This window comes from Phocoena phocoena, chromosome 19 (assembly GCF_963924675.1).
Source record: "Phocoena phocoena chromosome 19, mPhoPho1.1, whole genome shotgun sequence".
Taxonomy (NCBI): Eukaryota; Metazoa; Chordata; class Mammalia; order Artiodactyla; family Phocoenidae; genus Phocoena; species Phocoena phocoena.
Window position 1 is genome coordinate 50701243 of NC_089237.1, and position 71813 is coordinate 50773055.

A 71813-nucleotide genomic window follows, 5' to 3' on the forward strand; every position below is an offset into this window, starting at 1 on the left:
CTGTGAGGAAAACGTGACGCCCTGCTCCATCAAGAATGATCATCCCGGGACTTCCCTGGTGGCGCAGTAGCTGAGAATCCGCCTGCCAAAGCAGGGGACATGGGTTCGATCCCTGGTCCAGGAAGATCCCACATGCCGCGGAGCAACCAAGCCCGTTCACCACAACTACTGAGCGTTTGCTCTAGAGGCCACAAGCCACAACTACTGAGCCCGAGTGGCCACAACTACTGAAGCCGGTGCGCCTAGAGCCCGTGCTCCGCAACAAGAGAAGTCACTGCAATGAGAAGCCCACGCACCACAATGAAGAGCAGCCCCACAATGAAGAGCAGCCCCCGCTCGCCGCAACTAGAGAAAGCCCGCGCGCAGCAACGAAGACCCAACGCAGCCAAAAATAAATAAATAAATTTATAAAAAAAGAAAAAAAGTATTATCATCCCCAGGACGAATAGGGGAAGAGGGAAGGGAGAGGATCCAGAATTGACCTGAGCCTGAAAAGGACAGAAAATCCAGAAGTGAGTAGATTCTTCCGAATTGACAAGGTGATTTTCTGCCATTAGCGATAACGCGTGCTCCAGAGCAATGCCAGGAACGGTTATACAGAACTAAGTAAAATTCCATTTCAGATGTCTGATTCCTGTGACTGTGAAATACTGTGTCTGCTCCTTGGGAAAGCTCCTTCCTCCACCTTCCACCCCATCCCAGGAGCTGAGACTATGCCAGGGAAGGGGCAGGTGTGGCTCTCCCTCCTAGGGCTCCATCCTTGAGGCTGGACAGACATTTGAACTAGTAGTTGCAAGTGACTGACAGCCCAAAGCAGGAAACCCGGAGTTAGAGAGGGATTTATAGCTCGGGAGGATTCTTTATTCTACAGAGGACAGGGGAACCTATCCTGAAGATGTGTCTAACCCAATCCTGAGGTCAGTGGAGAGACAGAGTCTCAATCTCCTCCAATTAATAATTCAATCTGTGATCCAAACTCCCATTTATTTCCAAGAAAACCACAAAGTCACCCTCCCCCATCTTCCCTCCTACTCTCCCTGCCTCCTCAGTCCTGTTATCTGCAGAAAGTTGGAGAATGTGATTCCTGGTTTCCTCAGGCAGCCCAGGTACCAGGGTCTGGAAATTCTGAATGAAGGGCCATAAAGTGGAGAGATTCCACATGAGTGATTGAATCCTTCCTGACTGTGTGTGAAGGGCCCAGCATTCTGTACCCTGAGATCCCCTAGCTCCTGACTGTGGGCCATAAATAAGAAACAGGTTGGAATACAGGCAAAGGGTTTATTTAGGTAGCAGTGGGGGATGAACCCCACCTGGCACCCTTTTCTCAGGGAGCGTTTCTCCTTTCCCCTTCTTTCCAGCTCCCTGACTTCCTCACTTGGGAGGGGGTGCTAGCAGGACAGGAAGGAGCCAGGGGTGCGGTTTATTGTTTCTCCCCTGCCTCATCTTATTTCACTTCCTGCCTCTAAATTCCCCAGAACTGCTGATGTCTCCAGATATCATGGACTCTGGTCTAGAGGAACCCATTTCTCTTCTCTTGCCCAATTCAGACCTGGCCTGCTAGAATCTGAACCCCTGACCCAGCTTCATCAGGCTTGCCCAGCTCTGGGCTTCCCTGCACTCAGAAGTAGAAGTCAACCAAGGATTCAAGACCATGGGGGGAAGGAGGAGAGAGGGTGATGGAGAATAGGATTTCCTGACTGGAACAGGAGGGGAGGAGCGGGGGACAGTAGCAAATTTTTACTGAGCGTCAAATCTGTGATGGAGATTGTGTCAGACCACCTCACCCCTACCCCCAGCAACCATCAATCTGTTCTCTGTATCTGTGAGTTCAGGTTTTTTCAGATTCCACATATATGTGAGGTAAGACTGTATTTGTTTTCTCTGTCTGATTTATTTCAAGTAGCCTAATGCCCTCAAGGCCCATCTGTTACCACTAAAGGCAGGATCCCTTTCTTTCTCATGGCTGAATAATATTCCATTATAGATAGATAGATAGATCGACAGATAGATCTTCTTTATCCATTCATCCATCAATGGAAACTTAGGTTGTTTTCATGTCTTGGCTATTGTAAATAATGTTGCAATGAACATTGAGGTGCGGAAATTTCTTCAATATAGTGATTTTGTTTCTGCTAGATAAATACCTAAAAGTAGAATTGCTGGATCTTATGGTAGTTCTACTTTTAATTTTTTGAGGAAGCTCCATACTCTTTTCCATAGTGACTGCACTAATTTACATTCCCATCAACAGAGCATAAGGTTTCCCTTTTCTCCACATCCTCACCAACACTTGCTATTTCTTGTCTTTTAGATAATAGCCATTCTAATAGGTGTAAGGCAATATCTCATTGTGGTTTTTATTTGCGTTTCCCTGATTATTAGTGACGTTGAACACATTTTTATGTACCTGTTGGCCATTTGTATGTCTCCTTTGGGAAAATGTCTATTCAGATCCTTTGCTCATATTTAAATTGTATTGTTTGTTGTTGTTGTTTCTATTTAGTTGTATGAGTTCTTCATATATTTTGGATACTAATCCCTCATAGAATATAGAATTTGCAAATATCTTCTCTCCATTTAGTAGGTTGCCTTCTCATTTTGATGGCTTCCTTCACTGTGCAGAAGCTGTTCAGTTTGTTGTAGCCCCATTTATTTATTTTTGCTTTTGTTTACCTGGACTTTGGAGTCAGATCCACAAAAACATTGCTAAGACCAATGTCAATGACATTACTCCCTATGTTTTTTTCTAGGATTTTTAAGGTTTCAGGTCTTACACTCAAGTCTTTAATCCATATTGAATTAATTTTTGTGTATGGTGTAAGATAGTAGTCCGGTTTCATTCTTTTGCATGTGGCTGTTCAGTTTTCCCAACATCATATATTGAAGGAGCTGTCCTTTCCCCATTGTATATTACTGGCTTCTCTGTCATAAATTAATTGACTATATATGTGTGGGTTTATTTCTGGGCTCTCTGTTCCATTGACCTCTGTGTCTGTTTTTATGCCAATACCCTCTGTTTTGATTACTACAGCTTTGTAATATAGTTTGAAATCAGGAAGTATGATGCCTCCAGCTTTGTTCTTCTTTTTCAAGATTGCTTTGGCTATTTGGGGTCTTTTGTGGTTCCCAAGTCTTTTTTTTTTTTTTTTTTTTTTTTTTTGTGGTACGCAGGCCTCTCACTGTTGTGGCCTCTCCCGTTACAGAGCACAGGCTCCAGACGTGCAGGCTCAGCAGCCATGGCTCACGGGCCCAGCCGCTCCGCAGCCTGTGGGATCCTCCCAGACCGGGGCATGAACCTGTGTCCCCTGCATCGGCAGACGGACTCTCAACCACTGCGCCACCAGGGAAGCCCCCAAGTCTTTTAATATTATGAATTTCTCCAGGGATGTGGTATTGCTCTGGTCTAATATCTTGGTACTACCAATGGCTTGCACTTGGCTCTTTCTCCCACGATGTGAAGCAGACTTAACCAAGCTATCATTTCAGCTGCTGTGCTGGGTGCGCATTATTGTCAAAGCATATTTGTAAGCTCTCAGGTACATGGTATATGGCTATTGAATTGACTAATGAATTCTTTTCCATTCCAATTAGAAAACAGATCAAAAAAATAGTTCATAATATTACTCAGCCATTAAAAAGAATGAAATAATAGCATTTTCAGCAACATAGATGGGCCTGGAGATTATCATACTAAGTGAAGTAAGTCAGAGAAAGACAAATATCATATGATATCACTTAGCAGAATCTTTAAAAAATGATACAAACGAACGTATTTACAAAACAGAAACAGATTCACAGACTTAGAGAACCAACTTATGGTTACCCAGGGGAAGGGTGTGGGGGAGGGACAGATTGGGAGTTAGGGACTGACGTGTACACACTGCTATATTTAAAATAGATAACCAAAGAATCCGCCTGCCAATGCAGGGGACACAGGCTTCATCTCTGGGCCGGGAAGATCCCACATGCCACGGAGGAACTAAGCCCATGTACCACAGCTACTGAGCCTGCACTCTACAGCCCACGAGCCACAACTACTGAGCCTGTGTGCCACAACTACTGAGGCCCACACACCTAGAGCCCCTGCTTCGCAACAAGAGAAGCCACCAAAACGAGAAGCCTGTGCACCACAACAAAGAGTAGCCCCCTCTCGCCACAACTAAAGAAAGCCCACACGCAGCAACAAGGACCCAGTGTGGCCATAAATAAATAAATAAATAGATTTATTTTTTAAAATAAATAGATAACCAACAAGGACCTACTGTATAGCACAGGAAATTCTGCTCAATACTCTGTAATAACCTAAATGGGAAAAGACTTTGAAAAAGAATAGATACACGTATATGTATAACTGAACCACTCTGCTGTACACTTGCAACTAACATGACATTGTTAATCAACTATACTCCAATATAAAATTTAAAAATTTTTTAAAGTTCATATTCACATGGGACAGACAATATTCACCTACAGTTTTGCCTCAGGGCTATTTAACTCTCTCATCCTCTATCTTAATCTAGTCCTGAAAGATCTGGATATCTGGACATCCCACAGATGTCACACTGATCCGCTACATTGATGACATCATGCTGACTGGACAGGAAGAGCAAGAGGTAGCTAGTACACTGGAGGCCTTGGTAGGGCACATACACTCTATAGGATGTAGGGAGATAAACTCTATAAAAATTCAGGGATAAGCCACTTCAATAAAGCTGTTACAGTTTTTTTTTTTTAACATCTTTGTTGGAGTATAATTGCTTCAGGGTTCTTGTGGTTAGGGGATTTCTAGGATATCCCCTCCAAAGTAAAAGATAAATTGTTGCTGTTTGCATTCCCCACCACCACCACAAAGAAGAAAGCACAGTGCCCGGTGGGCTTCTTTGGGTTCTGAAGGCAGCACATTCCACATCTAGAAATACTCCTCTGGTCCATATACCAGGTGATGCAGAAGGCTGCCAGTTTTGAATGGGATCCAGTGCAGGAACAGGCACTACAGCAGATTAAGTCTGCAATGCAACCAACCTTGCTATTTGGGCCATATGACCCACAGACTTTAAGTTTTGGAGGTGTTAGTGCAGAATGGAGCTTATGGAAAGCTCCAGTAGAAGAATCACAACACAAGCCTCTGAGATTCTGGAATAAAACCATGAGATCTGCAGCAGAGAATTAGATGCACTTTGAGAAATAGCTTTTGACATGTTACTGGACCCTGGAAGAGATGGAATGTTTAACCATAGGATACAATGTAACCAGGTACCTGAAACTTCTCATTATGAACTGGGTTTTGTCAGACCTACCAAATCATAAGGTCAGACATATACAGCAACAGTTCATGGTCAGATGGAAATTGAATCAAGCCTAAGCAGGACCAGATCAAAGGGCCCAAGTGAGCTACATGAGCAAGTAACACCCCTTGCCCCTCTCACCCACCACATTTGCATCAGTTCTCTTCCCTGGTTTTCATTTGAAGGGGGAGAAAAAGCCCAAGCTTGGTTTATGTATGGATCAGTTGAGAACATGGGCACAAGCTGAAAATGGACAGTGGCTGTGTTACAGCCACATTAAGAAATGATTCTGTGTATCTCAACATAATAAAAGCTATTTATGACAAACCCATGGCCAACAAAATACTCAATGATGAAACACTGAAAACCTTCCTACTAAAATCTGGAACAAGACAGGGATGTCTCTCACCACTTCCATTCAACATAGCATTGGAAGTCCTAGCCACAGCAATTAGACAAGAAAAAGAAATAAAGCGTATCCAAATTGGAAGGGAAGAGGTAAAATTGTCATTATATGCAGATGACATGATACTATATATTGAAAACCATAAAAACTCCACACAAAAACTACTAGAACTGATAAACAAAATCAGCAAGGTAGCAGGATACAAAATTAACACACAGAAATCTGTTGCATTTCTTTACATTAACAGTGAAATGTCAGAAAGGGCAAGTAAAAAGACAATCCTATTTAAAATTGCATCACAAAAAAATACTTAGGAATAAACCCGACCAAGGAGGTGAAAGACTTACATGCTGAGAACTATAAAACATTGATAAAGGAAATTGAAGATGATTCAAAGAAATGGAAAGATACCCTATGCTCTTGGATTGGAAGAATTGTTAAAATGGCCATACTACCCAAAGTAATCTACAGATTTAATGTGATCTCTGTCAAATTATCCATGACATTTTTCACAGAACTAGAACAAATAATTCTAAAATTTATATGGGACCATAAAAGACCCAGAATTGCTAAAGCAATCCTGAGGAAAAAGAACAAAGCTGGAAGCATAACCCTTCAAGACTTCAGATAATACTACAAAGCTACAGTAATCAAAATAGCATGGTATTGACACAAAAAAAGGACATATGGATCAATGGAACAGAATAGAGAGCCCAGAAATAAACCAACACACCTACGGTCAATCTATGACAAAGGAGGCAAGAATATACAATGGGGAAAAGACAGTCTCTTCAACAAGTGGTGTTGGGAAAGCTGGACAGCTACATGTAAATCAGTGAAATTAGAACACTCCCCTACACCATATACAAAAATAAACTCAAAATGGTTTAAAAACCTAAATATAAGACATGACACCATAAAACTCCTAGAATAGAACATAGGAAAAACATTCTCATACATAAATCATAGCACTATTCTCTTAGGTCAGTCTCCCAAGGCAGAAGAAATAAAAGCAGAAATAAACAAATGGGACCTAATCAAACTTAAAAGATTTTGCACAGCAAAGGAAACCATCAACAAAACAAAAAGACAACTTACGGAATGGGAGAAAAATATTTGCAAATCATGTGATCAACAAGGGGTTAATATCCAAAATATACAAACTGCTCATACAACTCAATATCAAAAAAACAACCGAATCAAAAAATGGGCAGAAGACGTAAATAGACATTTCTCTAAAGAAGACATACAGATGGCCAAAAAGCACATGAAAAGACACTCAACACCACTAATTATTAGAGAACTGCAAATCAAAACCACAATGAGGTATTACCTCATACTGGTCAGAATGGCTATCACTGAAAATTCTGCAAATAACAAATGTTGGAGAGGGTATGGAGAAAAGGGAACCCTTGTACACTGTTGGTGGGAATGTAAATTGGTGTAGCCACTGTGGAAAACAGCAAGGACATTCCTTAAAAAACTAAAAATAGAGCTACCATATGATCAAGCAATCCCACTCTTAGGTGTATATCTGGAAAAGACGAAAACTCTAATTTTAAAAGATACATGCAGTATTACTTACAATAGCCAAGATATGGAAACAACCCAAGTGCCCCTCAACAGACAATTGGCTTAAGAAGATGTAGTATATACCCAATGGAATAGAAAAGGAATGAAATACTGCCATTTGCAGGAACATGGATGGAGCTAGAGAATATCATACTATAAGTGAAGTGTCAGAGAAAGACAAATATTATATGATATCACTTATATGTGGGATCTAAAAAATAATACAAATGAATCTACATACAAAACAGAAACAGACTAACAGGCATAGAAAACAAATCTATGCTTGCCAAAAGGGAAAGGGAGTGGGGTAAGGATAAATTAGGAGTATGGGATCAAGAGATACAAACTACTATACATAAAATGGATAAGCAACAAAGATTTACTGTATAGTGCAGTGAACTATATTCAATATCTTATAACAACCTTTAATGGAAAATAATCTGAAAATATATATATATATATAACGGAATGACTTTGCTATATACCTGAAACTAACACAATATTGTAAATCAACCATAGTTCAATTTTAAAAAAAAGATTTGTGTACCTCTGCTGTGATGCAAACTCACTGCATCTGCAGCATTCACTGGGGTCCCTCTGAGTCACTCCCTTGGGCTTGGAAGACAAGGGAACTGAAACAAACATGAGGCTCGTGCTGTTTGCTGTATTGTGAATAATAAAATCTTTTCTCTCTGACCAAGTGGTGTCAGATCTTCTGCTCATACATATAAAGTGATGGCAGACTAGCTCATTAGCTTACAAGAAGGACAAAAATACAGACACTTCAAGGAAATCTCACACTCTTCATATTTCTTGACTTGGGTTATGTTAAAACAATCATTTTGCCACTTTAAAAAGTGTAAAAGGAATGCGTGTGGCTATAGGGAGTTGTAGTTATGTGATCATGAGTCTTGTTGGATTTTTAGACCCTGGTATATAACAAACAGTTCTCAATCACCTGCCTCCCAGCTTTGTCTGAAATTTATTACCTTGACAGTTATAACTAATCAAAGTGGTGGAGATTATCTGAAACAATGATAGCAAAGAAATAGGACTGTGTATGCAAAAAAAATGTGATTTTTTTTAATCAAGGAAAAAAGAGAGTAGTTTTTTCCCTAAAGTGTTTAGTTGTTCTAGAATGTGTAAATGATAATGAAGGGTAAAACCTGGGTGGATAAAAAGTTGTAGAAGGTTTGTGAAATGAAATTTATTTTCCTTGGACTTTATACAATACCTATAAATAATGGCACTAAAAAGAAGGAATGGAATGTATTAAAACTGACAAGATTGGTTTTATTTTGATGAGTTTATTATAACATTTTTAAAGTATGAGAATATTTTCCTGCCAAATATTATATTAATGCAAGGCTAAAAATTATTTTTCCCTATTAAAATAACAAATTGTTCTGCTCTAAACAAGAAACAGTAAAAGCCATCGTCATCTATTTGGTCTGTTGAGAGAGCAGAGATTATGTATCTCATCACAATAACTTTTTGTGCTTTATACTGAATTTATTACATCCTTGCTTATTAAAACCAGCAAACAAAAGTTCCTCAATGCTGAATGTGTTAAGGTTTCTTACAATTGTGTTACTTTCTGCTATTTTTATTTTTTAAATATTTCAGTCACCCTTGTAGAAATCTCAACCATTCTTTATTCCAGCATTCATGCTACAACCCTGATCAAGTAATCAACTTACCTGATAACTTTTATTTATTTATTTTTATTTTATTTTTTTGGCTGCATTGGGTCTTCATTGCTGCGTGCAGGCTTTTCTCTAGTTGCAGCAAGCAGGGGGCACTACTCTTCGTTGTAGCGCACAGGCTTCTCATTGCAGTGGCTTCTCTTGCTGCAGAGCACGGGCTCTAGGCGCGCAGGCTCCAGTAGTTGCAGCACGCGGGCCCAGTAGTTGCAGCACGTGGGCCCAATAGTTATGGCACACGGGCCCTAGAGCATGCAGGCTTCAGTAGCTGTGGCATGTGGGCAGAGTAGTGTGGCACGCAGGCTCTAGGGTACACAGGCTCAGTAGTTGTGGTGCATGGGCTTAGTTGCTCTGCAGCATGTGGGGTCTTCCCCGACCAGGGATGGAACCCCTGTCCCCTGCGTTGCCAGGCGGACTCTTAACCACTGCGCCAACAGGGAAGTCCCAACTTATCTGAAAAATTTTAATTTTGCCTTCTCAAGATCAGACCTTAAATTCAGAAAAATAAAATTCTGGGGCTTCCCTGGTGGTGTAGCAGTTAAGAATCTGCCTGCCAACGCAGGGGACATGGGTTCGAGCCCTGGTCCTGGAAGACCCCACGTGCCGCAGCGCAACTAAGCCCGTGCGCCACAACTACTGAGCCTGCGCGCTACAGCCCCCGAGCCACAACTACTGAGTCCCATGTGCCACAACTACTGAAGCCCGTGCACCTAGAGCCTGTGCTCTGCAACAAGAGAAGCCACTGCAATGAGAAGCCCACGCACTGCAACGAAGAGTAGCCCCCGTACACAGCAATGAAGACCCAACACAGCCAAAAATAAATAATAAATAATTAAATACATAAATTCTTTAAAAAATACATAAATAAATTAAAATAAAATAAAATTCTTAAGGTGTCTTTTACCCTAAACGATTTTGGGGATTCCCCAGAAGGTCACTGGATCACTACAAAGATTTTTTTCTTTTCCTTTAGAGAAAGAGAGATGGTAACAAACAAACAAAAAAAGTTCATTTCGTGTGCACCATATTCTTAACTATCTCACCACTATTTTTTTTTTTTTTTTTTCGGTACTTGGGCCTCTCGCTGTTGTGGCCTCTCCCATTGTGGAGCACAGGCTCCGGACGCGCAGGCTTAGCGGCCATGGCTCACGGGCCCAGCCGCTCCGCGGCATGCGGGATCCTCCCGGACCGGGGCACAAACCTGTGTCCCCTGCATCGGCAGGCGGACTCCCAACCACTGCGCCACCAGGGAAGCCCTCACCACTATTTTAAGAGCTATATGGGAAGAGCTGTTCAATCAAAAGGGAATTCAGCCATCCCTAGGTTAATATGTGCTGGCAAAATGTTAATGGTAATATAAGTGTTTCAGAGATTGTACACTCTACAGATTGGAAGGTGTTGGAGATTTGTCAGTGCCCTCATTGACCACAAAATGTTCTTCCTCTTTGGGAAACATACATCAAATCCTCATAAAATAGTTCTGTATTACATTCAATAGATAACATTATTCTCCATTATGATATTGGTGGTTATTATAATAAATTAACTGTAGCCATTCAACCTTATCAATCTGTAAGTTTTCTGTTTCCTTCTGCTCTTGCCTGAAGACCCTGTTTGTAGCTATGTGGTTTAGAAAAATGTCTTCAACAAAGAAGGGTAGTCTGAAAACCTCAGGAAAGGCATGGTACCAAGTATTCTTAAATACTATTATTTCAAGGGACACACTCAGGAGTATGGGCTTCTGAGCAGATGTTGCTTAGATAACTGTCAGTTCCATCATTAGACTGAGTCAGGATTTCCAGGACTATTCTAGTCTAGACACAGAGAACTTCATGAGACTTGAATGCTGACCCAACATCCAGCAGAAGAAGAATTAATTAAGTAGGACTGCATAAAGTGATGAGGGAAATGACCTGGAAGTTATTGGTTTGGAGTATTGGCTACACTGGGTTCCAGCATTTTGTGGCCACAGAACTCACTGGGTACTGCTGCCCCTTATGGAATCTCTTGCATATTGGGCAGTGTCTTCTGGACCCATCAGTTCCAGGTCCCCTCAGAGCACTTTCCATCAAGACCTCTCTCTGCTCCATCCTGATGATTTTCATGTGATGCTGGTGGGCAGGGTAAAGTGAAAGGGTGCTGCTTCCTGGGAGCTAAATTTTGTTTTTCCCATACCTTCCCTCTGACATCACCCTCTTTAATTTTAATTAACATTAATTGAGACACTCCTATATGCCAGGCAGTTTTCTTGGTACCAGTACAGTAATGAATGGGTCCTGTCCTCTCTTTTTTTTTTAAATTTTTTTTTTATTTATTTGCGGTACGCGGGCCTCTCACTGCTGTGGCCTCTCCCGTTGCAGAGCACAGGCTCCGGACGCACAGGCTCAGCGGCCATGGCTCACGGGCCCAGCCGCTCCGCGGCATGTGGGATCTTCCCGGACCGGGGCACGAACCCGCGTCCCCTGCATCGGCAGGCGGACTCTCAATCACTGCGCCACCAGGGAAGCCCCTGTCCTCTCTTAATGGGAACCTTTAGCTTTGAGCTGTTTCTCCATGATTGACATGCTTCCCCTGGTATGCTAGATTGTTAGAAAATTAGCAATTTCCATCCCTCCCTATACACATTCTCTCCACAATATGGCTTTGTAGTTCCTCCCATCAAAAGGTGGAGTCTATTTCCCAACTCTCTGAATCTGGGCTGCCTTGTGATCTACTTTGGCCAATAGGATGCAGCAGAAGTGATGCTTCAGTTCCAAACCTAAGGCTCTAGAGTCCCTGCAACTCTTCAGATTACTCTCTTGGAACCCTGCCCAAACACTATGCAAACAAGCCCAGGCTAGCCTAACATGGTCCATTACCCCAGCCCATTACCCCAGCCCATAGCCAGCCAAATGTCAGACACAGCAGAGAGGCTGTCCTAGACCAGCCAACCCACCACAAATGCATGAACCAGTCCAGCTAAGATGAGCCATGCCTAGCCAGACCAAAAAACCACCCAGCTGATCTACAGACCTGTGAGGTATAATAAATGCTTGTTGTTTTAAGCCACTGAGCATTGGGGTGGCTTGTTACATAGCAATAGGTAGCCAATACACCTGGGATCTTATCTACTTTTCCCAACAATTCTGGGATCTTCAAAGAAATGAAAGAATTACCTTTCCTTATTACCCTAAGTTTACCTGACTTTTAAGTGACAGAAAAAGAATTGAACTCAAATCTATATGAAAGGAAAATGCTCTTTTCACAATAACATAGGACTTTCCAAGACCTCACCTAGCTTCTCTTCTGCCATTTTAAGGTTGTTAAAAATCAGGTGACATGAAATACATCAGAGTTCACAAAAGAGTATATACTGTGTGATTTCATTCTTAAGAAATTCTAGAGTAGGCAAAACCAATTAGCTGTGAAAGAAAGCAGATCATTAGCTGCCTGGGGACAAATAAGTGGGTTAGACCGCAAAGGGGTATAAGGGAACTTTGGGGGGTGATGGAAAATGTTCTATCTTGATCGGAGTGGTAGTTACCTAGGTATTCATATTTGTCAAGAGTCATCTCTACTCTTTAAGTGGGTGCATTTTATTGGGTAAGAATTACACCTCAATAAAGCTGATTTTTAAGGTTAAAAAGAAACAGAAGCTGGTGAGGATGTAGAGAAAAAAAGAAACCCTTAGGCACTGTTGGTGGGACTGTAAACTGGTGCAGCCAGTATGGAAAGCAATATGGAAGTTCCTCAAAGAATCAAAAATAGAAGTACCATATGATCCAGCAATTCCACTTCTGGGTTTACATCCAAAGGAAATGAAAACAGGATATCAAAGAGATATCTGCAGTCCCATGTTCATTGGAGCATTATTCACAATAGTCAAGATATGGAAACAACCTAAGTGTCTATCAGTGGATGAATGGATAAAGAATAATATAACATTCTACCATATATCCATTATATATATGTACATATAAAATGATGGAATATTACTCAGCCATGATAAAGAAGGAAATCCTGCCATTTGCAACAGTATGGTTGGAACTTGAGGGCATTTATACCAAGTAATATAAGCCAGACAGAGAAAGACAATACTGTATGGTATCACTTACATGTAGACTCTTTAAAAAAAAAAAAAGTCACGTTCACAGATAGAAAGTAGAAGGGTAGTTGCCAAGGGCCGGGAGTTGGGGGGAACAGGAAAGGGTTGGTAAAAGGGTAGAAACTTTCAGCTATAAGAGGAATAAGTTCTGAGAACCTAATGTAAAACACGGTGACCATGTGACCAACAAGGGATTAATTTCTGAAATTTACAAACAGCTCATGCAGGTCAATATCAAAAAAAAAACAAACAACCCAATCAAAAAACTGGGCAGAAGACCTAAATAGACATTTCTCTAAAGAAGACATACAGATGGCCAAGAGGCACATGAAAAGATACTCAACATCACTAATAATTAGAGAAATGCAAATCAAAACTACAGTGAAATACCACCTCACACCAGTCAGAATGGCCATCATCAGAAAGTCTGTAAACAATAAGTGCTGGAGAGGGTGTGGAGAAAAGGGAACCCTCCTACACTGTTGGTGGGAATGTAAATTGGTACAGCCACTACCGAGAACAGTATGGAGGTTCCTTAAAAAACTAAAAATAGGGAATTCCCTGGTGGTCCAGTGGTTAGGACTCCACACTGTCACTGCCAAGGGCCCAGGTTCAATCCCTGGTCGGGGAACTAAGATCCCACAAGCTGCGTGGCATGGCAAAAAAAAAGAGAGAGAGAGAAAGAAACTAAAAATAGAGCTACGACAAGGTCCAGCAATCCCACACCTGGGCATATATCTGGAGAAGAACATTGTTCAAAAGGATACATGCACCCCAATGTTCATTGCAGCGCTGTTTACAATAGCCAAGACATGGAAGCAACCTAAATGTCCATCGACAGATGAATGGATAAAGAAGAAGTAGTACATATATACAATGGGTATTACTTAGCCATTAAAAAGAATGCAATAATGCCATTCACAGCAATATGGATGGGTCTAGAGATTATCATACTAAGTGAAGTAAGTCAAATGAAGACAAATATCATATGATATTGCTTACGTACAGAATCTTTAAAAAATGATAGACATGAACCTATTTACAAAACAGAAACAGACTCACAAACTTAGAGAACGAACTTATGGTACCAGGAGGGAAGGGTTGGGGGGAGGGATAGATTGGGAGTTTGGGATTGACGTGTACACACTTCTGTATTTAAAATAGACAAATAATAATAATAAAATAAAATAGATAACCAACAAGGACCTACTGTATAGCACAGGGAACTCTGCTCAATACTCTGTAGTAACTTAAATGGGAAAAGAATTTGAAAAAGAATAGATACCTGTATATGTATAACTGAATTGCTTTGCTGTATACCTGAAACCAACACATTGTTAATCAACTATACTCCAATATAAAATTTTTTTAAATAAAATAATTATAAAAACCACAGTGGCCATAGTTGATAACACTGTATTGTATAATTGAAATTTGCTAAGAGAGTAGAACTTAAGTGTTCTCACCTTAAAAAATAGATAAATATCTGAGGTCATGGATATGTTCATTAACTAGATGGGGGAATCTTTTCACAATGCATACTTGTATCAAATCACGATGTACACTTTAAATATCTTACAATTTTGTACGTCAGTTATACCTCAATAAAGCAGAACTTTTTAAAAAAAAATACCTTAGGAACTCTAGATAATCTTTTAAAAGTTAAGGGGGAAAAAAAAAAACCAACTCCAAACAATGGCAGTGTTCCAATCTCCCAGGGCTTACTCCTCTCCCACAAGGAGAAGGTCCCCCTCCCCCAGCCCCGCCATTCCCTTGGCCAGGTGGTCCGCTCCCCTAGCTGCCCTTGCTCAGCCCGGCCTCGCAGATCCAGTGGTAGGGTCTCTGGCACGCGTCGTCATTCCACTTGCCATCGGGGTGGAAGTGGGCACAGTCCTCGCCCCCACCCAGCCCGTGCCCTTGCCAGTCGTCTGGCTGGCCTGGCTTCCAGTTCCTGAGGGGAGAGGACAACAGGCAGCTAGGGAGGCACAGAATCCAGGTCAGGGAGAAGGGGCTGAGGGTCAGACCCTGGAGGAGCCGAGCTGAACGAGGAAGAAACCCGGGGCACTCACTTGAAGTTGGTCTCATAGTCCGTCCCATCCGCCCATTTCCAGACTCCATCCAGATCACTGAGGCCCATCCAGGTGTAGGAGGAGCCTATATGGGCCTGGACAAAATCCTGGGACAACAGAAGGGCAGTGGTGACTTCTCCCCACCCTGCCAACTCCTTGGACTAGCAGTTCTGAACTTCACGTGTTCATTAAACCCGTCATGGAGATTCGGGGTGTTAATCCCAACGCCCGGGGCCAATTAAACCTCTGAGGGTCTGGCTCAGATGTCAGTCGTTGTTAAAAGCTCCCCAGGTCGGGCTTCCCTGGTGGCGCACTGGTAGAGAGTCCGCCTGCCGATGCAGGAGACACGGGCTCGTGTCCCGGTCCGGAAAGATCCCACATGCCGCGGAGCGGCTGGGCCCGCGAGTCATGGCCGCTGCGCCTGCGCGTCCGGAGCCTGTGCTCCGCAACGGGAGAGGCCACAGCAGTGAGGCCCGCGTATCGCAAAAAAAAAAAAAAGCTCCCCAGGTGATGCCAATATGTAGCCAAGGCGGAGAACCATTCTCTTCAATGGGACGTGTCTTGGACCTGCGCTCTAGGGGCCTCACCTGCTCCTCTCTGGAGTTGATGACCACCAGGTAGGCATCCTCCAGCTGGCAGTACTTCTCAGCCTCGGGCCAGGGCTTCCCCGAGTAAGAGAACCAGTAGCAGCTGCCTTCATGCTCCAGCCAACTGGTAGGACAGCAGTTGTTTTGCGAGCCTAAGGGGCCGGGGCAGGGGAGGGTCTGAGATGCTGTCCGGGGGACGTGGGCAGACACTGGGGCCGGCCCACCCCATGCAGCCCTCACCATTGCTCTTGAGAGCAGCCATCTTGCAGGTCAGGGAGTTCAGGTTCTTGACCAGCTGTTGGACTCGCAAGAGCATTTCGGAATAACCTGGGACGCACACGGATGGGCAGTGGGGACAGTGCCCTGGGTGTGGCTTCTGCTCCTTGAGTCTCTGGAGACCAGAGGTCTACGCCCTGGGCCCCAGCCTAAGAACCCCCTTGCCCTCCCACACGCCTCATGCCCAGGTGGAGGGGAGCAGGGGCCTGACCTGCTTTGAGTTCCTGCAGCTGGTTCTCCAGGCTGCTCTCCAGAGAAAGCACCTTGTCATTCAAGCTACGGGCTGGAAGGGAGGGCACTCAGCACCACGTGACTGCTCCCATTTCTCCCCCGCCCTGAGTGCCTGGCACTCACCCCTCCACACACTCTCCCGAAGGGTCTCTCACCTGCTTGCAGTTCCTGCTTGTGACTTTCCACCTCAGCTTTCAGAGATGTTATCATTTCTTGCAAACTTCCACCTGGAGAACACAGGGACTCAGGGCTCAGGAGTCAGTTCCTCCCCCACTCCCACCGCACCCCACCCCAGTCCTTCCATACCAGGCTCACCCTGGGATTTCAGTGCCTGGACCTCAGCCGTAGTGTTTGAAGTGAAGTTGCTGAAAGTTGTTCTCAGGGTTGCCAGGTCCCTCTGAAACTTGGAATCTGATCAGGCGGATGAGACAATCAGTGCTAAGGGTTATCAGGTCCTCTGTGCCAGCACTGGGCAGGGCACTTGACGTGCATTGTGTCATTGGGTCCCTACAGCGTGACCTCACCCAAAGGGATGGGCACTATTGTTATACAATATTGCAGGTGAGGAAACTAAGGCTTAGAGAGGGGACATAATTTGACCTCATTTCCCAACTGATAAGTGACAGGGCCAGCAGTCATCCTCATTTATCACTCTCGCCACCAGTGCCCCCACCACTGCACCCCATTATTTCTCTCTTCCCTGCCCACCCCGTGCCCCTCACTTTGGGATCCGATCACACAGATGCCGACCAGCAGGAGGAGGCTGAGGCCCAGGGAGAGCAGGAAGGAGCGGGTGCTGGAGAGGAGCCGCTGCAGGAAGGTCTCGAGGGCAGGCAGCCCTGCAAGAGGAGAGGGTGTCAGGACGAGGAGGGTCCAGGACGTGAGAGACGGGGAGGAGGATAGGGCCATGGGGACCTGCAGGGAGGAGGCTGCTGCAGCTGATGCTGGGGGGAGGCTGGACAAGGAGAGTTGTGGGTGGGGGGACGTCCAGGCCACTGACCCCTCATGGACCAGCACAAGTGCTCAGTCACACGGGCCCCTCACACCCCTGGGGACACATGTACACAAAGACACACAGACAGGGGATGATGGCGATGTATAAGGTCCTATCATCAGAGCTGGGGCGCCAGGCAGGAGGACCCAGGGAGAGAGACGGCGACTACCTTAGCAGGCTCACACTCACCAGTGAAAACAAGTTAGAAAATGGGTTTACTAATATGGGGCACATTGCACTTGCCCATAAGGAACACACACTGCTGACCTCTGGATTAATAAGCAGAAGTACAAGTAGGGCACATCTATAGGAGAGAAGAGATTTACTATTGGCCATTAAGGTAAAGGCTCTACGGAGAAGTTATTCCTCAAGACTTTGGAAATAAGGGCTTCCCTGGTGGCGCAGTGGTTAAGAATCCGGCTGCCAATGCATGGGACACGGGTTCGAGCCCTGCTCCGGGAAGATCCCACATGCCGCAGAGCAACTAAGCCTGTGAGCCACAACTACTGAGCCCACATGCCACAACTACTGAAGCCCACGTGCCTAGAGCCTGTGTTCTGCAACAAGAGAAGCCACCGCAACGAGAAGCCTGCGCACCACAACGAAGAGTAGCCCGTGTGCAGCAACGAAGACCCAATGCAGCCAAAAATAAATAAATTAATTGATTAATTAAAAAAAAGACTTTGGAAATAAAAGAAGGAAAAATAAAATTCTGGAAAATGTACACTAGGTGCTTTTAACATGCCCAAGCTGGGAGGCAACAATCATTATGGCTGCAATGGTTTTAAGAGACAATATTAGCAATTTCCTTCAGTGTAATTAATCTGGGTCTATGTTTTGTTATTCCTGGATGTGTCCATAATAATAATAGCTACAATAAATAGCCAGTAAATCTTTTAAGTGGCAAAATTAAAAAAAAAAAAAGAGAGAGAGAAAGAAAATGGGTTTACTCTCATGCCCTTCCCCAGAGCACAGGAAGCCAGGACTGCTGTGGACCTTGAATCGTGTTTTTATTGGGGTCCCCAGAGGCTGGGGCCTCCCCTTCAGAGTGAGAGACCCCACCAGTACATATGGTAGAGGTGCAGACATGACACAACAGCAGAAATCCTTCTAAACATATTCAGAGGAGATTTTAGGAAAGACCGTTTCCCCATTCATCTTACCATCTGTAAACCCCTGGCTTTTCTTCTCACTCTCCAAGTACTGGAGGTCTTCATACTTCACTGACATGTTTGGACCAACACGGCCTCTGAGGCTGTCAGAGCTGAAGTAGAGGCAGGGCCAGCAGCCAGGCTGGGGAAGGAGCTGGGATAAAGATGGAGGCTGGGACCAGGTAAGACCCGCGTGCAAGGCTGGAGATAAGGGAAGAGATGAGGGTTGAGAAGAAGCCCAGGGTCAAGGCTAGCAACGGGGATGGGCTTGGCTTTACAGCTGAGGTCAGAAGTGGGGTCAGGATTGGGCTTTGAGGTAGGGTCAGGTTGAGTTTGGGGTTGACAGTGCAGGTAAAGTTGGAGCTAAATGTATTGCTAGGACTGGGTCTAACACTGGGAGCTGGAATCGAGGTTGTGTCTCCTGCTAGGATTGGGGTCAGTACTCATGTTGAAGCCATGGATGGAGCTGGACCTAAGCTTGGTGCTGAAGTTGGAAACAGGAGAGAGTTGAGGTTCAAGCTTGGGTGGGGGCTGGTGTTAAGATTCAAGCTGACTTGGGACTTCCCTGGCGGTCCAGTTGTTGGGACTCCCCGCTTCCACTGCAGGGGGCACAGGTTCAATTCCTAGTTGGGGAACTAGGATCCCGTGTGCCACACTGCACGGCCAAAAAACCCACAAAGGTTCAAGCTGACTCTGGGGGTGAAGATGCCATTGGGGTTAAAGGAGGAACTGGGGTTGGTACGGGGTTTGGCTGGAGTGGGGGCTGAAGACAGGGCTGGAACTGGGCTAGAGAAGGGGTTGAGTGTGAGTCTCAGTTTGTGACTGAGGTTGTGGCTGCCACAATTCAATCTGCATCCAGTGAAGGGAAGAGAGTCTAAAATCTCTGCTCGGTCATTAAATCCCCAAGCTGCCCCCTTACATATCTTCCCATTCAGTCTCACCTAAGACCCACAGTCCCCTCTCCCTGCTTTCTCTGACATCCTCCCTGCCCCCTTAGTCTCACCTGCATCCCCAACCTGGTTACCTGTGAAAAGTCCAGAGGCTATGATTCTTGAGTTCTTTGTGCAGCGGTGACCAGAGCGGAAAAAACTAAATCCTGCAGAGTTGGGATGGAGGTGACTGAAGGAGGAGCCACCTAAGTGACTGGAGACCTGCTGGTCTTTGTGTCTGAAAGACCAGGAGTCTATAATCTGGGAATCTCCCGTTTCCCTGATTGGGGCAGTAAATAACAGGATGGAATTGAAATCAAAACGCAGGCAGACGTGGTGTGCACAGGGCAGCTGGATACGGGGCCAGCTCTGCTTTCCTCTTGTAGGGAGTGTCTACTCCCTTTCCGCTTCTTTTGAGTTCCCATGACTTCCTCAATTTTATCAATTGGGAGAGAAGCATTGGACCAGAAGGAAACAGAGGTGCAATCTGCCCCACACCTCCTTTCACTTCCTGCATCTGAAGACCTCAGAATCGTTGGTGTCTCCATCACTGCAAACCCGGGTCCAGAGGAGCCCATTGCTCTGCTCTCGCTCAATCCTGACCCGGGGTCCCTGGCATCTGAGCTTCCTCTGGGGCCTCAGCCATCATGCTCCCCTAGCTCTGGCCAGCTCTCTTCACTCGGCTCGGAAGGAGGGAAGCGGGTGGTGGAGAGTAGGATTTCCTGGCCGGAATGGGAGGGGAGAAGCCAGGGGAAAGAACAGAATTTATTGAGCACGCAAATCTGATGAGGATTGTGCCAGACACTTGCATTAACCATTCAATTTCCACAAGAACCTTGGGAGGAATTTTGGATGATGGACTTAGGCTCGGAGCCATCGTGTGACTTGCCCAAGATCTCACCCCTGGTAAGCAAAAGAGCCAGATTTCCAGCCCAGTGCTGCCGGACACACTAGCCTGGGCTCTCTCCACATACACTGTCCTCACGAAACGGATTCAATTTAATCCTGTCAACTCTGTAAATCCCTCTAAGGGGGCTGCTCTGAATTCACACACACGATCTTTTCACAGTAAGAAAGATTCTTAGTGTCTTAAAAGGGGAGGAAGGAATACACACTAACAAACGTAGTAAGGTATATAGCTAGTGGGAAGCAGCCGCATGGCACAGGGATATTGGCTCGGTGCTTTGTGACAGCCTGGAGGGGTGGGATAGGGAGGGCGGGAGGGAGGGAGACGCAAGAGGGAAGACACATGGGAACATATGTATATGTATAACTGATTCACTTTGTTATAAAGCAGAAACTAACACACCATTGTAAAGCAATTATACCCCAATAAAGATGTTAAAAAAAAAAAGGGGGGGCGGAGAAAGGAAAGCAAATACATTTCAGGTTCTATTTTCTAATTAAATGGGATTGTGTTCTGCTACTTGCTTTTTAAAATTCATTTAACAATGTATCAGGAACATTTTACCATATCAGTTCATAAAATGTCCTTTATTCATTTTTCATCTTCATCTCATTTCATAATCTGTGCCATAATTTATTGACTAAGCTTTTCCCTATTGATAAACATTTAGGTTGTTTCCAGTTTCGTTTTGTTTTCTTGCTTTGCTTGTATTTGGTATTTTAATTAGTATTCGTTACAGGTTGGGTTTTTGGAAGCCAATTTGGGGTGCAGTCTATTTATTAGGGATCCACATCTGTGAAAGGATGGGGAAAGAAGAGGAGGGGGCAGAGGAAGAAGTTAAACAGATGCAAAGACCCCACAAAGCTTTAGCCAAGCCAACTGCACCGCCTGTCAGAGCTGCCCATCACTGGGCTGAACCAGGGCCTTTATTACCTGATGCTGCCACCGCAGCAGGGGTGAGACCTCAGGGGAGGTGGCTGTGTGCACAAGTTACACTCCCCACAACTGGGCAGCAAGTCCTTCCTGGGAGCGGGGTCTGGGTCTCTCATCTCTGTGTCGACCCCAGTACTGTATTAGTTTCACACCTTAATTGGGGATAATCAACATTTTTGCTTATTATTGATTATTATTGAATTAAAGATTATTGAATCTTTCCCACAAAGAACATGGTATGTTTCTCCATTCACTCATCCAAGCATTTACCCATCCATTCAACAAGTATTTACTGGGTGTTGATAAAAGAAATTTTCACATATTGAGGTATGGGGAAGTCATTCTGGCTTTTTCATGAGCTAACTTGAATTTTATGCTAACTAAAACAGCCTGTTTGTGGCCTATCAAATATACATTGTGGGCTTCCCTGGTGGCACAGTGGTTAAGAATCTGCCTGCCAATGCAGGGGACACGGGTTCAAGCCCTGGTCCGGGAAGATCCCACATGCTGCGGAGCAACTAAGCCTGTGCACCACAACTACTGAGCCTGCGCTGTAGAGCCCAAGAGCCACAACTACTGAGCCTGCATGCCACAACTACTGAAGCCCGCGTGCCTAGAGCCTGTGCTCCACAACAAGAGAAGCCCCCGCTCGCCACAACTAGAGAAAGCCTGCGCACAGCAACGAAGACCCAATGCAGCCAAAATTAAAGTAAAAATAAATAAACAAATGGCCCTTAAACACACACACACACACACACACACACACACACACACACACACACACACAGAGTACATCTGCTTTAATTAGTAAAGGAAAGCATACACCGACCAGAAGTAAAGAATGTCCATGTTAAAATAAAGATTAAATGCTCCTCGTCTTGGGATGCCAATGCTGGTCCTCCTTTGATGATAAGACTCCCTTTCCAGGTGCCAAGGCCATACTGACTTGCTGTGTACCTTCTAGTCTGGCTTTTTTGAAACCTTGAAGAAACGTATCCTTCAGAAGTAAACAAAGAGGTAAAAAAGGCCCTGGTCACAGAGCTTATATTCTACTGGGTGACAGATAAACAGAATAAATGAGCAAAATATAGGGACATCCCTGGTGGCACAGTGGTTAAGAATCCCACCTGTCAGTGCAGGGGACATGGGTTCGATCCCAGGTCTGGGAAGATCCCACATGCCACAGAGCAACTAAGCCCGTGCACCACAACTACTGAGCCTGTGCTCTAGAGCCCGCGAGCCATGACTACTGAGCCTGCGTGCCACAAGTACTGAGCCTGCGTGCCACAATTACTGAACCCACAAGCCTAGAGCCCACACTCCGCAACAAGAGAAGCCACCACAATGAGAAGCCCTCACACTGCAATGAAGAGTAGCCCCTGCTCGCTGCAACTAGAGAAAGCCTGCACACAGCAATGAAGACCCAAAGCAGCCAAAAGTAAATAAATAAAAATTAATAATAATAAAAATATATTGAGTAAAATATATATAATGTCACACGGTGATAAGCGCTGTGGAAGAAAATATAGCAAGGAAGTGGGTAAAATAAGGTCAATTTTTAACAGGCCGTCAAGACTAGGATGTCAAGAACAGCCTAGACTGGGAAGATGATTATCTGAGCAAAAGTCTGAAAGAGGTGAGGGAGAAGTAGATGAATCATAGCGGGAAAACCTGGAGCTCCAATTCTTCAGGGCCTGTAGGCTATTGTCACGGATTTGTTTTTACCCGTAAGAGGGGCAGGCTTTGGAGAAGGGGTCAGAGCAGAGGACTGATTTACATTTAAACTGTAACAATGTGACTACTGTGTTGTGAATTTCATGAACCCGGACCAGAGTGGCAACCCAGAGTGGGGGAGAGGGACAAATTCGGAGGTTGGGATGAACAAACACACACTGCTATATATAAAATGGATAACCAACAAGGACCTGCTGTATGGCACAGGGAACTCTACTCAACATTCTCTAATAACCCATATGGGTAAAGAATCTGAAAGAGAATGAATATATATATATACGTATAACTGAATCACTTTGCTGTACACCTGAAACTAACACAACATTGTAAATCAACTATACTCCAAGAAAATTTTTTTAAATAATAATAAGAGCCATTGTAATAGCTGGGTGAGAGAGGATGGTGGTTTGTGCTTGGTGGTGGTGAGAAATGTTTTGATTTTGAAACACTGTGAAGGTAGAATTGACAGGATTTTTGCTGATAAATTGCATGTGGATTTTACATACACACACAAAACAGTTCTCCTTCTAGTCCCAAAAATAAATGAAACTTTGAGCATATCCCATAAATTGCTGACTCCCTAGGAAAAACAACTTTCTCCCTGCCTTTGTAATGCTGATGCCTTAAGATCTCTCATGACCTTTTGTGCACAGGCTAATCATGTGAGAGAAGTTCTGTTTTGCCATCAGGAGCAGACTGATGAAAACTTGTTAAAACTGGTCATTGTGCAGTATTTTCCTTTGAATACCTGGTGTGGTTTTCTTTGGTAAGCCTGTCCTCCCAAAGTCTGATTCCCTTACAACTGTTTTTTTTTTAGTTTCAGCTAGGCAGTTTAATTTATATCCCTGGTACTCATTCCTTGTCAATATATTTATTATCCATATTGTTATTCAATCTTAAAAATTGTAACACACAGGCTCATATTGTTTACATGATCACTCATGATATGTACATGTTAAACAGGTCTGAAACAGACATTTATCTTCCTAGGAACCCACGCACAAAAGAGCACAACAAATGAGAATTTAGTTAAATATACATTCAGCAATGATTCCAGAGAAAGTTCTTTCTTTGATCTGAAGTGGGATTTAAATTTTTATAGTAAGAAAAGATTAAATATAAAAATTAATGATTAGTCATGCCCTTACAACTTCTTTGCAAGTAACCTTTTTTTTTTTCCTTTTGTCTCTGAGACTTCTTTCATGGTTGACAATCATAGCTTCCTTCTTCCACTACCTTTTCCATGATCCCTTACCCTCTCCCAGCACCTCAGCTGGTCAGGATTCTTTTACCGAGTGGGGTGACCCCAAACTTCATTTCTGCAGCATCCAAGTCCGTATGGTCCCATCTATCTTGGGTCACCACAATGCACCACTGACCATTATATTATTGGACATGTGAGTGCTATCTAGCACCCCAGAGTCTCATGAATTCCAGGCTCAGTCTTCTTTTTCCCCATCGTGAAGCAACAGACCTATTTCCCTTCTTAATAAGAATCAGTCACCCCCAAAAGTACAATTTCCCATATCCCCTACCTAGTGGTATAATGAGGAGCCCAAATCAGCCAGGATTCAATCTCATCTTCAAACTGAAACAGAACCAAAGGTGTCTTCCCTGGTGGGTGGGTTCTTTCCTTGGGCACTAGAACTTCCAAAATCCAATGATCCCAGATTGCGCAGATGAAAAGGAAAAAGTCCTTAGGTGGATTATTAGGTGCCAGGTAAGAGACACTACGCTTCTCTGTCTCTTAGTCGCGTACATGGCTGTGGGGGAGAGGGCACCGTGTTGGTCACTGATTTAAGGTGTATCCTCACCTATAGCTCAGGCATGATAGGTCAGGGAAAGGTAGTAAAATAAGAAATTTATCCAATTTCCAGCCCCCGAGCCCAGAAATAGAAATTTGATGTGTCTTTTCAGATATATTTATATACCTATAAGAATACACGCACATAAGTAGAGAAGTTTTTTTTTTTAAACACAGAATTTTCTCTGTAACATGCTTCTGCCTAAAAATGGGTCTTGAGGATTTTCTCATGTGGCTGCCCACCTCCAGTTTAACGGCTGCATGGTGTTCCAGAGTACAGATTTCCAGACTTTGTTTAATGATTCCCTTGGTGATGCATTTTGAGATGCTTGTATCTTTGGCTTTTATAAATAATGTTGACGTGAATAGGCTTATATATACTTGTTTGTGCTAAGAAGCAGATATTTCTCTTGGTTAAATATCTAGAAGTAGAATTGCTGAGTAGACACAACTATCTTAAATTTTTTAATTGTACAGATACTGTCAAACTGCTCTGAAAAGACATCACCAATTTATTTTCTCCCCGACCATGTATAAGGATTTTCATTTATTCCCACCTTCACCAACAAACCTTTAAATGGTGGCAGGCTGTCTTAGGGGAATCCGCTCCTCCTGGGGAACCTTCCCTCCACTCCTCTGGACCTCAACCTGAAGCCAAAGGCAGGGGCAATCCTAGGGCCTTTTGGATTTATTCCTACCATATAATCTCATGTTTTCAATCTACCATATTATGTTGTCTTTTTTCCTTCCTGACTTTGACAGATTTATTATTTCTTCTTACAGTTTCTTTCTTCTAATTGTTTAGAAATTATGCACCTTGTTTCTATTCTTTCAGTGATTACCTTCTAAAGTTCTTATCTGGAAAGCTTTTATTATCTTATTGTTCTACATGATACTCTGAAATTCATAGTAATGGGACTAGGTATGGGCCTTTTTTGACCCACTGTGCAGAGAATTTGAGATCCATTTCCATTTGAGATCTATGTCATTCAGCTCTGGGGGAGGTTCTGTTATTTCTTTTTTAATTGTTTTATATTATCAAAGTATATACACATAAGTACACTAGGGGAAAGTAAAAAATATTATAATCTAATTGAATGACTTAGTAGAAGACCTGGAAGAAAAAAGTTGAGGAAATTTCCCAGAAGTAGAGCAAAAAGAAGCATTTCTTTAGAGCTAGATAAAGGATGCTCAGTCTCCCCAGTTCTTTGTGAGATTGTCCCAGACAGTGAAGAAAGAGAAGACAAATCAAACACATAAGGACTGAAAGAAAGCTGTCATAACTGGTAAATGATATGATTATCTACTTTTAAAATCCCAGAGAATCAGCACACAAATGATTAAATCTTAAAGATGCTAAATTTATATCTTTCGTTTTGAGATCTCCAGTTTGCAAAGTTGATGTCAGATGTTTGAAAACTTCTCACGTTTGGATATTGCTGGAGTAACTTTGGTCGTTTGTAAAGGTGGTAAATGGTGGTAACTTTGCTCATTTTGTCGAATATTAGAAAAGATAGATTGTGGAATTGTGCCTCATTTCACCTTATTGTCCAGGACGTCTCAGTGGGATATTAAAAGCATAATGCCTTTTGGCATGCTGTTTCCCCCCCCCCCCCCCCCCCCCGCCGATTCTTATGTAATCAAAAAGGACTGCCATTTCTTTTATGGCTTCTGGATTTCTAGCCTTGTTTAGAAAGAGCTCCCTATCCCAATTTTATACATTTTCCAAATTTTCTTTCTAATATTTGTAATGATTAATGTTTGCATTTAAATAATTGATCCATCCAGGGTTTATTATTCCTGTATAGGGCTTGAGACAACAGTCTGGCTTTGTTTTATTCCAAATGAATAACTGATTTATAAACTATATTATATTTTATATTTTCCCCCAATGAATTAAAATGAGACTTTTGTCACATATTAAATTCCTAACTATATTTGTATATATTTCTGGACTTGTAGTCTGTTCCGCTGATTTAATTTCTTTTCTTGTGCTAATAGCACACTGATTTGATTTTAGCAGATTAAAGTGACCTCTCACAATTTCTTAACCATAAATCTTATATATACTTAGGCTTTTGTTCTTCTATATGAACATCAAAGTTATTTTGTCCTGTTCCAAAAAAAAGTTTACTGGCATTCAGATCAAAATTGCATTATGGGGGCTTCCCTGGTGGCGCAGTGGTTGAGAGTCCGCCTGCCGATGCAGGGGACACGGGTTTATGCCCCGGTCCGGGAAGACCCCACATGCCGCGGAGCAGCTGGGCCCGTGAGCCATGGCCGCTGAGCCTGCGCGTCTGGAGCCTGTGCTCCGCAACGGGAGAGGCCAACAACAGTGAGAGGCCCGCGTACCGCAAAAAAAAAAAAAAAAAATTGCATTATGTTTACATATAATTTTTGGAAGGACTGATATATTTGTAGTATTATACCTTGCTATCCAGAAACACAACGCAGCTTATCATGTTATCAGGTCTAGCTGGTGTTTCCAAATGTCTGACGGATATTAATCTTTAGGATTCAGGAGCAAGAAATCAGAATTCTAGGAAATTCTCAGGAATTACTGAAATCACGTTATTCCAAAATTTTAACAATGCTATATTTACATTATTGAAGTGATAATGAGTTACTCTGCTAATACTTGGAGAATCTTCTTTATCAATAGGGCAATACTAAACATTTCAGAAATTTATAAAACAACACATACATAATAACAGATGCATGGTTTGTTATTATTACGAGCCAATATATTGCGACAGGATTATATATTTCAAAAACATGTAAATATGCCCTCCAAACACCACTGTTGAAAATAAAAGACAAGTAAAAGATCTTAAAAGCATCCCCCTACAGGGGAAGAAGGATTCTGATGACAGCTGAAACTAGTTTCATTAGAAATTGAGGCCAGAAGGAAATGGCACATTTTTCAAATGGTGAAAGGAAAGAACTATCAACCAGAATACTATGTCCAGTGAAAATATCCTTCAGATATTAAGGTAAAGACATTCTCAGTTGAAAGAAAACTAAGAAAATTTAATGTTAGCAGATCTACTGTAAAAGAATGATTAAAGGAAGCTATTCAGACTGGAAGGAAATGACACCAGAAGAAAACACGGATGAAGAGTAACAGAAATGGTAAATGTCTTGGTAAAATAATAGATTCTTGATCTCTTCTTGAGACATTTAAATATGCTTGCACAACACTGTAAATCAACTATATTTCAATAAAATTTTAAAAAATAAAATAAAATATGCTTGATGGTTAAAAACAAAGAAAAAAAGTAACATTGCCTACTGGGGTTTTCAAGGTATGTAGATTTAAAATATAAGACAACTGTAGCATAAAGAGGGTGTTTTAGTTTTCTAGGGCTACCATAACAAACTACTACAGATTGAGTACCTTAAACAATAGAAATTAATTTTCTCACAGTTCTGGAGGCTAGAAGTTCATGATCAAGGTGTCATTAGGTTTGGTTCCATCTGAGGTCTCCCTCTTTGGCTTACAGATAGCCATCTTCTCACTGTGTCCTCATATGATCTTTCTTCTGTGCATGCACATCCCTGGTGCCTCTTTTTGTATGCCCAATTTTCTTCTTTTTATAAGGACACCAGTCGGATTGGATTAGGGCCCACCCAAACAGCCTAATTTTAACTTAATCACCTCCTTAAAGACCCTATCCCCCTAAACAGTCACATTCTAAGGTACTGGGGATTAGGGCTTCAACGTATGAATTTTAGGGGAGACACAATTCAGCCTATAACAGAGAAGGAAAAAAGGATATTTACAGTGGTAAAGTTTCTGTATTCCATTAAAATAATAAAGCATTGATTCTAGGTAGGCTGTAAAAAGTTAATTATGTATTTTGTAATTCCTAGAGCAACCAATTTTTTTACACTACACAAAGAGATACGGTCAAGGACTTCCCTGGTAGGGCAGAGGTTAAGAATCCACCTGCCAACGCAGGGGACACAGCTTTGAGCACTGGTCCAGGAAGATCCCACATACTGTGGAGCAACTAAGCCTGTGCGCCACAACTATGGAGCCCACGTGCCACAACTATTGAAGCCCACGCACCTAGAGCCCGTGCTCTGCAACAAGAGAAGCCACTGCAATGAGAAGCCCGTGCACCACAACAAGGAGTAGCCCCCGCTCGCCACAACTAGAGAAAGCCCGCGTGCAGCAACAAAGACCCAACATAGCCAAAAATAAAATTAATTAATTAATTTTTAAAAGAGATATAGTCAAAATCACAATAGAAAAATTAAAATGGAGAATTAAAAATGTTTAAATAACCCAAAAGTACGCAGGAAATTGGAAACAGAGAAATTTAAAACAGAGGGAAGAAACAGAAAACAAATCATGGTAGATCTAAATGCAAAAATATCAATAATGACATTAAATGTAAATGTTCTAAACACATCATTGAAAAGGTAGGGAATGGATTTTTAAATGACCCAACTATATGCTGTCTACAAGAAACTCACTTCAAATATGATATAAATTGGTTAAAATTAAAATATGGGTAAAGATAACTAGGCAGGGCTTCCCTGGTGGCTCAGTGGTTGAGAGTCCACCTGCTGATGCAGGGGACACGGGTTCGTGCCCCGGTCTGGGAGCATCCCACATGCTGCGGAGCGGCTAGGCCCGTGAGCCATGGCCGCTGAGCCTGCGTGTCCGGAGCCTGTGCTCCGCAATGGGAGAGGCCACAGTGGTGAGAGGTCGGCGTACCGTAAAAAAAAAAAAAAAAAAAAAAGATAACTAGGCAAACCCTAATCAAAAGAAAGCTGGAAAAAAAAAAAAAAAAAAAAAAAGAAAGCTGGAGTGGCTATATTAATACCAAAGTAAAAGTCAGAGCAAATCCAATTACTAGGGATGAAGATGAACATTACGAGATAAAAGGGTTAATTCACCAATAAGGCATAACAATCCTAAATGTATATACACTTAACAACAGTATTTCAAAATACATGATACAAAAACTGAAGGAAATGAAGAGAAAGAGACACATCCACCATTACGGTTGAAAACTTCAGCACTCTTTTCTGAGTAATAAAACATGTAGACATAAAAATATAGAACTTAACACCATCAACAAACTAGACCTAATTGACAGTTATAGACCACTCCACCCAACAATAGTGAAAACACATTATTTTCAAGTTCACATGGCACTTTCACCAAGATACACCATATCATGGATCATAAAACAAACTTTAACAAATTGGTACAAGTTAAAATTTTATAACATAAGGCCTCAGATAAAAATGGAATTAAACTAGAAATCAATAACAAAAAGATAATTTAAAAATCTCCAAATCCCCAAAATTAAACCACACATTTCTAAATAATCCATGGATCAAAGAGAAAGTCTCAAGAGAAATTACTACAATTAAAATATAAACATATCAAAATTTGTGGGATGCAGCTAAAAAAATACTTAGAAATTTACAACATTAAATGCTTATCCTAAATAGAAGAAAGATCTTAAGTCAACAACCTAAGTTCCCATTTTAAGAAATTAGAAAAAGAACAAAACAAACCCAAAGCAAGCAGAAGAAAGGAAATAATAAAGCTAAGAACAGAAATCAATAAAATTGAAAACAGAAAAACAAAGAGAAAAATCAGTGAAACCAAAAGCTAATTCTTTGAAAAGATCAATACAATTGATAAACCTTTAGCAAGACTGACCAAAAAAAAAAAGGAACAAATTAATTTTATATTAATTTACTAATATCAGGAATAAAAGAAGGGATATTACTATACACTCAGAAGAGATTAAAAGGATAATAAAGGAACATTATGAATAATTCTATGCATAAAATTTTAACAACTTAAATGAAATTATTCAATTCTCCAAAACCCACAAACTACCACAACTTACCTAAGATGAAATAAATTAACTGAAGTGTTCCATAACGGTTAAAGAAATTGAATTCATAGTTTAAAACTTTCCAAAAAAGAAATCTCCAGGCCTAAATGGTGTAAATAGAGAATTCTACCAAACACTTAAAGAAGAACTAACACCAATTCTATGTAATCCTTTCCAGAAAAATAGAAAAGGAGGGAACCCTTCCCAACTCATTTTATTAAGCTAGCATTTTCCCTGCTACTAAGTGAGACAAAGATAATACAAGAGAAGAAAACTACAGACCAACATCTCTCATGACCATGGATATAAAAATCCTCAACAAAACACTAGCAGTTTGAATCTCGCAATAAACAAAACGTATAACACACTATGACCAAATGAGGTTTGTTGCAGGACTGCAAGGTTGGCTCAATATTCAAAAATCAATGTAGTCCACTATATTAACAATATAAGAAGAAAATCCATATAATCATATCAATCATTCAGAATAGCATTAGATGAAATTCAATACCCATCCATGATTTTTTTAATATTTATTTATTTGGTTGCCCCTGGTCTTAGTTGCAGCAGGCAGACTCCTTAGTTGCAGCATGCATGTGGGATCTAGTTCCCTGACCAGGGATCCAACCCAGGCCCCCTGCATTGGGAGCACGGAGTCTTATCCACTGCGCCACCAAGGAAGTCCCCAACCATGATTTTTTTAAAAACTCTCAGCAATGGGGCTTTGCAGGGCGCTGGGCCATGCCGCCATATAATGGGGAGCGTCCACACGTACGCACCCCGCGCTTCTGGATAGTGGAGCGGCCACCTTTGGTTTCCTGTGCAGATGGGCTCCGTGGTCTAGTGGCCCGGTCCCCACCGTCCGCGATTGCTCACCGAGGCCCGCGAGGGGTTGCCGCCAAGGTTTCCACCAGCCCACAAGCAAGAGCATGTCAGTCATCCCCTCCAGTGTCTCTCTGGTGGCCATCCACGACTAATACCAGCGTCACCTGGGTTCCAGTTCCAGTAACAGCTCCTGCGGAAGTGCCAAGTACCCTGGGGAAGCCATCTCTCACCACCCCAGTCTCCCCAGAGCCGATCCGGGACACTGGTGGGCTAGCTTCTTTTTCGGGAAGTCCACTCTCCCATTCATGGCCACAGAGCACTTGGAATCTGCCCAGGCCTCCACAGGTATGCTCAGCTGTGACCTGGCTCGGGAAGCCATGTGGAAGCAGCAGCCTGGTGGCCAGCCTGGCAAAACCAACTGCTGCCCCCCTCGTCCTGAGTGGCCACCACCAGCTGCCAGGCTTTCTTCCAAGGCACTAGGCTCATCAGAGCTAACCCCACCCCCACCCCCTTCCCCTCCCCGAGCTAAGCAGGCTGCAGCCAGTGGAAGCAGTTGGGTTTTTAATATCAAAACAGCAAAACACTAAAAAAGGAAGCTGAGAGAATCCCACTCTTTACTATCCAAGACACATGAGAGCCTTCCTGATACCCCACAACCCTGTGCCTTGCACCAAGTGGAAAATAAACTACAAGCAGCCATCAATCAGTCAATCAAATAAATAAATAAAGTAGAAAACTAGAAATAAAAGGGAAATTCCTCAACCTGATTAAGGGCATCATATACTGTCATTCCACCGTTACTAAATAGACTTTCTCGGATTTTTTCTTTCCTATATATTCAGCTATAAGATCAGTCTTAATTTCAGGTCTCTAAAGTGCAGTCTAAAATAAAACTAAGCTTTAAACTTGCATCCAGAGCTTCCCTGGTGGCACAGTGGTTGACAGTCCGCCTGCCAATGCAGGGGACATGGGTTCGTGCCCCGGTCCGGGAAGATCCCACATGCCGCGGAGCAGCTGGGCCCATGAGCCACGGCCACTGAGCCTGCGCGTCCGGAGCCTGTGCTCCGCAACGGGAGAGGCCACAACACTGAGAGGCCCATGTACCGAAAAAAACAAAACAAAACGAAACAAAAAAAACTTGCATCCAATTAAAGCTTTATACAGCACCAACTCAGGATCTGCAGTGGCCTGGCTGTAGCAGACACCATCCGGATTTTGCTCAGATTCCTTCACTCTTTTCAAGCACACTTGTTTCCAATGTGACTTTATTCTTTTTTTTTTTTTTACATCTTTATTGGAGTATAATTGCTTTACAATGGTGTTAGTTTCTGCTTTATAACAAAGTGAATCAGTTATACATATACATATGTTCCCATATCTCTTCCCTCTTGCGTCTCCCTCCCTCCCACCCTCCCTATCGCACCCTTCCAGGCGGTCACAAAGCACCAAGCTGATCTCCCTGTGCTATGTGGCTGCTTCCCACTAGCTATCTACCTTACATTTGGTAGTGTATATATGTCCATGCCTCTCTCTCGCTTTGTCACAGCTTATCCTTCCCCCTCCCCATAACCTCAAGTCCATTCTCTAGTAGGTCTGTGTCTATTCCTGTCTTACCCCTAGGTTCTTCATGACATTTTTTTTTCTTAAATTCCATACATATGTGTTAGCATACAGTATTTGTCTTTCTCTTTCTAACTTACTTCACTCTGTATGACAGACTCTAGGTCTATCCACCTCATTACAAATAGCTCAATTTCATTTTTTATGGCTGAGTAATATTCCATTGTATATATGTGCCACATCTTCTTTATCCATTCATCCAATGATGGACACTTGTTTCCATCTCCAGGCTATTGTAAATAGAGCTGCAATGAACATTTTGGTACATGACTCTTTTTGAATTATGGTTTTCTCAGGGTATATGCCCAGTAGTGGGATTGCTGGGTCATATGGTTGCTCTATTTGTAGTTTTTTAAGGAACCTCCATACTGTTCTCTATAGTGGCTGTACCAATTCACATTCCCACCAGCAGTGCAAGAGTGTTCCCTTTTCTCCACATCCTCTCCAGCATTTATTGTTTCTAGATTTTTTTTAGAAGATGTTGAGGGTAGGAGTTTATTAATTAATTTATTTTTGCTGTGCTGGGTCTTCGTTTCTGTGCGAGGGCTTTCTCTAATTGCAGCAAGCGGAGGCCACTCTTCATCGCGGTGCGCGGGCCTCTCACTATCGCGGCCTCTCTTGTTGCAGAGCACAGGCTCCAGACACGCAGGCTCAGTAGTTGTGGCTCACGGGCCTAGCTGCTCCGCGGCATGTGGGATCCTCCCAGACCAGGGCTCGAACCCATGTCCCCTGCATTAGCAGGCAGATTCTCAACCACTGTGCCACCAGGGAAGCCCCGTTTCTAGATTTTTTGCTGATGGCCATTCTGACTGGTGTGAGATGATATCTCATTGTAGTTTTGATTTGCATTTCTCTAATGATTAATGACCTTGAGCATTCTTTCATGTGTTTGTTGACAGTCTGTATATCTTCTTTGGAGAAATGTCTATTCAGGTCTTTTGCCCATTTTTGGATTGGGTTGTTTGGTTTTTTGTCATTGAGCTGCATGAGCTGCTTATAACTTTTGGAGATTAATCCTTTGTCAGTTGCTTCATTTGCAAATGACTTTATTCTTAACAAGCAGCACCTGTGTCTCTTTGTCAGTGGACTGCCCTCAAGCTGCTACAGCATGCTCCATCTGGGCACAAAGAAAGCAGGAGATATCCTGGAATTTACATTCTCACCAACCATAGGCCACCCTTAACCAATGACTGTGGATGCAAGAGTTCAAATACTCCAGATCCCTTGTTTCTGACTGAGACAACTCTGAGATGTGACTGGCGTTTTCCCGATTCTTCCCCTGTGGGACTCAGCCTGTTACACCACCACCACAGGAGTTTGCTTAATATTGCCTAAAGCCACTTCCTCATGAATCACTTTTACAAGAACCCTCATCTTACGGTCAACTTCTATTATACTCCTGCTAGAAGTCCTTCTCTTCCTCATCCTGTTCCCCCATATCCTTAATTTTCCTAAAAACACTTTCTAATGAATTACTTTCATAGGGATCCTCATTTCAGATCTGCTTCTGGAGAACCTAGGACAGGAGTCATGGACTGTTTGGTTCCTCCTTTCTTTCTTTCCTCTTCTCTTCATTGATCCTTGAGGGTTGGGGCAAGGGAGAGGAGAATTCAAGGAAAAGAGCTCTGTGATCTGGTGCTATTGTGGCGGTCAAATTGCTCTTCATGGCAGGCCTCCAACACTGGCCTTACTTGTGTGGTGCTTCAGAGAGCCCTATGGGACCCTCTGCACCATAGCAGCTCTTCACAAGGATGATGAGCTCTCTCGCTGCCCTCTGTGATGGTCACCATTAGTTCCTGCCCCAGATTGCAGCTGTATACCCACATCCTCTTTCAGCCTTACTGCCATGCAGTCCTCTTGGGCAGGGTCCTCTCTAGGTGGTTCAAGCTTGATATCCATAGGGTCCAGTCGGCTCACAGGTTCCCTGACAGACAACCAAGTAACCCAATCAACTGATGAATGGGGCAGCTCCAGCCCAGGTTTATGTCTTCAGACTTCTGTCAAGGACGAGTCTATTTCTCCATGGTTACTCCGAAACTCCTCAGCACACATCCACAGCCTCCCTGCAAACTCTTCTTGCTCTTCTCAAATAGCAGTCCAGAGTGTGCAGCTTAACTACTATCTGGCCTGGTACTGACAGGCCTGTCTTACCCCCTTGAAGACAACTCCAGTCTCTACATTGGTTCCCTTTGGACTCCATCATCTGGCCAATGGGGCATGGAGAAGCGTTCCTCTCCCTGATATGGAGAGAAAAAAAGTGTTGAATCTCTCACTACATCTAAGAATTCCCTTGAAATAATCTTCACTTACAGAGGCTGGGAAGAAGAATGGTTTTTTTTTTTTGCTGTACGCGGGCCTCTCACTGTTGTGGCCTCTCCCGTTGCGGAGCACAGGCTCCGGACACACAGGCTCAGCGGCCATGGCTCACGGGCCCAGCCGCTCCGCAGCATGTGGGATCTTCCCAGACAGGGGCACGAACCAGTGTCCCCTGCATCGGCAGGCGGACTCTCAACCACTGCGCCACCAGGGAAGCCCAAGAATGGTTTCTTTTTTATCATCTCTTAGTAAGTTGTGACTAGTTACGTTCAGCACCTCTCTGGGTTTCTTTTCCAGTTTGTTTTTTAATAAATTTATTTATTTATTTATATTTTCGGCTGTGTTGGGTCTTTGTCGCTGCGTGCGGGCTTTCTCTAGTTGCAGCGAGTGGGGGCTACTTCGTTGTGCACGGGCTTCTCACTGCGGTGGCTTCTCTTGCTGCAGAGCACAGGCTGTAGGCGTGTGGGCTTCAGTAGTTGTGACATGTGGGCTCAGTAGTTGTGGCTCACAGGCTCTAGAGCATAGGCTCAGTAGCTGTGGCACACGGGCTTAGTTGCTCCACGGCATGCGGGATTTACCTGGACAAGGGCTCGAACCTGTGTCCCCTGCATTGGCAGGCAGATTCTTAACTACTTCGCCACCAGGGAAGTCCTTCTTTTCCAGCTTTATTGAGATATAATTGACACATAACACTGTGTAAGTTTAAGGTATACAATGTGTTGATTGGATACATTTATAAATTGCAAAATGATTATCACCATAGTATTAGCTACCACTTCCAACCCACCTCATATTTACCATTTCTTTTTTGTGGTGAGAACATCTCAGATCTGCTCTCTTAGCAACATTCAAGTATACGATACAGTATTGTTAGCTATAATCACCATGCTGTACCTTAGATTCCCAAACTTGTTAATCTTATAACTGGAAATCTGTGCCCTTTGACCTATATCTCCCCATTTCCCCCAACCCCCAGTTCTTCTCTGCTTTAAATGTATAAGCACTTACCAACAATCATTCTCAGTTTGGGAATTCAGCCAAATTTCTATAAAAACAGGAAAAGTGTCATTTAACCTCCTATCTCAAGCAGTCATGTCACTTTTCTCAGTTCCTTAATTGGGCTTGCCAACATTTTATTTATCACAGTCTGTTTAGAAATGTTTTTGTTAAAAGGAGAGACAAACTACAGATTTGGATAAAATGTTTGCAAACCACATCTCCAACCAAAGGCTAGTATCTAGAATATATAAAGAATTCTCAAAACTCAACAGTAAAAAATGAAAAAGAAAATCCAATTAGAAAATGGGCAAAAAATATAAAGAGACATTGTGTCAAAGAGGATATATGGATGGAAAATAAGCACACAAAAAGACGCACAACATTAGCCATCAGGGAAATGCAAATTAAAACCACCGTAATATATCACCACACCTATTCGAATGGCCCTAAAGATGAAGAAAAAGAAAATAGTGACAGCAACCAAATGCAGGTGAGGATGTGGACAAACCTCTCCAGAGGTTTTCCACATGAACCCGAGGGACACTGGGCAGGGAGGAACGCAGCGTGGGACACCAGCAGCAGAATTCAAGCAAGTAGCACCAGAATCCTCTTGATGGCCCCAAAGACCAACCACTGGGCTCCCAACCACTGGGCCCCAACCACATCTGTTACACCGTCTCCTTCCCGCTCTCCCAGATGAAAGAAGCCTGTGAGAGCCCGGTATAGTGACTGCGAGGCCCGCACCAAAGGCACGTCAGTGGTGATTTTCAGACCTCAGGGTTAAAGGGAACATCCTAAAGAGGGGGAAGGTTCCCATCCAAAGGATCAGGCCTAGAATAGGGTCGGCTCTCTCCACAGCACATAGCAAATGGAAAACACGGGGTGAGGCATATGAAATGGTGAAGGGAGATCATTTTCAACCTAGAATTCCATATTTCCACAAATGATCAATCAAGCTATCCAAAAAAGTTCCTTCCTTTTCCAGGAAGCTACTGGAGGGGGTGCTTCAATAAAAAGGGGATAAACCAAGAAAGAACACACAGATCCAGGGAAGAGAGGATCCAGCCCAGGAGAAAGAGGCGGTCCAGGGGTTTCCCAGGACTATCGGGAAGTCCCAAGAAAACTGCTGGCAGGGGGAGGTGTGGGGGGGGGGGGAGAATGGGGGAGGGGAAGGTACAAAAGTGGATCAACAGGAAGCCTAAGGGCGCTTGAGCTCGAGGCCCGATTGTGGGCCCCTTACATGGTACCCGAGGCCATGATCAGAAGTTTTTGTCAATTATAAAAACAAATAACTGACTATAACCAGTTAAGATGACCACATCACTTTTAACTCCGACTTCTCCTTCACATTTCCCTCTGTGTCAGGTGGCCTTTTTTTAATCCAACTAAGAAGTTGGGGTGGAAATACAGGTTTGGCTTGAGTGGAGAGGGACCCTGCTATGTGCTCTGCAGTCACATCATTCATCCTAGGGTTGGCTCACCTGCCCAGGCATGGCTTTCACGGGCACTGTTGGCATCCACTGTGTAGACTCACTTGGGGGTGACATGAAGGTGGGCCATGAGCTTCCCTGAAGCACTGACATCAGTAGTAAAGAAGAAACATGCTAGAGGAAACCCTCAGTTATCCTTCTCTTCTCTCTGTGGAAAATCACCTTACAACACCTTTGTCACATGCAGAAGTAAACAATAAGTATGCAGCCAAAAAGCGTGGGGAAAATGGATTTCACAGGTGTGTTGGAAGATTATTAAAAATATTATATCAGTTTTCTGTATTTTGTGATGTTTATGGTAGCTTTCAGCTTGTTTTTTTCCTAACTTAATAGCAATTTTATGCTTAATTTTGTATTCATAATTTTGTATTTTTTCCTAAGGAGGCCTCTCCAAAATTGTGTACATTTCAGCCCCCATAAAACTTGGATTCACCCTGGTGGCTCTAGGAAAAAACTACAACTGAAGTGTTGGCTATGTGACCAGTTTGCACGTGCAGAAAATTATGTTGTCAGCCTTTCTCCAGTTAAGGAAGACTTTGCAATTGTTTCAAAGAATATGAAGCAAATTTGTCAACTATTAACTTCAGAAGAAACAAAAGTTGTGCAAGAAAGGAAATGTAATCAGATTATACTACTTGGTTCAGCAGTTAACAATACTGACACAGCCATAACTGACACAGATTCTGAATTAGGATTTAAGCAAAAATTGCTATAGACTAAATTGGAAAATTGTACCCACCTACGTGATGAAAAGTGACTAAATAATGTCTACAACTGATAAATAAAGAGATATCAGTTTGTGTGTATTATTTAGAAGTACAAATGTCAACACTACGGGAAACAGCTAAAACACTAAAAATGGTTTCTCTAAGCAGCAGGAGTGGCTGAAGGAAACAGTTCCTGTAACTGCTTCCAGCCCTATAAGACTTTAAATTGTATGTATTATTTCTGTCCTAATTTTTTAATTTAATGCCAATTACATACATTTTGAAGGAAAAGTCCTAGAAAAATTTGCAGCTGAAAATTGGGAAGTCTTGACCCAGCACAAGCTTAGAAACAAAAATTGCTTGAAACATTATATGTGAAAACAAACAAAAATAGCAACTACTCACCCACCACAGAGAATGATTAAATAATATATGGCACATCCATACTTTGGAATTCTCTACCCCTGCTAAATTCAGTGAAGTAAAACCTCTCAGGAAATAGCATAGATTGGATCAATGAGACACTGGAGAGTGAAAAAACAAGCTACTAATGACATGTAGTATCACATATATGCACATACACAGGAAACATCCTGACAGGAACCCTGTAATGGTTCATTTTTATGTGTCAACTTGACTGGGGCGCAAGGTGCCCAGATATTTGGTCCAACATTATTCTGAGTGTGTCTGTGAGAGTGTTTTGGATGAGATGAACATTTGAATTGGGAAAGCAGATTGCCCTCCCTAATGCAGGTGGGCCTCACCCAATCAGTTGAAGCCAAGAAGGCTGGCTAGCCCTCTCATGAGTAAGGGAAAGGTCTTCCTGCCTGACCCTCTCCAAACTGGCACATGGAAACATTGGCTTTTCCTGGGTGTTGAGGCTTCAGACTCAGATGGGAACCTTGTGGCTCTTCGGCTCACCTGCAGAACTCAGGAGTTGTCAGCCTCCATAATCACATGAGCCAATATATCTCCTATTGGTACATATACATCCTATTGGTTCTGTTTCTTTGGAGACCCTTGACTAATACAATATCCATGAAAATTGTTAACTCTGCGGAGAAGTGGGAGGGTGAGAGGAGGAGACTCCCAGTGTGCCTGTGTGTGTGTGTTTGAAACATTTTTAACTACTAGTATATATTACTTTTGTAATAAAAATAAAACCAAAAAATCTAATTGATTACAGACTCTTTTAAGGTCAGTTTCAGAATGATCTTGGAAGGTGCAGTTTACCCACTGTGGAGACTGTTGGAGACACCATGTGCTGGAGACACGTCTAGGTCTATCTGGGGTCATACCAATCCTCCTTCTCTTAGCACACCTTTGTCACTGACCTTTGCCAGCCCAGTTTACAGTTCCCAGGCTGACAGTGGAGCAGGGGTGTTCCCTGGAACCTCTTCTGGAGGGGATGCCAACAGCAGGAAACCCCTCAGGGTGTGGGCAGACCCTCCAGCCCCAGCCCAGCCAGCTCCCCGCCCCCACCAGTGCCTTCCACGGGGCCTTCCTCTGTTTCAATCCTCTTCCCTCCCCTCCCTGACCCATGTCTTCAAGATTAGGTGTCAAGGACAGCCGTCTAGCACTTAAGCTTTCTCTCTTCCAGAACCTCTCCCTCCCTCTTCTTTGTACCCTACAGCTCCCAGTTCCAAATAACAAATCCACGCAGAGTTTCAAGTATCTGTCCTTTTCCTAATCCATTGAGGAGGCCAAAAATTATAATAGTAATTACAGTGACTTTCAGAAGGAGGCGGGATCTCAGTCTCCCCAAGGTCTGAGCTTCTTCAACCACCCCCTTCTATCTCTCCTCAACCCCTCCCCACGCCTCTGAGGACTCTCTTCTTCCTTTCCTCAAAATGCCCAGTGGAGGACTTGGAGGCAGGCAGGGTGCAGGTCAGAGGTCTGCTGGAGGTCAGAGGTCTGCTGGAGGTCAGAGGTCTGCTGGAGGTCAGGACACCTAGATGGTGATGTTCCGCTTTATCTCACACACCCAGCGTTTCACTTGCTGGCAGAAATCGTCGTTCCAGCGGCCGTCCCCCCGGATCTCAGCACAGTCCTCGCTGCCCCCCAGCTCGTGCCCCTGCCAGTCATCTGGCTGAGTGGCAGCCCAGTTCCTAGGAAAGCGGGACAGAGCTCAGCTCTGGATGCCCCCTCATCCCAGTAACCCTCATCCCCACCTCAGAAACGCATGGCCTTGGGCGGTTGAGGGAGCAGCAGCTGCAGCCTTGGAGTCTGGGAGTCTGGGGGGAAGATGGCTGGAGAATTTGGTCCCTGAGGGACGAGTGGGAGTGTTCTGGGGGAAGAGACCAGATGGCCATCCCCAGGCCAAACTAACAGGGAGAGAGGAGGAGAAGCCACTTACTTATAGTTGTGCCTATAGTCTGTACCATCCACCCATCTCCAGGAGCCATCACTGTCAGTGAGGCCTATCCAGGTTTGAAAGGGGTTCGTGTGTTGTGCAATGAATTTCTGGAAAACAGGCAGGAGGGAAGTTTCTAGTCCCTTGTACTTCCATGCAGGCATCAGTTATGGTTCCCTCAGCCCTTCCCAGCCTGGTCTGCTGCCACCTTGAAGCAGCAGCTCCCAACACTAGTTCCTTGCTTTTTCTTCTGCAACCATAGCTAGCATTTAGTGAATATTTACTGGGCTAAACCTTGCACTAAGTGCCTTACAAGGATTATTTAATTTAAATCTCATAAAGCCCTCTAAATTGGGCACCCTAATGATTCACACTTTACATGTGAGGTCAAGGAACTCACAGTAATCGTGGAACCCAGAGCATCAATCCAGTGCCTGAGCTCATGACCGCTGCCCCCTGACCTGGCCTCCCGTTTTATTCCTAACGCACGGCTGCTAGACTCAGATTCTAGGCTTCTCCTTGTCTTCTGCTCACAGCCTCAAACTCTTGGATCCTGACCGCGGCCCCTGCCGCCCCCATGGGCCCCACTTACCCATTAAGGATCTCAGTTTCACCCACCTCTCACATACACTTATCTGCTCCTGCTTCTGTGTATAGCTGTCATTTCTGTTGTTTTCCAGGCCCCAGAGCTTCCAAGCTTGGACCCACTGCCCAGAGCCCTGTTATGACTTGGCTACATGGAGTCTGGCAGTCTGGATGAAAATAGGAAGATGCCCTATGTGCGAGGGGCAGCCCAGCCATCCAGCTGGCAAGGGCTGGGACACAAGTTGTCTTTGAGATAGCTTGCCAGGGTTCATTCACACCTCCTAGGACAACAGACATCCGAGAAGCTTTCTCTTATAGATATGGCCCTTTCTGGGAAGTTAAGTCCCCTGGTTTGGGAGGGCAGCAGAGGGAGGGTGTGATCACCTTGTTTTATGAAGGAAACAGGAAGATGGGTGACCAACATGCACGTGTAGCAGTTCTCTTTGACAGCATATGAAAGGTCTCCAACTGCATTTGGAGGAAAATTTCCTAATTCCACTCTCATGTCCTAGAGACCCAACTAAGATTGCAGTTAGTCACCTCATCTAAAGGCAGATACAGTAGCACCTTTGAATTCTAGAATCCTGCAAATAGGTCAACATCCTGCGTGTGAAGGGACAGCCCTCAGAGGCTGGTAGGGGTGCTCCCCAAAATCAAGGGAGTCAACTGAGCTGGAGGGAAAGTGACTGGAGACAAGATATTCTATTCGCTGCTGCCACCTGCCTCAGTGCCCTCTTCCCACCATCACAGGAAGCTGAATAACTGAACAAAGAATACAAATCATCAGTATCCAGCCCTCTGTGTTGAAGACTGAGGGGAAGAATGAAATACTGCCAAATGGTTGAAGAAGATAGTCCAGAAGAATGCATCTGCCCTGTTCACAAGTAAATAACAGGCAAGAAAGAATTCAGCCCATTCAAAGAAGTAGCACAGGGGAGTATCATCATGGAACTTGTGCAAAAATAAAGAGGATGGAAAGGAAGAGGAGGAAGAAAAAAGCACTGTGATATCAAAAGAGAGGTGAAAAATATGCTTTGTAAAGAAGGCATGTTTCAAAACATAAGAGGATACTGGAGAACAACTTACATCCTCAAAAAACATTGAAGAGGAGATGAACGACATAAAAATATGAAACAATATATCGAAGAAGAAAGATAACAATGAAAAGTAAAGGGAAGAAATTGAAGAGAAAATTTTGAAGTACATTAAAAACAAAAAACCCCAGCAATTCAGCAAAAAAAAAAGCCTGAAATACAAAAGATAGGCTTGAGAAAAGAACCCAGAATACAGAGGAAAAGAGAGAAAGATGGAAGTAAATAGCAATAAGATGATGGCTATGGGGGCAGACAATGGAGATCATTTTGGAAGATGTGCTCCAGAGGAAAAGAGAACAAATGGTCAAGAAAAAATTTTCAAACACAGGGCTTAAGAAAATCTTCCAAAATGTTAGAAAACCTAACTTTATGTGTTAAAAGGACTCTCCTGGCCTCAGAGTAAAAATACAGAGAGAATGAGCAACACTGAGATATATCTGGACGAGGTTAATGAAATTCAAAGACAGAAAAGACTCCAACTATTCGTGCAAACATTTAAGGAATGTGGGAGAGAAACGAACAAGGCATTATAAGCCTCAAAGTTGCTAAGAGACTAGTTCTTGATTGTTCTCAACAAAAAAAGAAATGAAAATTATGTGACATGATAAAGGTGAGAGCTAACACTACTGTATTAATCATATTGCAATATGTAAATGTATCAAACCAGCACGCTGTACACCTCAAGCTTACACAGTGTTAAATGTCAATGATATCTCAATTTTAAAAAAGAGAAAAGAGTGAGGCATGTGAAGGTGTGCTGGTTTCCTCATCTTTCATATGGAAAGTTATATAACCTCTTTTATTTTTTGAAGCCAATAAGTTTCAGCCCATCATTTAAAGTTATGACAGTAGGGCTTCCCTGGTGGCGCAGTGGTTGAGAGTCTGCCTGCTGATGCAGGGGACGCAGGTTCGTGCCCCAGTCCAGGAAGATCCCGCGTGCCGCGGAGCAGCTGGGCCCGTGGGCCATGGCCGCTGGGCCTGCGCGTCCGGAGCCTGTGCTCCACGATGGGAGAGGCAGCAGCAGTGAGAGGCCCGCGTACCACAAAAATAAATAAATAAATAAAATAAAAAAATAAAGTTATGACAGTAATTACTAGTATAATGAAATACAGGCTACATCTAGTCCAAAATAACACAGAGGAGAAAACAAAAATAATAAATCTCTGATAGCAAATGGCAGAAAACAAAAGCAGCATACAAAACAGAAAAAAAAAAAGACTGAATTAAAGATACGTATTTTAAAATAAATGTAAGTGAGACAGCCCAGAGATAAACCCACACACCTACAGCCAATTAATCTACAACAAAGGAGGCAAGAAGATACAATGTAGAAAAGACAGTCACTTCAACAATTGGTGCTGGGAAAACTGGACAGCTACATGTAAATCAATGAAATTAGAACACTCCCCCACACCATATACAAAAATAAACTCAAAATGGTTTAAAAACCTATATATATTGGGACTTCCCTGGTGGTACAGTGGTTAAGAATCCTCCTGCCAATGCAGGGGACACGGGTTTGAGCCCTGGTCTGGGAAGACCCCACATGCCTCAGAGCAACTAAGCCCGTGCGCCACATCTACTGAGCCTGTGCTCTGGAGCCCGTGAGCCACAACTACTGAAGCCGGAGTGCCTAGAGCCCATGCTCTGCAACAAGAGAAGCCACTGCAATGAGAAGCCCACGCACTGCAACGAAGAGCAGCCCCCGCTTGCGGCAGCTAGAGAAAGCCCGTGCATGGCAACAGAGACCCAACACAGTCAAAAATAAATAAATAAATAAACTTATAAAAAAAAAACCTATATATGACATGTCACCATAAAACTCCTAGAAGAGAACATAGACAAAATATTCTTGGACATAAATTATAGCAATATTTTCTTAGATCAGTCTCTCAAGGCAAAAGAAATAAAAGCAAAAATAAATGGGATCTAATCAAACAAAAGCTTTTGCACAGCAAAAGAAACCCTTAACAAAAAAGACAGTCTATGGAAAGGGAGAAAATATTAGCAAATGATGCAGCTGACAAGGGGTTAATGTCCCCAATATAAAAACAGCTCATACAGCTCAATATCGAAAAAGCAAACAACTCAATAAAAAAAATGGGCAGAAAACCTAAATAGACATTTCTCCAAAGAAGACATACAGATGGCCAACAGGCACATGAAAAGATGCTCAGTATGGCTAATTATTAGAGGAATGCAAAACAAAACCGCAATATGGTATTACTTCACACTGGTCAGAATGGCCATCATCAAAAAGTCTACAAACAATAAGTGCTGGAGAAGGTGTGGAGAAAAGGGAACCCTCGTACCGTTGGTGGGAATGTAAGTTGGTGCAGCCATACGGAAAACACTATGGAGGTTCCTTAAGAAACTAAAAATAGAGCTACCATATGATCAAGCAATCCCACCCGTGGGTATATCCCGTGGGTATATATCTGGAAAAGACAAAAGTTCTAATTCGAAAAGATACCTGCACCCCAATGTTCATAGCAGCACTATTTACAATAGCCAAGACATGGAAGCGACCTAAGTGTCCACTGACAAATGACTGGCTTAAGAAGATGTGGTGTATGTATGTATGTATATATATATATATATATATATATATATATATATATATATATTACTCAGCCATAAAAAAAATTAAATATGCCATTTGCAGCAACATGGATGGACCTAGAGATTATCATACTAAGTCAGACAAAGACAAATATTATATATCACTTATGTGTGAATATAAAAAATAATACAAAGGAATCTATATACAAAACAGAAATAGACTCACAAACAGAAGACATAGAAAACAAACCTATAGTTACCAAAGGGGAAAGGGAGGCAGGGAGGGATAAATTAGGAGTATGGGGTTAACAGATACACACTACTATCCATAAAATAGATAAGCAATAGGATTTACTGTATAGCACAGGGAACTATATTCAATATCTTATAATAACCTAAAATACAACTATACACAACCTGTAGGAGAAATACCTTGAGCTTAGCTGAACAGTAGAGGAGCATCACACGGGTGGGGTCGGGGGGAGACCTTAAAAAATCTCAGTGCCCAGGATGAATCCAAAATTAACTAAATCAGAATCTTTGAGTGTAAGACCAGGTGTCAAGATGTTTTAAATTCCTCAAGAGATTACAATATACTGCGAAGGCTGAGAATGACTCATCTATGAGACTCAGAAAGGTTGGAAATAAAAGGATGGGCAAAGATACATGAAGCAAATGCGAACGAAATCAAGGACCAGTCTACTCATATCACATGAAGACAAATTCAAGGCAAAAAGCATTAAACAGGACACTGACATTCACTTCAAAATGATGAAGGTGGGGACTTCCTTGGTGGCACAGTGGATAGGACTCTGCGCTCCCAATGCCGGGAGCCCGGGTGTGACCCCTGGTCAGGGATCCCACATGCATGCCGCAACTAGGAGCCCGCCTGCTGCAACTAAGGAGCCCGAGAGCCACAACTAAGAACTGGTGCAACCAACCAAATAAATAAATAATTTTTTTTTTTTTAATGATGAAGGTACAAACCCATCCACCATGAAGTTGTAGCCGGCATGCATGAAATTTTGTGGACCAAATCACAGACTGCTGAAATCTTAGGTTGACCCACATGAAATTGATATTTTATAGGCCAATACTAATAGAATGTTGGCAATTTCAACCTGATTGGTAAAGCAAGATATGTTTGGAATCATTCTACCAAGCAGAATGTGTAGCAAGTTACTTAACCTCTCTGCTCTTTAGTTCCCTCATCTCTATGCCCCTCAAAGTGGGGATAACAAGAATGCTTACCCCATAGGGTTGTGAGGATTAAAGTAGATATATAAAAGTGCCTGGCCCATAGTAAGGACTCAGTAAATATTACCATTTACTTTTCCCAAAAATGCCCCACCCGTTCTAATGGGTTGGTTCTTCCCTGTGAACTTGCCATTTGGGGCTGTGGTCTGGTGATAGCATCAGGAAGGGAGCCCTGGGGTGCTGTGGAGGAACCCAGTAACCCACAGCGGTGAGTCTCTGGGAATCCCGCCCACTCTGTTCCATTCACCCAAGGGACCATCACATGCCAAGGCCAGCACACAGCAAGCAGGGACTCTCAGTGGCTCCACTGTGTTCTCCACCCAAGTCCCGGCCCTTTAGTTCATCCTGCAACATATTCTGTCTCCTGACGTGCTCCTCATCACCTGGTCACCTGGCTCCTGTCCTTTGCCCCAGCTCCGGGCTGTAATCTCCCACCTCTTGGAATCAATGGCTTAGATTCCATCATGGATCTCCCAGATCTGGGCCAGACTTCTGCTTCTGGATTCTTCCTCAGGTTAGAAAAAATAACAAAACAAGCCTGACCCAGCCTCCCAGAGTTTGCATTCCCAAGGTTTCCTCCTGCCTTTGGGAAAGGTACGGTTTCACCTGTTCCTCTCTGGAGTTGATGACCACCAGGTGGGCGTCCTCCAGCTGGCAGTACTTCTCAGCCTCAGGCCAGGGCTTCCCCGAGCGAGAGAACCAGTAGCAGCTGCCTTCATAGTCCACCCAGTTCACAGGGCAGCACACTGTGCCTGAAGGCATTGGGGGGCAGAGGGAGATGAGATTCAGCTGGATGGGACCGGCAGGAAGGACTGGAGACCCCCCCACACCCCGCCCCGTCCCTACCGTTGCTCTGGAGGAACGCCAGCTGACAAGCCAGCGTGCGCATATCCACCGGGAAGTGCTTCAGATGAAGCAGCAAAGTGGCATGATCTAGGGGCCAAAGTGATGACAATGGTGGGGGCAGTATGTGTGCCCACCTACCAGGACTCCAGCATTTGGCTGGGGAAACACAACACACACACACACACACACACACACACTCAAGGGAGAGTCTCTGACCTGCTTTCAGGTCTTGCTGCTGTTTTTCCAGCTTGGCTTCCAGAGATGTCACCTTGTCACTGGCGCTGCCTCCTGAAAAAGAGGAAAGCTAAACTGTTTTCCCTCCGTTCCGCACCCCCAACATCCCTCTATCCTCACACCACTGGGCCACCTTTACCTTGACGTGGGTCGTTGCGTGCCCCGCCCACTGGTCTCCCCGACTCCGCCCACTCTTCCCGATGCTGCGCAGTGATTTTCTGAAGCGTAAACTGCGCAGGCCTGTCCACTGCTAAATCCTTCCGATGGATTCCCACTTTCTCAAAATAAAGTCTCACGAGTTAGCATGGCTTGCCTGCATGGCCCGGCCCCTACCCACCTCTCTGGCCCACACCTCCTGCCACACTGGACGCGTTCAGAGTCCCAGAATGTGCAGTGGTCTTCCTCATGCCCCCGTCATCACAGACTCTGCTCTCTACCTGGCTCTAACCTCCATCCTCCACTCTAACACCTACTCATCCTTCAGGGACCCTCGGCTCAGGAATCAGCATCCTTAGAAGCCTTGCCCAGCTTCTCCGGTTGGGTTATCTGCCCGCATCTGTGCACACCCTGCCCCCAGCACCCCGCAAACACTCCCCTATTGCAGATCCAGCACTGGGCACCCAGCACGGAGTCCAGCAAACCCATGCTGAAAAACCAGCTCCTTGACCATCCAGCCCATCCCAGTCCCTCCCCTAGGGGCACGCCCACTCACCATGGGAGCTTAGAGCCAGGATCTCCATCAAGGTGCTCGAGGAGAAGTTGCTGAAAGTTTCCTTTAGAGTCTGCAGCTCCACTTGCAGCTGTGCTCCTTGTCAGACAGAACAGGATGAAGTGGGCTGCACTGTGTTACATATCACTATCCATCTGACTGTCCCCTTCCCCACCCCAGCACTGCCCCCATCTCTTCCCCTATCGTGGCTCTCATTGCCCCCAGCACTGCCTGTATCGCCTCCCCCACTGCTGCCCCACCCCTGTGACCCTTACTTTGGGACCCCATCACACAGACGGCCACCAGCAGCAGGATGTTGAAGCCCAGGACAAGCAGACTGAGGCGGAGCTGGGAGCAGAGACGCTGCAGGACAAAGGGCTGGGGAGGAGGCGTCCCTGCAAGAGAAGGGGTGTCAGGACGAGGGGCATCGGAGGCAGGGGAGCTGGAAAGCCAGTGTCATTGAGCATCAGGGGAACAGAGCCTGAGGACGTACAGCCTTGGGGTGGGAGGGGGCGAGAGGAAGGTAGATGGGGGTGCTATTGGGGGAGTCAATGGGCTTTACCCCAGCGTTCATGCAGCGTGCACACACACACACATTTGTACACTCGCACCCACAGGAACTCATGCAAACATGCACACATGCACGTGATATTCACATCATCTGTGTGCACAGCCTTGATCTTGGACCTGGGGGTCCTAGAGGCTAGACCCCGTCTTAAAATTTGTCTGGGCCCCTCAGACAAATCCAAAGCTGGGACAACTGCCCCCAATTCCACTGGGATCCTTAAGTCAGGGTCATTCCACCATGGACCACTCCCCAGGGGCCGCCCCCCAAGCCCAGCGTCCCATCTCCCACCACTCAGGACCTCCTTGCCCTCTTCCCTCCGCCCTTGCCCCCCAGAAACCTCTGTTCCACCATAAACCTTCTGCCCTTAGCGCTCAATCATCTCACAGAAACCTCTCCGTCCCCCTGACCAAGCTGAGCCCTGACCCCACACACACACACAAACACACACGCACTTTTCATTTCACTCATGCGTGCACACACTCTCCTTAGCACATTCTCACACACGCACTAAGATGCCCGTCCTCTCACACACTCTCGCACATACTGCAGCACACGTAACACACACACATTCTCACACACTCACACGCTCTCACACTCGTGCACCCACATCTTCACACACGCAGAGCTGGCCCCTCCCCTCCTGCCAACTCTGCAGGCTTGGCAGTGGCTGTCCTTCCAGCCGTGGGCTCCTGCTTTTGTGTCTTCCTCCTGCAAACAGAACACTTCCTCTTCCCTGCCTTGGACCCTGAGCCCCCCCCTCCACAACCAGGCACCCCCTCATCCACCCAGAACTCTTGACCCCTCACACCAAGGACTGTCACCTTCCTCCACGTCAGCCACACCCAGCCTTCCTCTTGACCCAGACAGGCATGTCTCTGACACCCCACTGCCCACTCCCCCTTCTCAGCATATCCTCCCCTTTTCCTCTCACCCCCAACAAGCCTTCCTCAATCCCCTGGGAGAGAAGCTCTCCCAGACCACAGTCTTCCCCACCCAGAGGGGACCCCATGGCTGAGCCCTGACTGTTCTCTCCAGCACCATCCACTCAGCGGGCCCCTGTCCTGCTTCCCAACCTGACCTATGACCTATAAACCCCTGACTCTGGGTCAGCTCAGCATTTATCTCTGCACCTCTACCATGAAACCAGACCCTCCACAGCTGATAAGCTGTGCCACCAACTGGCTCTGAGGTCACAGACAAGTCATTGAACCTCTGGGCGCCTCGGTTTTCTCATGTCCACTTAAATGAGGAATCTAAAAGAGTCAAACTCAGGAACTGAGGGTACAATGGTGGTTGCCAGGGGCTGGGGAAATGAGGAATTGCTGTTCAAGGGGTATAAAATTTGTCATGCAAGTTGAATAAGTTCCAGAGATCTGCCGTACAACATGGTGCCCGAGCTCACAATGGGCTGCTGGGCACTTAAAAATGTGTCAAGTGGGTACATCTCATATTAGGTGTTCTTACTGCGATTTTTAAAAATTGGGGTAAGAACAGTAGCTACCTGAATGGATTATTCTGAGAATGAAATTAAACATAGAAAGTGCTGCACAGGCAAGTTTGAAAGTAAAAAAAACGGGTCTAAACATGGACCCAGAGGGGCTCGATTTACCCTCCTCCCAGAAACAACCACAACAAAAGACAGATAGCTGTAAGACACAATATTTTTTGAGACACTGGGATTCAGGAAACAAAGGGCAATGATCCCTGTGGAGACAGGAAACAAACAAGGTGAGCCCTCTGATTGCCCCAGCCTCCTGCTGGGAAAAAGTTTTCAGGCCACAGGGCTGGGAGGGGAAATCCAATCAGAGCCCAGATGGAGCTGGAAGTCTGTGGAGACCAAAGGGGTCAGAATTCACAGGACAGAGGATCAGGGAAGAGAGCTGCAGAGAGAATCCCAGAGATCTGGGGAAGGTTTCCCTCAAGCAAGCAGCTGAGTACTGATCAACACATGCGTGTAAGGAAAACTACCCAAGGCCAGGAGAAAAACAATCCAAAAGCTTTAGGGAACAGTGCCTGGCAGGAATAGGGCCAAGAATAGTGCCTATTCCCACAAGCCAGACTGGAAATCTCAAAACCCACAGGGCACTCGGTAGAGTACCCAAGAAGTTCCCAACCCACCTAACAAATTATAAAAGCAAACCCAAAAGGATCAAATTGACTCCAAGTTACTTAACCACATCCCAGAACAAAGCTCATGAATATTTAGAGGAATACAAATATATCCAGCACACAACGACGTAAAATTCACAATGTCTGGCATCCAATCAAAGATTACCAGGCATACAAAGAAGCCAGAAAACACAACTCATAATGAGGAGGTTAATAAATCTACCAAAACCGATCCAGAACTGACACAGATGTTAAAATTAACAGACAACGACATTAAAAGTTATTGTAAAGTATTCAAAAATTAAGTTGGCTATCAAAGAAGATATTTAAAAGTCCCAAGTTGAACTTCTAGACATGAAAACTACAATGTCTGGAATGAAAAATACACTGGATAGAATTAGTGGTAGACGTGCATAAGGAAAGATCAGTGAACTTAGAGACATAGCAATAATAACTATATAAAAAGAAACACCAAGAGAAAAAAGATTCCCACCCCTCCTTCCAAACTAGAAAGACCACCAGTGAGCTGTGGGATCACTAATATATGTGTAATTGGAGTCTTGATGGAAAGGGGAGATGGGGATGCAGAAAAATTTTTGGAGGAAATAATGGCCAATGTATTTCTAAATCTTCTGAAAACTATAGGCATATAAAAGGCTGGGGAAGAATGGAATGTGGTCCCTGGTAAGCAGGCGGCAGATGTCAGCTGTTGACTTAAAAAAAATGTTCTGAGTTCAGTTTTATTTGGGGCAAAATGAGGACTGCAGCCCGGGAGACAGATAACTCTGAGAAACTGCCCCGAGGAGGTGAGGGGAGGAGCCAGGATATATAGAGGTTTTGCAACAAAGGGCTGGTAGTTGGGAACATCAAAAGATTATCGTTAATTAAAGAAAACCAGATATCTCAAGTTAAGAGCTTTTCTATGTATGGGAAGATGCAAGGGTCTGGGCTCACTGAAATCATTCCTTTGATATGCACTTCAGCCATCTGGGGCCAGTATCATGTATTTTCACATCCTGAGTTTCCTCAGGGCTCACCGCAGGGAGTGGCTGCAGTCTGATGGCTGCTAGATGGCAGGTATTCTTTTCAGCCCCGAGTTCCCTCAGGGCTCACCAGCTCCCATTGGAGGGTTGCAATGTTGATGACTGTGACATCCTTTGTTTATTGATATGGCAGGAAATATTCCATTTATAAATATTCCATTTATCACAGCCCACATGAAGGCAGCAGAGGCTGCTGGAGAGAAAAGTACTGATGGTTGCAGCCGCTCGGTCTCACCCTGCAATGCTGTCCACCAGGTCTTTTTTGGGTGAGCCCCCTCTCCCACGAAATCCAAAACCTCTAGACTCTCTCCAAGCCTCCTGTTTAAACAATGAATCCTCTTGTCTTCAGAAGATTCAACAATATCCAAAATCATTTTTGAGTGTTCACTACATATCAGGCAACACGTGGGCCCCGGGGGTGCAGAGGGGAGTAGACAGATATGGCCTCTCCCCATGCAGCCTACTGCCTGGTGGAAAGGTCTGCCAGCCCGCTACCCCAGGAAAGGAGAAGTGTGGTGGGAATACCTGTCCTTCCTGCTGTTCCTGCCCTGCCCAGCTCCCACCCTCACCTGCAAGAGCACCTGCCCTCCCTTGGTCTGCCAGCCTCAGGACTGAGAGGTCCCTCCTCCCAGCCCAGGCTAACCAATCCTCCTCCCTGAGCTTCGAGTCCCAACCCCTCCTGGTCTCCACAGAGCTTCACTCCATCACCAGCACGAACACCTGACACCCCTCCCCCACCCCAGCTCCAGCCCTTCAGCCTAGAATTGCTCAGATCCTTCTCACCTGAAAACCTTCTCTCAGACACTTGGAGCATTCGGTCAAGATTTGCTAGAGAAGGATCCAGGCAGGGGGCTTGGGGTAAGTGGGAATCTTCCAGAATCTCTGTGCTCTTTCCCTCCAACACACACCTACCCACCCCCCCACACACACACAGACACACACACGGCACACGCTACCTAGGTTGGAAGGAAGAGGGGGTCCTTTCTTGGGGTCCTGGGGGTGGGGAAGGAGGTGACGTCAGGGGACAGTCCCTGGTCACAGAGTGAATGTGACAGAGACCTCGGAGGGACAGAGGGCGACCAGGAGCTAGACCAAGGTGGAGCGAAGCCCCAGACACCAGACACTTGCCTTTCCAGAATGGATCTTCTCTCCTGGGACTGCACCCGCGAGTGCCTGGGCCCTCATCTCTGCAAAACTGGTGGTCGTTCTCCTCAGAGCCCAGATGCTGGATGTCCTGAAAGTCCCTCGCCATGCTGGGTCCTGGGCTGTGGCTGGACCCGGGCTGGGGCTGGGGCTGAGCTCGGGCTTGATGCTGTGCTAAGATGCTAATTCAGGCGGAGGCTGACAGTAGGTCGAGGCAACTGTTTGGGTTGGATCTGAGGTTGGCGGGAAGTGTGGGGCTGAAATACAGCTGGGTCCCATCCTTCCTCAGGAGATGCTTGGGCCTTGACATGGCCGGGAGCCTCCCCTCCATACGTTCCAAATCACCCCACATCTTCCCATCAGCCCCCCACTCTCTCTGAACCAGGGTCTCTTTAATCCCAGACACCCCGGTCCCGCCTGCCTCCCAACCTCGGTTACCTGCTACAGGTTTGGAGGGCTGACTCTCCAGTCTCCCAGGCAGCCCAGGCCCCAGGGTGAAGGAGGGGCTTGAGCCAGAAGTGGAGCAGGTGGTGCTCACAGAGGAAAGGAGGGAAGGGGAGGGGGCCTGTCCAGGCCAGGGCCCTGAACCCGTGTGTCTGAGTGTCCAAGTGCTTCTAACCTGGCATCTCCTGCCCCTGGGACTTTGGACGGTAAACAGAAGTGGCTGGAACTCAGGCAAAGCGTGATGGGGGCGGGGGGCAGGACTGTCTCTGTCCCTCACAGAAAAGGGGTCTCTTTGGTCCGCTTTCCCCCCACAAGCAAGTCACCTCACTCCTCATGGCACATTTGGGAGGGGGCCAGGCCAGGAGGGGCCGGGGTGCAGTTGGCTCTTCCCCCTCTGCCCCTCCGCCCTTTCACTTCCCGCCTCTGAATTTCCCAGAATTGTTGGGCAGATATCCCTGACCAGGATCAGAGGGGTCGCTTCTGTGCTCTTGCCCAATCCGGCATCTGAGCCTAGGCGCACCCCGCCGCGTCCCGCTGCATCAGCCACCAGGCTCCCTGGCTCTGGGCCAGATGGCCTCACCCTCCAGGAGGGGGGTAAAGCCCCTCAGGGACCCAAAGTTCGAGGGAAGGAGGGAAGACCATCCCTTCAGAAGGCAGTGGGCAGGAGGGGTTCAACTTCATAAATAAACCCCTTCTGTGGCCCTGGCAACACAAACCTCGGTCCTCACACCCAGCCATGGGGCTGAATGATCCACAGACCTTTTCTCAGGTAACTCTCACTCCAGAAGGTGGGTCTTCTGCTGCTCCCACTTCACGGAGGAGGAAATAAAGCCTTGGGGAGATTAAGTGACTTGACCCGGGTGGAGGTGGGTAGGGAAATTGGGAGGCAAAACCGGATAAAGAAGAAAAAAGGCATACCATCCGAGGTGGTCTTCACAGTCCTGTGACGAAGACGTGCCTCCATGAACTGAGAAGCGTGATTAACTCGCCGTCTACTCTCGCGCGAGCTTGCCATCTACTCTCGCGCGACCCCGCCGTCTACTCTCGCGCGAACAATAGCTTGGGAAAGAAAACCCGGTTTTCGTCCCTGATTTTCTGACCCTCACCAAACTTAGCTGCAGGCTACGGGCAGAGTTCCTTTTATAAAGCTGCCTGTGTTTCCCCTTGTGCTGAAAAGGGTTTGGGACAGAGGTCTGTGCTTTTCTTGGGGTAACTTTCTGACACACAGGAAGTAGCCACACACTCCAATAGCCTGGCATTCCTGCGAAGCCACAGAACCAGTGGTGGCTGCTTTGCTTTTTGACTGTAACTCGCAGTAAGAGATACGTTTTACAGTGTGATCCAGAGCACACACGCATATTTGTAGGTTTTACTTTCTCCTGAATCCCCAGTGCCTGGCACATAGTAGGTTCTCAATGAGTATTTACTGAATGAATGAATGAATTTGTAGATATTAAGATGAATGTTTCATAAAACAATGCTTACCTTACTACTTGCATTCAAATTCATTACCAACTAAATTGAGTTTCCCAACTTGGGGTCACAACTCAAAGTTTGAAAAACACGACCATGAAGTCCCAGTCTTGGCAGGGATGTGGTTTTAGTTCCAAGATGCAGGCACAAGCTTAACAAATGGCTTATTCTACTGAGTATCAAGGTTTACCAACTGCCATCCAGGGATGGGGGCATTCTCACCGGCCACGGACGTTTACTGAACTGATTCCAAGTTTCAGGGTACAACTCCCCACCCTGGCACTGGTGAGAGAGGACAGAGAAGACGTTTCTCTGCATCCTTCTCTTTCTCCCTATTTGAAAGTCAGCATTTCAATCTACCAAAAATTGACATATGCCTGGGCTGTTTCTGAGGTTTCCATATTGTCTCATTACTTTTTGTTGGTTTTCTGATTTTGGTTATGGAATCCTGTTTTATTTGGTTGATTTAGATTTTTTGTTTGTTTCGTTTCTGTACCTCAGGTGCAGGAAGTTAGGTTAGTGGTATTCCTGAATTCATGACACCCAGTCCTCCTGGAAGTCTGAGCAAGACCTTTCTCTTATTTTATTGCTTTTCCTCCTGCATCCTGTTTCCCCACACCAATTCCTCGACTCTTCAGAGGCAGCCAAAAGCATGCGTTTGCAACTTGTTACAGTCTCCAAAGATGGCGGCCATCAAGTTCTCCCCCCACTGTCCATGCAGGTCACACCACCCATCCAGAGGTCGAGTCCATTTCCCCTCCCCTTGAATCTGGGCTGCCCGTGTGACTTGCCTCGACCAATAGAAAGTGCTCGAATTGACAATCTGTCAGTTCTGGACCCAGCCTTCAAGAGACCTGGAAGCTTCATTTTTCACTCTTGGAAGCCGGCCACCAGGCTGTAAGGAAGTCCAGCTATCCTGCTGGAGAGAGAGACCTAGTGGAGAGACCCGGGGGGTAAGACACAATATGGAGAGAGAGAGAACATGAAGGCGCACCAAGGCCCTCCACATGTGAACAAAGCCTTCTGGGAGCTTCCAGCCCAGCCCAGCCAACAGCTGAATGCATCCAAGTGTGTAACCCTAGCCAATGCCACATGGTCCATGTGGCCTAGGCCTGCTCAGATTTCTGACCCAGAGAATCCTGAGAAACAATAAATATACAATTGACCCTTGAATGATGCAGGGGTTAGGGGCACCGACCCTCCCCTGCAGTTGAAAATTCAAGTATAACTTCACCCCCTGTATCCCCGGTTCAGCATCTGCAAATGGTGTAACACATTTTTAGTGAAAAAAATCTGCATATAAGTGGAACCACGCAGTCCAAACCCATCTTGTTCAAGGGTCAACTGTAGTTGTTTGTTTTAAGCCACTGAAGCTTTGGGTTGGTCTGTTATGTATCAATAGATAACTGAAATAATATATATTCTTAAATATGTATCCTTATCGAATATGTGGTATAGTTCGTGTGCCTATCTGTTTTTTAAAGTAGATACATGGAACTTTTATACATCTCATTTGTTCCTGATCTTTTTCACCCAAGAATAAATGTTTAAGATCTAACCATGTTGCTATTTGTACATCTGGTGTGTTGCTATGAACCACTGCACAATATTCAGTGGAGTGTACCCATCATAGTACATTTACCCGGTCCCCTAATGATGAACCCTAGATCGTCACCAACACCCAACTACCACAGTGAACACATCATGTCCCCACGTGGACCTAGGTGAGACTGCCTCTAGGGACTATAACCAAGAATGAAATTGCCAGGTCACAGAATATTCTCACACTTAATTTCATGCACACACGCACACATTATTTTTTTTTGCATCAATGAGATCCTAACCGCAATACCCTTTTTCAGTACAGTTTTTCTTCCTTTTCTTTCCTCGATTGCCTTATGCTTCTCTACTCAGTCCCCTCACTGCATCCTCCAGCCTTGCCTCTCCTGTGATAATATTAATCACCTAGAAATGGTCTTACTGTTTTATCTCTGCTATTAATGCTTAGTCAAGTTCCCATGTGGACCTAGGTGAGAATTTCCCTGTGAAATATACCCAGGAGTGAAAGTGGGAGGTCACAAAGGATTCTCTTGCTTAATTTCACTGAGTCCTGGCAGGCTCTACATTTTCCAGAATTGTTGTGCCCATTGACACTCCCACCACCAGGACATGAGGACTCCCTTTTTTGACTCATCCTTCTCAACACTTGATATCCAGCTTCTCAGTAGCTGCCAGCCTGATGCCATCTCACTGTTCTGGGTTGCATTTAGGGTTAATAGTGGGTCTGAACATTTCTTCATCCATTTTCTAGTCTTTCGGATTTCCCCTTGCACAGACTGCTTTTTTACATCCTTTATCCATTTTTCTATTGGGTTTCCTGAATTCACTTTGCTGATTTGCAGAATTTCTTGTATAGTCTTGATGCTCTTTCGGAAAACAAGAAAGGTCTTTTGAAAATAAAAAATATTATTGTTAAAGCCAAAAAAGTTAACAGAAGTTTTGGAAGATAAAAATTAGGAAATCTTTCAAAAAAAAAAAAAAGAACAAAAGGACAAAGTTTAATTTTTAATGAGAAAACAGCTAAGTTGGGGTATTTTTTTCCCCTGGCATCATGTTTCCATGTACATTTCCCAGTAAGGAAACTCTCTGGGCCTCCCTCCACACGTCCCTGCCCTCACTCACTCTCCTCAGGGGAGGAAGCCTGACGTACTGCCAGGACACTTAAGCCTGCCCCTGCAGAGAAAGCCTGCTTTGCCCAGCTCTGCCTGTGACTAGGTAAATATGTCTGCCTAATTCCTGGATGAAATATTAACAAGTCCTTTTTTTTTTTTTTTTTTTTTTTTTTTTGGCGGTACGCAGGCCTCTCACTGTTGTGGCCTCTCCCGTTGCGGAGCACAGGCTCTGGATGCGCAGGCTCAGCGGCCATGGCTCACGGGCCCAGCCGCTCCACAGCATGTGGGATCTTCCCAGACCGGGGCACGAACCCGCGTCCCTGGCATTGGCAGGCGGGCTCGCAACCACTGCGCCACCAGGGAAGCCCAACAAGTCCTTTTGATTTAAGGTTCTGAGCCAAATCCACCTTCACTGCTTATCAACAATAAAGCTATTATTGTATATTTATTATATAACAATAATAATAAAGAATTAGAATGGATTCCGCCTTTCAGCTGTTACATTCAACATTGGGAGACAGGATGATGCCTTCAGACTTCCAAGGGAAATTTTTTTCAACCTGGAATTGTAGGTGCAAATGATCATTGGCATGAGAAAGTAGAATAAAGAGCTTTCAGATGTGCCATGGCTCAGAATATTTATTTCCTATTTCTACTATGTTTGGAAGTACCATAGAAAGTGAGGAAATAATCCAAAAACAAGACACGTAAAAGAATATCTCAATATGGGACTTTTTGTTATTATTAAATAAAATCTTATTCAACTCTTTCTGTATTTCTGCCTACAGGTTGGCTATTTTTCGTATAATGCTAACTAATGAAATTCGAGAGGCTGGCCTTAAAAATGCAAGTCATTTTATAATAAACTTAAGAGATACAAGGAAGAGATGGAGACTCATTTTTCTTTCTTTTTTTTTTTTTTTTTTTTGAATACATTGAGTCTTCATTGCAGCCCGCCAGCTTTCTCTAGTTGTGGCGAGCCAGAGCTACTCTTCATTGTGGTGCACGGGCTTCTCATTGCAGTGGCTTCTCTTGTTGCGGAGCACAGTCTCTAGGCACACGGGCTTCGGTAGTTGCAGCATGCGGGCTCAGTAGTTGTGGCTCACCGGCTCTAGAGTGCAGGCTCAGTAGTTGTGGCACGGGCTTAGTTGCTCCGCGGCATATGGGATCTTCCCAGACCAGGGCTCCAAACCCATATCCCCTGCATTGGCAGGCGGATTCTTAACCACTGCACCACCAGGGAAGTCCTCTCATTTGATAGGCTGTACAGTGAGAATGATCACAAGCCTACCCATCTTGTTATCTTGTGAACTATGGAGACCAAGGTGGACTTTCATAATTCTTGTGGATGTATTCTATTCTCTGCAACATTAACTCTCTCTTTGGAAGGCTTAGGATTCCCAAAACTTTCCAAGAAATTGTTGCCATCACTGGTAAAAATAATTTCCCCAAAATGCCTGTGGTTCTGACTGGTTGTCTTTCTTGGTCACTTGTTGTACTGGGAATTTCTAAGCAAGGATATAATTCTTATTTCAAATCAGAAATAGTGGCTCAGTGGCCCTTTCCTCTTTTCTCATGGGCATGATGGAAAAACTAAGAGCTAGGACTCTGCTAGACTGATACTTAGCGAATAATTTGAATTAACACTCAAGACAGTGGCTAAGAAGACTATAAAGAAGTCCTCCTGAGAAAAGTGAATTCGATTTTATGGAGTTTTAATTTTAAGAAATAGAAAATTATTATAAGGAAAACATTGCAAGATATCTCCAGTAAAAGCAAAAGAAACTGTACAAGAAAGAAAATGTTATAATAGTAGAGTAATAGGTCCTAGAGGACATAATATTTACATAGACATATAATGTGAGTGCTTTCTTTTTATTTTTTTGAACACTTTATTTTTAAACTAAAGATGCCACTATTACTATATTTGGAAGATAGCAGTGGCATAAGAGAGCTAATTCTCATCTCTCATAGAAAATAAATGGTCTAACATTTATAAATCCCCTCCTCTACTTTGTCCAGCGGGCACATTGCAGGGGTGGGGGAGGGTGCAATAGAATGAGTTGGAGGAAACCTGACAAGTAATTGTCCTTTTGCTTTATGAAAAGGTTGGCCCTGGGCCTTGACATGACTTGTGCCCTGGTAGGAAACCATTTGGAGAACACAGTATCTTAATACATTGTGGACCCAGGCCTCTACTTCCTGTATCTTAAAGGATGTTAGCTAGAACTCTAGGAATCACCTAGAATTTTAACCAGTGGACGTGGGGAGCACATGAGAGCCAGGCTCCTGGCTGAGACAAGCATGTGACTAGTGGTGCCACCCATCAGTCGAGGAGCACATGGGGAGATCTGGTATGGCAGCAGGGGCAAGGAGGCTGAGTTTCACTGGGGACATGGGTTTATGTCCCATCTGGTGGCCCATTCAGATGGAACTATCTAGAGGGCAGTTGGACACAGATGAATCTAAAGCTCAGTGGAGGGACTTCCCCGGTGGTGCAGTGGTTAAGAATCCACCTGCCAATGCAGGGGACACGGGTTCGAGCCCTGGTCCGGGAAGATCCCACATGCCGTGGAGCAGCTAAGCCCGTGTGCCACAACTACTGAAGCCTGAGCTCCTAGAGCCCGTGCTCCACAACAAGAGAAGCCACCGCAATGAGAAGACAGAACACCACAACAAAGAGTAGCTCCCGCTCGCCGCAACTAGAGAAAGCCTGCGCACAGCAACAAAGACCCAACGCAGCCAAAAATAAATTAAGACAAAATGAAAATAAATTAATTAAAAGAAAAAAAGAAGGAAATTCTCACACATAATCCAACATGGATGAACCTGGAGGACATTATGCTAAGTGAAATAAGACAGCCACAAAAAGACTAATACTGTATGATTTAGAGTGGCCAAATTCATAGAGAAAGAAAGTAGAATAGTAGTTGCCAGGGGTTGGAGGAGGTGCTTATGGGGAGTTATTATTTACTGGGTACAAAGTTTCAGGTTCTCAAGATGAAAAAGTTCTGGAGATGGATGGTAGTGATGATTGCACCACAATATGTACTTAATGACATTAAACTCTACACAAAAATGACTAGAATAGTAAATTTACTGTTATCTATATGTTACCACAACAAAAAAGGGGAGAAAAATGGAGAAACGAAAAGAGATTTAAATTGCTATATCTCATCAAATATAAGATGCCATCAATTGTAAGATACTTCATTATTTATGTGCCACATAATTTTTTTTTTTTTTTTTTTGGTCATGCCATGAGGCTTGTGGGATCTTAATTCCCTGACCAGGGATTGGACCCAGGCCCTCAGCAGTGAAATCAGAGTCCTAACCACTGGACCACCAGGGAGTTCCCACCACATAATTTCTTATCACTTAGAATTTCTACGGTATACTAACTACACGAGCTTTTTTAGACTTATTTGGACATGTATTTTATCCTATATCACTCCTGTGCATACCTAAATATAAGTAAAGTAAAACAGTTTAAACATTCCTTAAACTTCTTCATTTTCAGAATACAATTCTTTTGAATCGTTTTTGACTCAGAATTGTCAGTGCCCGCGTTTTCCCACACAGTGTCGTCCTCTGTGCCATCAAGAGTGTTACTGATGCAGGTTTTCTTACAAGAGTGCTCCAGGGCTTCCCACTGGTGGTGCAGTGGTCGAGAGTCCGCCTGCCGATGCAGGGGACACGGGTTTGTGCCCCGGTCCGGGAAGATCCCACGTGCCGCGGAGCGGCTGGGCCTGTGAGCCATGGCCGCTGAGCCTGCGCGTCCGGAGCCTGTGCTCCGCAAGGGGAGAGGCCACAACAGTGAGAGGCCCGCGTACCGCAAAAAAAAAAAAAAAAAAAAAAAAAAAAAAAAGAGTGCTCCATTGTTATCTCCAGGATTTTCTTCCAAACAGCTGATCTCCACTCTACAAGCTTTCTTTATTGTTCCAGAATACGTCAATGGAAGGTTCTCAGACAAGATTCAGAACTCATATTCTCTCCACAAATGATGCTTAATTGGTTAGCTGTCTGAAACACAGAGGCACTGCAATGACTGATCAAGCCTTCGGGAACAACAATCACATTTGTACATGCACAGGTAATGACATTTATGTCACAACTATCACCTGGATGGAAGCAATTGTGAGATGTCATCAACTATAACATATCCCAATTTCAGAGATGCTAATGTGAAAAAATGTACATGATAACAACTGTAAAGTGTAGTATAAGTAAAATTATGAGGCAGTAAGGTAGAACCACTATATCCAAAATACATGTAAGAACTGTAGTAAACAATGGAGAAGAAATAACCTAAGAAATAAGAGAAAACACTTCCTCAAGCTGTATAAAGCCTTCATCTATTGCTCCAATGGATTCATCTAGAAATTGATCCCTAGTGTCTGAAGCAAATGCAACCCCATTCATTTATTAATTTGCTTGTGTATTCAGTTAACAAATACTAGGAACTTGCTGTGCTTCAACACTTGCACTCCATACCTTATCAGTGCCTCAAAAAAAAGCCAGTATATTTCTTTCTCTCTGATAATAAATACTATGTAACCGTGTCTCCCTTTTCACTTTAGTTTCCAGGAGTCTCAGAGTGAAACCAGAGACTAAACATTAACTACTTTACAAAGTAGTAGTCCTGGTAGCCTGTATTACTTCTGTTTATCTTTTTCTCTTTTTCTTGACTTTCTACTTTTATTTTCAGTTTCCCCGATCCATATTCTTTATTTTCAGATATATTTTGCCGTCTCTCTACTATGTATTTTTATTGTAAATCCTTCAAATACTTTCAGAACTTATGTATCCCCTACCACCAGCAGCCAACCTGCTTCACCATAGGCTCTCCATGGAAAGCCCCAGAACCAGCCTTGACCCTTCTCTCTCCTGTCACACTGGTGAATTACACATCCTGCCCATCCAACCTTCTAAACATTTCTACAAGCCTTATTACAGCAGCCCCAGCTCAAGGTCCAAAAATGTCACTTTACTTTTCCATAATTGAATTTGAATAGTATATCAAGCCTTCTTTCTGCTTCATAGCAGAAATTTTATTAGAACAGGATAAGGGATGTAGTGTTTACTTCTAACAATAACTTGAGACATGGTGAAAGAAATCTGTTCACTTTCTTTTTGTGCCACTTACATCCCACCACACACACGCACGTGCGCACACACACACACACACACGCACACACACACACACGAAAAGAGACAATTATAAGCTGCCAGTTTCAACAAAGGTCAAGTGTAAACATAAACAAGTGGGTTTTGTGAACCAGAAGAAGTGGATGTTCTTTTTTATAACAAGAGGATGAGATTTTTAAACAAATACAAAGAGTGGGCTGGAAGGAAGAGGGGATGAGATTTGGAGAAGGGAGTTTCTGCAGGTAAGGGGTGCCTTATTCCCCCACCCTGGAGGCAAGAAGCCTGCATGCCTCCCAGGATGTATGGGCTTCCAGAGCTCTCTCAGAAGCTTAGCGATAGTTTCACAAATAGGGCAGTAGGGATGATGCTTCTGAGGGCCAGGGACCAGAGAATTAATTTACTCAAGCTAAGCCTGAAAGAACCATCCCTAGCAAGGTGAGGGAAGTACCCTCTCAGCAACCCCACAGCTCTTGGAAGACTAGACTTTTAAGAGTTCCTGTAACCCCGCAAGGTGAAGGCAAAGCATGGGTGATCCTGGGGGAAGTGTCACAGAAGTCATCTGGCTGGGCCAAAGGAACCTGCCAGAAGGGGACAGAGTATGGACCACCATGGGGGCTAAAATGGAATGTTCCCCTATGGGGTCAGCACATGGCAAGTCAATCAGACATCACATAGAGGCCCAGTAGAGTTGGATCCTGCCCAGCTTGAACAAATGGTAAAGAATTCTATATTCACCCCAGCAGTAAAGTGAAGGAAGGCATTGCAACCTTAGTGGTTGTGTATCGTTCCATCTATTCAATCTGACCAAAGTTATGGAATAGATTCAATGGAACCCAGGGGATGTGAGTCGAGAGTTCAATCCCATCTTAGCAACTAGAAAAGGGCTTAGAAATTCTCCCTGTGGCTCCAGGAGAATCATTCAAATCACAGGCAGCCCCAGGTCCCATATCCCAGCCTCAGAACTCTGACCAGAGAGAAGCCTCAGCCCCAGGTGACATGGGATGGTAACGCTTTTCCTCTAGGGAAGTATATTCTAAACCCAGGAAGGTTTGAAACTGAATACATAAATGACAAAGTAAATCAAATACATGGTATTAGTACTTTTGAGTTAAATTTAAGAGCAATCTAATATATTGGGTATTGAGATGTGTAAGGAGATATAGTATACTAAAGAATTTGAAGTTAGCCTTGGGATATCAAGTTCAAATATAAAATCAAGTACTTGATTTTAGACTTGTGGTTTCAGTTGGAAAGTATAAAATAATTTAATGATGTCTGTAAACAGTACGGAATGTTTAAGAAGCCTTGAGATTCATTATGAATATTAATTTATAATAAATTAATAATAAACAAGCTTAGTTTTTGCTTGTTAGGTTAGGCTTTTTTTTTTGGCCATACCACACAACTTGTGGGACCTTAGTTCCCCAACCAGGGATTGAACGCGGGCCCTCAGCAGTTGAAAGTGCAGAGTCCTAACCACTGGACCGCCAGGGAATTCCCAGGTCAGACATTTCTAAATATGTAAAATAAAATACATTGAATGTGTAAATTCAGTTTAAAATGTTTCCAGGCATTTAACTGCACTGTGAATGGGACAGATTATTTTAGAGAGTTTTGTGTCTTCAACTTACGTCATTCTACAATAATTAATGAGAAGATGAAGTTGGTGGCTCTGATTTTGCTCAATTTATAAAGAGAATAATCACACTTAGAAGCTGAACTTATAAGAAGATTAAAGAAAATGAGTTTTTAAATCTATTTGCACAAATTGATTATTAATTTTTTTAAACCAAATAACAGTAAATAGTCCTTTCTGTAAACAAATACCACCACAAAAATCAAAAATTTACCTTGACATTAGGGTCCATGTGCCAAGGGGCTGGGGTCCAGGGCAAGCTGTCTAGAAGGCACCCACCATGCCAAGAACATCCACAGTAGAGCCCATTCTGACTCCCCTCTGGCCAAGCAAATAGACTGAGCAGAACATCCACTGAGCTCCACCATCACCAGCCTCAGAAGCCAAGAAGGTGGACATCCCACTCTGGCCACCATCTTCCCACATCAGGAGGCTCTGTGTGCATCACCACCAACCCTCCCCTTCCCTCTTCCCTACTCTCTTTTTCTGCATAGCACTTGTCACCATTTAATATATTACGCATTGGGGGTATATAGATTATCACATTTCTGCACGTACTGGAACACAGACACCATGAGAAGAGGGACTTGGCCTCATTCAGTCCTAAACCCCCAGGCCTAGAATGGTACCTGCCCGTGGTCTGCTCCCAAAATACTAATATGGCGTGTGAGTGAATGGATAGCTTTTGTTTCTTACTGTCTGTTTACACATCTCCCTCCCTGTCTGGACTCCAGCTCCTGGAGTTCAGGAGCTACCTTATTACCACTCAATATTCATGCCAAATATTCTGGCACCATGCCCAGAAAAAAAGCATGGGCCCAACATATGTAAACGTGGCCCTTGTCTGAAGGCAGTGTGGAGAAGACCAAGGCCTTTGGAGTCAAAAACACCACACGTTTGAGTTCTGGTTCCGATACTTACCAGCCAGAAATGAGCCCTGGACAAGTTACTTACAATCTCTGAACTTCAGCTTCCTCAGATGGAAATGGATATTATAATAATACCTACCTCTTGCTGTTCTTGGGAGAATTAAATGGGTTCATGGCAGGGAAAATATCTAACACTGAGCCTTTACACAAAGTTCCTTTCACAGGAGATGCTCAATAAAAATCCATCCACTTACTCTTTTTCACCTCCTCCAGTTGCTACAGAGCAAGTCTCCTCCCCGACCACGCCGCACCCTGCCCCCAGCTTCAGGTGCTCGATCTGCATTTACTCTCTGGGGTAGTGACAGGTATTGGAGAGACTGGCAGCCTCTGAGCCCCAGAGGGAGGCCACTGCTGCCTGTGACTCAGGCAGGTGGATGGGAGCAGAAGAATAGGTCCCTGGTTGGGGATTTGGAGACACCAGTAATTTGGGGAACTTCAAGGGCAGGAAGTGAAAGAAGTGCGGTGCAGAGGGGACCGAGCAACCCACATCCCTGTGCCTTCTAGACACACGCACGCATGCACTCCTGAGACACAAGAATGAGGAACCCAGGAGAGCAGACAGGAAGGGTCAGGGGGTGAAGACTTGGCCTGGAGGAGGAGAGTCAAGATGGCCCCACCCCCATTCCAACCCCAGGCCCAGCCCCTGGCCTGATCCAAACCTCTATCCTAGCCCTGATCTCAGGCCCATCTCCAAAGACACGAAGAGCTGGGAGCGCCGTAGGAACTGAGTGTCCCCAAATCATGATAGGATTTCCCCGGTCTCTGCCGTCTGCGTTCCTCCTCCTCCTGGTCTCTGTCTTCCTCCATATCTGCCTTCGCCTCTCTCTCCGCCACCGGCTCCCCTTCTGCCCCCTGGCTTGTTCGCTCATGTATTTCACAGCCGATATTTGTTAAGCATCCATTTGGGAGGAGGTCTGGAACCCCTGTTAGAGTCCTCTGGGGAGAGACAAGAGATGTGAGTCATAGAATCCTACAGTATCCCAGCTGGCGGGGCCCTTAGGCCAGCCCCAGGCTGCCTGCCTCCATCCAAGGAGAGGAAATTGATTCCCCAAGAGAAGACTGTGTATCCAGGGACCCACAGCCCATCTAGGACAATGATCCTGGATAGATGAGATCCTGAGGATGAACGTGTGTATTCATTAGCTAGGCCTCTCATAACAATACCACAGACAGGCTTAAACAACAGAAATTTACCTTCTCACAGCCTGGGGGCTAGACGTCCAAGATCAAGATGTCAGCAGGCTTGGTATCTCCTGAAGTCTCTCTCCTCAGTTTGCAGATGGCCACCTTCTTGCTGTGCCCTCACATGGCCTTTCCTCTCTGTGTGTCTGTGTCCTAATCTCCTCTTTTTTTTTTTTTTTTTTGCGGTGCGCGGGCCTCTCACTGTTGTGGCCTCTCCCGTTGCGGAGCACAGGCTTCGGACGCGCAGGCTCAGCGGCCATGGCTCACGTGCCCAGCCGCTCCGCGGCACGTGGGATCTTCCCGGACCGGGGCACGAACCCGTGTCCCCTACATCGGCAGGCGGACTCTCAACCACTACGCCACCAGGGAAGCCCCTAATCTCCTCTTAAGGACACCAGTCGTATTACCTCTTTAAAGACCCTATCTTCAAATACTGTCACATTCCAAGGAACTGGGGGCTTCAGGCTTCAACGTATGAATTTGGGGGAAACACAATTCAGCTCATAACAGCATGGAACAGAGAAATCTTTTCTGGGAGTGTATGTGTTTTCACAGGTGTGTGTCACATGCATTGAGGAAGGAGGGGTCAGAGGAGAGTTACTCTCCCCAAATCCAGCTCAGCCCCAGGCCCCAGAGGAAAGGGCTAGGACAGCCCTCCCATCCATGCAATTACTTTATTCAAAAGTATTTCCTGGAATTCCCTGGCGGTCCAGTTAGGTTAGGACTCGGCACCGCTTTCACTGCCAAGGGCTCAGGTTCAATCCCTGGTTGGAGAACTAAGATCCCGCAAGCCTTGCAGCACAGCCAAAAAAACAAATATTTCCTTAGTGCCTTCTCTCTGCCAGACAGTGCTGTAGGCAGCTCTGCCCTTAGCCCTAGGCTATCGAGCCCACACTTGAGAAGACCCCTCTGTGACCCTCCTTAAGCCACTCCCCGACTAAGGAATCCATCAGGTCAGGAGACAAGCCCGCCTGCACCTTCTAGACCAGCTTCAGGACACAGGGACACCCTGCCCACATTCAGGGCCTCACAGCTCTCTTTGCCGGGGGTGGGGTGGGGGTCCTCCCGAGGGCAGAATTCCCCTCTGGGAACATAGCCCTCGGCCTGGGGTGGCCGGGGGCCTCTGTTTTCAGTGGACCCAGAGGCGGTGTGGCAGGGCAGGCTGCACTGGCTACACCTTTGTGTGTGAGGTTCCTCTGTGAGGACGAACCAGGGGTGAGAAGGGAAGGGAGGGCTGGGCCCGGGGCCTCCATGTGGACCCTTGGCCTGGGCTGCAAGTTACTGTGGACCTGGATTTAGTGTGGGAACAGTGACAAACAAAACAGACATGGCTCCTGTCCCTTGCAAACTTCCTCTCTAAAAGGGAGACAAATAATAGACAAGCATGAAATGGAAAATAAACTAATTTCAGGGAGTGAGCCCAGTGCTTGAAGAAAACAGGAGTGATGGCAGGGGGGATCTCTGGAGGAAACAATGCATGCAAAGGCCCTGAGGCAACAAAGAGCTGGGTGTGGTAAAGAAACAGCCAGGAGGTTGATGTGTGAAAGAAGGCGGGTTGGAGGAGCAGAAGTTGGAGAAAAAGTCAGGGGCTAGATCATGTGGGGATCTCAGGGAAGTGGAAGGAGTTTGGTTTATCTTCCTCTGTGAAATGGGGAGCCACTGATGAGTGACTTGGTCTGATGTCCATTTTCAAAGGCTGCCGTTTGAGGATGGACCTTTAGGGGCAAGGGTGGAAGCTGGGGGCCGGGGTTGGTCCAAAAGTCCAAGGAGAGAGATGGTGGTGGTTGAGACTAGGAGATGGCAGTGACGACAGCAAGAAGAGGCCAGATTAAAAGTAGATCTTGGAGGAAGAACCATCATCTCAGCACTGGTTGGGGAGCAACCGTGCGCGGGCAGGGATAGTAAGGCTTCACGAATGATCCCTCAGATGTGGCTGAGAAAGCGGGCAGATTTAAGTGAGTTGGGAAGATGGGGAGAGGGGGTGTGGATTTGCAAGTAGAGTGGAAACAGGAATTTTAAAAAGCCTGATTTGGGACATAGTCAGTGTGAGCTACTTGTTGGACCCGGAGATGTAGATATCAGAGGGAAATCGAATATATAATCTGGGCAGGGTCACACACACACACACACTCACCCCCATTCCAGGAGCCCCTTTGTCCTCCTCCTGCCAGGCTGGTCCCTGGCCACTGGCTATGCTGGCCTCTGGTCTGTGTCTCCTCCCAAGCCAGGATCCCTGGGGGGCTGTGTGTGAGAAGCCCCTGTCCTTGGATCTCCCATGGAAGAGGACTGAGAAAGGGAGTGTGGGGACAGGAAACCCCATTAAAAACACCAAAATCAGACACAGGGACACCCTGCCCACATTCAGGGCCTCACAGGTCCATTGAGGGACCTGTGCTGGAGGGCTAGCAGGGCTACAAACTCCGTGCTCTTCCTTCTTTTTCTGTAAAGCAGGGCTCTATCACTCCCCGAAAGCCCCTGCGGAAGTCATGCCGCCCTCAGTCACCGTCGACGCACTTACCCATATCTGCCCGGCTGTGGCCCTATTGATGGAGGCCTCGTTCTCCTTTCCTGGTTTACAAAATCCATGTCACCAGGGACTTTTTGTGGACACACATGTCACAAGGGCACTGGGAGGCTGGAATGATTGAGGATATTAGAGATGTGAAACGTAAAAGAGGACGTGAGAAACGCAACCTTCGGGAACCTTCCTCAGATTCCTTGAGCCACAGTCCTTTCTGCCTTCTCGACGTGATCACAAGATCCTATGAGGCCAAACACAAGCAGAGGGGCCTGGTAATGGCAGAAGACGCCCACTGTGTGTAGCTCAGGGCTTACGCCAGGGGTACAGGTATAACCGGGGAGCCTGCCCTCAAGAAGACCGCAAATGAGAAGGAAACAGATCCATAGACAGCACAAGCTCGGAATCAAGAAAGAAATCCAGAAGGGACTTCCCTGGTGGTGCAGTGGGTAAGACTCCATGCTCCCAATGCAGGGGACCTGGGTTCGATCCCTGGTCAGGGAACTAGATCCCACATACATGCCACAATGAAGGAGCCTGCCTGCGGCAACCTGGAACAACCAAATAAATAAAATAAAATAAATATATATTAAAAGAAAAAAGAAAGGAGGGCTTTCTAGAGAAGATGGTGGCTCAGCTGCCCTCAAGGGAACCTCAGCCTCCAGACTTTTCCACCTACGGTCCCCTAATGTCAGAGGAGAGTAAACTTTGAGAGATCCACTTGCCAAACCACTTTTTAATATAAAAATAATTTTAAATTAAATATCACTGGGACTTCCCTAGTGGTCCAGTGGCTAAGGCTCTGTGATCCCAGCACAGAGGGCATGGGTTCAATCCCTGGTCAGGGACCTAGATCCCACATGCATGCCTCAACTAAGAGTTCACGTGCCACAACTAAAGATCTGCATGCCACAACTGAGACCCAGAACAGCCAAATAAATAAATAAATAAATAAATTTTTAAATAAATATTACAGAGTCAGGAATTCCCTGGCAGTCCAGTAGTTAGGACTCCGCCTTTTCACTGCTGATGGCATGGGTTCAATCCCTGGTCAGGAAACTAAGATTCCACAAGCTGCGTGGCAGAGCCAAAAAAAATAGAAAAGAATTCAAAACAAATTTTTTTTTTAATATTAATGAGTCAAAATAGACTCTCCAGGGGGGAAAATGCACCTGACACATTACCAAGTAATAATCTAATAATACTAGGTTGACATTTATTGAGAGCTTATTAAGTGCCAGGCTTTGTACGACGTGCTCTACATCCACCATCTCAGTTAAGCCCAATGACAGCCTATGGCAAAGGTACTGCTATGATCCCCATTTTACAGATGAGCAAAATAAGGCTTAGAGAAATTAAATAACATCCCTGACGTCTGTCACAAACAAGTGGCTGAGCCAGGAGGCACACCCAGGTCCGTCTGACTCCAGAGCCAATGCTCTTGCTATCATGCACCCCTGGGTGCATCCCTTGCGTCACAGACTTGCATCGGTTTGAGAAGCACAAGTTAAGAAAGGTCCAAGCTCCTTGCCCCCACCCTCACACATGCTCATCTCCAGTCTCCCACACACTGAACTCTTAGAAGCTGCAGGAAACTACTTGGAGCCACCAGAACATGACAAGCTGTTCTGTCTCTTTGTTCCTTTTTTTTTTTTTTTTTTGTGGTACGCAGGCCTCTCACTGCTGTGGCCTCTCCCGTTGTGGAGCACAGGCTCCGGACGCGCAGGCCCAGCGGCCATGGCTCACGGGCCCAGCCACTCCGCAGCATGTGGGATCTTCCCAGACTGGGGCACGAACCCGTGTCCCCTGCATTGGCAGGCGGACTCTCAGCCACTGCGCCACCAGGGGAGCCCTCTTTGTTCCATTTCACAGGCTTCTCGCTTTCCTAGAATCCCAGCCCAGGCATCCACCTGGTGATCTCCCATTCATCCTCCAGGATGTGACTTAAGAGTGCTCTCTTCCAGGACGCCCTCCCTGATTCACGGAACGGAGCTCACCACGCCCTCCTCAGCTCCACCTCCACACTGGGCAGATTCCCCTGTTGTGGCTCTGGAGCACCGTCTGTCTCTCCTGCTGCACCCTGACACCCTCCAGGCAGGAAGCCTGGCTTTTCCACCTCCATGTCCCTAACACCCTGCACAGAACCTGGCACACAGCTCGCCTGGATTCCCCTCCTCCATTTTGCTGTTTAAGATAGAGGAAGGCTAGCATTTTAGTACCAACATTGGGAGAGACTGAGGAAAGAGTTTATCAAAAATTATGGGAACAGGGGACTTCCCTAGTGGTCCAGTGGGTAAGACTCCATGCTCCCAATGTGGGGGACGCGAGTTTGATCCCTGATTGGGGAACTAGATCCCGCATGCATGCCACAACTAAGAGTCCGCATACCACAACTAAGAAGTCTGCATGCCGCAGCTAAGATCCCTCATGCCACAACTAAGACTCAGTGCAGCCAAAATAAAAATAAATAAATAAAATTTTTTTAAGATGTAGGGGAACAATGGGATTTTGTCTACCAGCTTTACAATCATTTGCATCTTATAACTCACTGGGCCCTGCTGGTACTAAGTAGACGTTGCTGGTGGAGAAGAGGAGGCAGAATTTCAGCCAGAGACCCCCAAGATCCTCACCTCCCCTGCCTCTCTCTTGCCCTCAGCATCTGCCAAATACGTTCTCTTTATTGGATGACCCCGTAGGGTCCTTGAGATCCCAGGCTACAGACAAGTCAAACCTTTGACAACCTTGCTCAGTGCTCTGTCCCCACCACTTAGAAGAGCACTTGGCACATAGCTGGCACTCAAGAAATGTTGATTTAATGA

The 71813-nt window shown here is 45.0% G+C and overlaps 2 protein-coding genes, 1 non-coding gene and 1 pseudogene across 3 annotated transcripts; 2 read left to right on the forward strand and 2 right to left on the reverse strand.

The window, feature by feature from the left end:
• Positions 1 to 13608: 13608 nt before the first annotated feature.
• Positions 13609 to 13681, forward strand: TRNAD-GUC (transfer RNA aspartic acid (anticodon GUC)). Its single transcript has one exon. It is a non-coding gene; the product is annotated as a tRNA-Asp (tRNA).
• Positions 13682 to 14844: 1163 nt separating this feature from the next.
• LOC136139164 (C-type lectin domain family 10 member A-like) lies at positions 14845 to 18437 on the reverse strand. The gene is made up of 9 exons (XM_065898058.1): positions 18371 to 18437; positions 16936 to 17052; positions 16529 to 16624; positions 16369 to 16440; positions 16194 to 16265; positions 15947 to 16033; positions 15707 to 15858; positions 15120 to 15226; positions 14845 to 15001 (listed from the first exon to the last, which is right to left on the reverse strand). Exons 1-9 carry the CDS (start codon positions 18435 to 18437, stop codon positions 14845 to 14847), a joined length of 927 nt encoding a protein of 308 aa, XP_065754130.1.
• A 13024-nt stretch (positions 18438 to 31461) lies between these two features.
• LOC136139165 (pancreatic progenitor cell differentiation and proliferation factor B-like) lies at positions 31462 to 31837 on the forward strand (annotated as a pseudogene).
• An 8317-nt stretch (positions 31838 to 40154) lies between these two features.
• On the reverse strand, positions 40155 to 53111 carry ASGR2 (asialoglycoprotein receptor 2). Its single transcript, XM_065896559.1, has 9 exons — positions 52978 to 53111; positions 48405 to 48524; positions 48133 to 48228; positions 47403 to 47474; positions 47187 to 47273; positions 46947 to 47092; positions 40846 to 40952; positions 40441 to 40597; positions 40155 to 40403 (listed from the first exon to the last, which is right to left on the reverse strand). The coding sequence occupies exons 1-8, from the start codon at positions 53099 to 53101 to the stop codon at positions 40441 to 40443; spliced, it is 909 nt and encodes a 302-aa protein (XP_065752631.1). The 5' UTR covers positions 53102 to 53111; the 3' UTR covers positions 40155 to 40403.
• Positions 53112 to 71813: the final 18702 nt, after the last annotated feature.

What these genes read in the sequence shown, in the direction of transcription:
- ASGR2 (XM_065896559.1), bottom strand. Translation starts at nt 53,101, where the DNA reads ATGGCGAGGGACTTTCAGGACATCCAGCATCTGGGCTCTGAGGAGAAC. An exon ending in CCTGGCTCTAAGCTCCCATG is followed by an intron (nt 47,475 to 48,132) that starts GTGAGTGGGCGT and finishes CCTCTTTTTCAG; the next exon opens with GAGGCAGCGCCAGTGACAAG. An exon ending in TCAACTCCAGAGAGGAACAG is followed by an intron (nt 40,953 to 46,946) that starts GTGAAACCGTAC and finishes CCTGTTTTCCAG; the next exon opens with AAATTCATTGCACAACACAC.
- LOC136139164 (XM_065898058.1), bottom strand. Translation starts at nt 18,437, where the DNA reads ATGTCAGTGAAGTATGAAGACCTCCAGTACTTGGAGAGTGAGAAGAAA. An exon ending in AAGCCAGGGGTTTACAGATG is followed by an intron (nt 17,053 to 18,370) that starts GTAAGATGAATG and finishes CTCCTCTTGCAG; the next exon opens with GGCTGCCTGCCCTCGAGACC. An exon ending in GACTATGAGACCAACTTCAA is followed by an intron (nt 15,002 to 15,119) that starts GTGAGTGCCCCG and finishes CTCTCCCCTCAG; the next exon opens with GAACTGGAAGCCAGGCCAGC.